At 48.3% G+C, this 71,373-nt stretch overlaps 7 protein-coding genes across 7 annotated transcripts; 5 read left to right on the forward strand and 2 right to left on the reverse strand.

Moving 5' to 3' along the window:
- Nucleotides 1-4,480: 4,480 nt before the first annotated feature.
- On the reverse strand, nucleotides 4,481-5,767 carry N7446_012643 (uncharacterized protein; the record flags this gene model as incomplete). Its single annotated transcript, XM_058521385.1, has 5 exons — nucleotides 4,481-4,495; nucleotides 4,551-4,854; nucleotides 4,941-5,439; nucleotides 5,498-5,534; nucleotides 5,606-5,767. The coding sequence occupies 5 exons, from the start codon at nucleotides 5,765-5,767 to the stop codon at nucleotides 4,481-4,483; spliced, it is 1,017 nt and encodes a 338-aa protein (XP_058366751.1).
- Nucleotides 5,768-27,672: 21,905 nt separating this feature from the next.
- On the forward strand, nucleotides 27,673-29,608 carry N7446_012644 (uncharacterized protein; the record flags this gene model as incomplete). The annotated part of the gene is made up of 5 exons (XM_058521386.1): nucleotides 27,673-27,832; nucleotides 27,893-27,963; nucleotides 28,032-28,159; nucleotides 28,223-28,404; nucleotides 28,458-29,608. 5 exons carry the CDS (start codon nucleotides 27,673-27,675, stop codon nucleotides 29,606-29,608), a joined length of 1,692 nt encoding a protein of 563 aa, XP_058366752.1.
- Nucleotides 29,609-31,343: 1,735 nt separating this feature from the next.
- N7446_012645 (uncharacterized protein) lies at nucleotides 31,344-36,093 on the forward strand (the record flags this gene model as incomplete). Its single annotated transcript, XM_058521387.1, has 10 exons — nucleotides 31,344-32,452; nucleotides 32,496-32,759; nucleotides 32,807-33,342; nucleotides 33,404-33,646; nucleotides 33,681-33,903; nucleotides 33,957-34,169; nucleotides 34,213-34,525; nucleotides 34,599-34,925; nucleotides 34,982-35,488; nucleotides 35,545-36,093. The coding sequence occupies 10 exons, from the start codon at nucleotides 31,344-31,346 to the stop codon at nucleotides 36,091-36,093; spliced, it is 4,284 nt and encodes a 1,427-aa protein (XP_058366753.1).
- Nucleotides 36,094-42,124: 6,031 nt separating this feature from the next.
- N7446_012646 (uncharacterized protein) lies at nucleotides 42,125-42,355 on the forward strand (the record flags this gene model as incomplete). Its single annotated transcript, XM_058521388.1, has 1 exon — nucleotides 42,125-42,355. The coding sequence occupies one exon, from the start codon at nucleotides 42,125-42,127 to the stop codon at nucleotides 42,353-42,355; it is 231 nt and encodes a 76-aa protein (XP_058366754.1).
- A 108-nt stretch (nucleotides 42,356-42,463) lies between these two features.
- Nucleotides 42,464-43,127, reverse strand: N7446_012647 (uncharacterized protein; the record flags this gene model as incomplete). Its single annotated transcript, XM_058521389.1, has 4 exons — nucleotides 42,464-42,624; nucleotides 42,671-42,818; nucleotides 42,900-43,013; nucleotides 43,038-43,127. 4 exons carry the CDS (start codon nucleotides 43,125-43,127, stop codon nucleotides 42,464-42,466), a joined length of 513 nt encoding a protein of 170 aa, XP_058366755.1.
- Nucleotides 43,128-45,174: 2,047 nt separating this feature from the next.
- Nucleotides 45,175-46,152, forward strand: N7446_012648 (glycoside hydrolase family 16 protein; the record flags this gene model as incomplete). Its single annotated transcript, XM_058521390.1, has 1 exon — nucleotides 45,175-46,152. The coding sequence occupies one exon, from the start codon at nucleotides 45,175-45,177 to the stop codon at nucleotides 46,150-46,152; it is 978 nt and encodes a 325-aa protein (XP_058366756.1).
- A 7,446-nt stretch (nucleotides 46,153-53,598) lies between these two features.
- On the forward strand, nucleotides 53,599-54,668 carry N7446_012649 (uncharacterized protein; the record flags this gene model as incomplete). The annotated part of the gene is made up of 2 exons (XM_058521391.1): nucleotides 53,599-53,733; nucleotides 53,793-54,668. The coding sequence occupies 2 exons, from the start codon at nucleotides 53,599-53,601 to the stop codon at nucleotides 54,666-54,668; spliced, it is 1,011 nt and encodes a 336-aa protein (XP_058366757.1).
- Nucleotides 54,669-71,373: the final 16,705 nt, after the last annotated feature.

Below are 71,373 nucleotides of genomic sequence, written 5' to 3' on the forward strand. Positions count from 1 at the left end.
GATCGCAACTCACGACACTGCTCTCTGCATGGCTGCCCGTGGCGGTGACTTGGAGATGGTCCAGGCGCTGCTACGCCATGATCGAATTGATGTAAGCGTCAGAAATCGATATTCTGAGGATCCATTGATGTTGGCAGTCAAGGGTGGACATTTCCCGATTGTTGATGCACTTGTGGTCAATCCCGGACTGAATTACTTCAGCCTGAAGAGATCGCTGGATCTAGCAAGGAACGATTGCATCCCGAGGGCCATTCGAAGCAGAATGGAAGACGTCAATACTCCACAAAGATTGTTGAAGCGGTCTCCAAGGGGAAGGTTGGGTGGTCTGTTAGGGCTGGCGACGTCTACCCCAAGTAGCTCTTTCGATGCAATGCGAGACGGCCGATTCATTCGACGCTTCCTCCGCTAGCTATACTGCCCACATTGTCACTGGATCCGTATTTTTGTCTATAATATATTGAATTAATAGAACCTAGAACAGGCCGGACTATCCGCTGACACACTCCGCAAAGGCTATCATATGCCTTCTTAATGTGAAAACTAAAAAGACATAAGCTGGCATGCGCTAATCCTCTTCATTGTGAAATTGTTGGTTATTTTCCACGTTGTAAAAGACATAAGACAAATATGAACATGCAATGCTTCACTCTTCTCTTGCGTTGTCCAAGAAACCCTGGTAGATTGATTCTGGAAGGGTGATCCCAGTCATCGAGTACGCGAGTCAGTCGAACCCGAGATGATTCCAGTGCCTGCTCAAAGAAGCGCAGCCGAGACAGCTGCTTGTCGTGGCGCAGCTGAAGTCCGTCCCTTTCTTGAGTCAGGTGTGTGCTAGCTTCCTTCAAGATTTGATTGCTTTGGTCTAGGTTCTGGCCATCGATGTGTTTGGTCACGCACGACTCCCATAGGCGTCGATACAGTCCGACAATTCGACCTGCTGGAAAGGCGGACTTGGGATCGTCGCGTTCGAGATCTGCTAGCGCCTTCAAAATAGGTTGAAAGGGCTCAGTCGCCAAGGCATGTCTTGTTTCTGCTTCCTGTTCCGTTGTAGAGGGCTGTAATGGTCAGTAAGAGCATTCGAAGCTGATCCTTTCCACTTACCACTGCTGCATCATCGGAAGTTTCCTGCGAATTATCTTTTTCACAGACGATTGGCAATGCACTAGACTGTTGTTCTCCTTCTGCTTCCTGGTCTGGCGTGCTGTTAGAGGCAACCATCTTGATCGTAGGGAATAGTCGAGCGTCTGGGCAGTAGCATGTCCATCAATCCTTGGAGGATTTTATAGACTAGCAGACGTAGGTGGTTACTCATTCTCACTTTCACCATGAAAGTCAATTGACACAGTCTGACTTTGCCTGGAACCCAAAAATTTTTCGGGGCTCTGTTTGAGACCGTTCAATGATGGGCTGGTGTGAATCTCGTGGTGTTGATGGTTGGTGAATGTGCCTCATATTAGTGGCTTCTGGTGATGAACGGTCCGGGAGATATATATTCAATCACAACGCGTTTTCCACATTCGTTTGAGAGCTCAGAAATTCCAAAAAGTAAGTAGAGTAAAACCCAGAGTATTGAAAAAGAAAATCGAAAAGAAAAGGTATCTATCTCAACCATGATCACAAGTCCAAAAGTTGACCCTTCCCGTCCGTACAAGGACGGCCAAGCTTCAACGGGTGATGGATGGGTTGAGTACCCGTGCCCGCGCGACCACGGCCTGACGCTTTCCGCAGCCTAGACGGGCAGAACCACACACAGCTCAGACAATCAAACACTCAAGCAAGGCCAGAAGATTTCCATGTTCCTTAGATGAAAATGTGAGCGCTCTTGGTAAGATCAAAGAATGAACAGCTTCCGTTGCCTCAATATTAAGACCGTGATTCAACAGTGACCCAACGTTTCTTAACCGACTGACTCACTTTTACTCATTTTCAACATGCCTTTAGCATGTTTTCCCGATGAGCATCTAAGATCGCACCACGAATTTCGCTGCTAATAGTTGCGGTAGAATGAAGGCATGGGTTGCAACAGGCCTCACTTAGGATAGACATCGTGTTCAATGTTTGCTCTCTAGTAGAGCCCGCGTGCTACAGGAGCCGAGAAGCATATAAATACGTCCTCTTCCCCCAGCAATTTGTTCTCCATTACCATCACTTGGCTATGCAGAGTCGAGCAGGTCTTCGATTCCTGATAAGTTCTTCCCTTTGACCTACTGGAATTTCACTGTATTGACATCTATAGTTACATCGTGGACCGACAACCTAGAAAGTGCTTGTGAGACGCGACGACCACCAGGTCCACTATGTCACTCATGCCAGCCGATCAAAGAAGCATATTTGGGTTAGCTAGTCAAAGTACCTATGCGAACATCTGTCCACCATAGCAGCCGACCACTGTCCGCTCCTGAATATATCAATGCAGAAGAGCGGTCGAGGTAAGTCTGTCTCCGCGCGACCCTATCCGAGACTAGACTGACTTCAAAGACGGTGCGAAACAAAGATCCATGCATTCCATCCAATATACACCAGCCACGGAGCCCTTTCCCGTGTCTCCTTTCAGAACATGTGAGTCCTGCATTGTCTCGCCGATCGACAAGCTAATGATGGACAGGAAACCGTTGACAGCGCCCTAATGTGAGTCCGAACCAGCGGCGCCGTCAGTGCTCCGGGCAAGGTCATGGCTTACACACCATTCCTGGCCCTGCCACATCAAACCATGCAGCATGTCCTATGTGAAATACTGCAAATCAAAGGCGCGGGCTAACAACAGGACGCATAAGCTCGAGAACCTTGTTCTCTATGGTAAGGTGAGTGGATATCGCGGCTCTTGATGCGCCGTGTCCGATGATTTGTGCCAAGTCTGTGCCTCAAACACAAACACTGCTGACATCTCTTTGCCGTTGTAGGAGCAGCCCATCGCCAACCGCGAAAGTCTTGTGTCGAGTTACCTATTCCGGCCGAGTCAGACAAGACCAAGGGGCCGACGCGCCAGTTTCCCAATACGACTGTACAATTTCTTGTCACACGCGAGTTCGTCATGCACCTTTGCCGTCCTGTGAACTTGTCGGTTCATCCGTCGCGGCTTCTCCAAGCGACAGCCAGAGAGTGCGACGAACTTGGATTCAACATCATGTCAACATGGCATATTGGTGACTGCATGGCAGAACATAATTGGCACTGATCTAGTTGGTAAGCTGGTATGATGACGATCCTGATTGACCATCTGTCTCAACCGTACACTCGGGGGATTCTTCATGAACAACGTAAAGCACGACACCTCGTCCAACTGGATCAACACTTGCTGACTCGGGTCTCACCACAGGAAGACACCCTCATATTCTCACACTCGAATGCGAAGCGAGCAAATGTCTTGTCTGCTCAAACTCCCCTGCACCAACACCATCGCGTGCTCTGTTTCTTCCACATGACTACCGGTGGTATCGGCGCGTCGCTACCTCGAACTTGGCCCAATCGATTTGGTTCATCAGATCATGTGTTGGTATGTCTACCTAATGCAAGACCCAATGGAGCGCATAGTAGTGTCTGTTTCTCGGCATTTGAACACCCACATGGGGTAGCCTACTTGCGGCTTGAATCCCTGGCGTCCAGTGGGTGACCATCGTTGTCCTCAGATGGCGTCTGGCGTCTTTCGAGCCTGAAAATCTGAAGGCACCGGGAGGAGCCGATGTTTCGTCTTGCTAAAGCCGTATTTTCGTACACGGCGAGGTTGTTCGTCGAGTCTGCTTGCAAAGAGAATGTGAGGTGAAAGTCCCGTCATCTCTAGCCGAATCAACTAACAATAGCCATGCCAGCTTCGAATCGATGGACGAAACCGAGGACGGCCAAACGAAAGAGAGGACCCATGACCCAAGAACCACGTCTGATAGAGCCCCCTGATTCTTTTCCTCTCCGCTTGCTCCGCTTATCGACATATTCGAGCGAGCGGGAACCACTCGGACATACACGGAGCTGCATGCTATCAGGATTGTTTGTCTTTTCCCTGCTAGACAGAAGCTTGGTGATTTGATTCCTAAGCCTGTGTTTTTCTATCCAAGCCCGAGCACTACGTGCAAAGCCCATACACCTTGAATGTCACAGCAGCTGGAGGTCAGTCAAGCTATCCAATATCCTTCGTCCATTGAGACCGTCGTCTAACATATCGCAATTGGCGGCGCAAGCAGGTCTTGCCAGCAAACCACCGACTTCTCTACCTCCCGAGCTCACTGTCCTTTGAGCATCGATGATGTTTCCGCAAACCCATCTCGTCCGGACGGTATCTGGCATATCACTGTTCGAGCAACTTACTGTGAAGGTGGGTTTGATGTCTGCAACAGCACTACTAAAGCTATTGGGTTGTAGGACCTCCTGGACTCTCCCGTACAGCCTATACTTAATTTTCTACCCCCTAATAAAGCCTTATGCCATACATCGCTCTTAAAACCCTAAGCTGATCAACCATTCCCAGAATCATAGCTCGACTCCTGCCACCTCATGTCGCGTTGCACTCTAATCGTATTCAGCGGCACCTCATCCCCCGACGCATCGTCCGGCTGGCTGACCTCCAACTGCACAATCTGTTTGCCCATGACTTCGCCCGGTGGACGCAAGGCCGAATTACTCACGTCATAACTCTTCAGGCCGGAACCACGTACGCCAGTCGTTCGTGTGCTTGTGCTGATCGAGCTCGCGAATTTCGAGGAAAGCATGACGAACAAGGGACGCAGGGTGGGCATGCAGGCCGAGATGATGCCGCTGGAGCACTCAATGAGACACCAGGTGCAAGCCTTGGCGAGGGTCCAGGGGGTGTCGATGGGTTGGAATTCGAAGAGTGTGGAGAAGCGGTAGGCGCTGGTGAAGACGACGCTGTGGAAGTGAGATGCTTGTTAGTACAGTCTGCTACTCAAGCTTTGAAACTTGTCTATTTTCGAGGGAGGGGAGGGGAGACAAACAAACTGCCCAGCAGAAATACCGCAATTACCGATAGCCGATGCGTTACAGTCGCATGAAGCCCCCAGACAACGTGCACTGGCAGAGCCAAGATAGCGATGTCGGTTAGGATATTCGGCACTGCGTTTCCGATGAACGAGCCCTTGAGGTTGATGCAAGTACCCGACAGGGTAGGGTTCCAGGCCTTTGCGAGCGGGGTACACTGAAATACGCTCACGCAGATGATTGCGACAACCCATCCGATGACGATGCTGCCCAGGATGATTGCGGCGATGCGAAAGCCTCTTGTAGGGAAGATACGAGCATACATGAGCAAGATGGAGATCTTAATGATTCCCACTGTCATGCAGTATACGCATTCGAAAGACATCAGAAGCTGGTAAATGTCAATCTGCGGGTCTGAATTGGTGTCTGGTTTTCGCTTTGATCGTACCTTGGCAATTATCACGATGTTTCCTTCTGGCAATACATCGGCGTGTCGGCCCATGCCAAAGTGAATCACTGCGATGTGTCAGTCACTTACAATGCACGGCTATACCTGCGAAAGGGGCTGTCTCACTCGCCAGATTGATTCCACAAGTCGCGAACAGGAAGTACTGAAATCAATCGCGGAAGGCCCTCCAGTCAGGCAAGGCTTTTCCAAAAGAGAGACGAGGATGGCACTTACCAACGAAAGCAGTATCACATAGTCATCAGCACCAATCCGCAGGCCTTTCTTCCAACGAGCCAAAAACCGCAGAATGACAAAAACCACACCCAGAACAGTCATGGAGATGGTGCCTGCTCGATACTCTCCTTGACGACTCTCATAGATATTCGCAGTCGCCATGCTGGTCCGACTCTCGCGACGCTTAGTTAACCACGCTAAGCACCTAATCTAGTGCATGGTTCCCTGTTGAAACCTGCAGGGAAAGAAAATGAAGTGTGCAGAACTACTCGGCCCAACAGTCCACACAATATGTTGCGGTCTTCAGTACCGAAATTAATCCAACGTCGAATCACTTAATGAATCCTTCCAACGGGATTGCCCACTGCAATCTCCGAAGAAACCGCTGACCAAGCAGCTGTTAAAGGCTTAGAGCCACATGGGTGGTCCAGGAACGGGTGAGGCACGTTATCGGTAGATACACCTAAATTTAATTGCCACCCATAAAAATCAAATTTAGTAGAGTCTGTAAATAAGTGTCGCGATCCGTACTGTATCCGGCCAATTGGAGATATCAATGACTCTGTATTTCCATTACCCCTATTTCTCGCTATTTATGGGTGTCGGAACGTGGTCGTTACAGTACGGACTAGTACGGGCATAGCCAATTGAGTACTTGAGAGTGTTATACTATAGAAAGTGCAGAATAAATAGGGGATGAGCTTAGCAAGGTCGTTGAAGCCTTAATGATCATCAGGCAGAGGGGGTGCTGAATATTCTCGGGCGCACTAGTAACATTTCGACCCTCTTTTGTTGACATTACCAAAAAGTTAAATCGGTTTAGCAAGCTGATTGGTCAGTCACTATCGTAGATCTGGTCGGCTTTAATTCCTTCTAGAACGCCTCAAATCTCAATCGGGAATTTGGGCTCATTGAAGCGAGGGAACTTTCGTCTTTGCCATTGGTGGCTGATAAGGTCCTATGCCGCGTAATACTGGTCGACCCCTATCTTTTTGACCTTTTTGCGTGCAGTGTGTGCATTCAACACTCAAGCCTCACATTGCCACCCAAACCAAGAACGCTAGCCCTTCATGCTTATAACAGCGGAGAAGGCGAAGGAAGCTACGATGCGAGAGACGGGTGATTGCATTGAGGAGGGGCCGTGTTTCCACGCCCTCCTCGAGCAGCTGGACATGGACAAGCTCCCCTTTGTTCTCACGGTGCCTGGCGAGAAAAATATGCCGCTTGGGGAAAATTTCGATGCCCTTCTCATAGTCAGCATATGGGTCTAAAACTGGGAATTGTGGCCTGCGAGAGGAAAGAGACCCGGTGTGGGAGAGGGTTGTGTATGGAGTAGACTTTCACTCTGAGATTTCAGGGACTGACGGAAGGCGACAGCCCATGAAGACGCCGTAGGTGCAGAAAAATTTTCTCCGAAGCTAGGCGGGGAAACTGGCGGAAGCGATGGCTACGAATAGGCTGATGATGAAACAAAGCAGCCAGCTGGCGTCGTGAATATTAAGTGCCGCTTGAACTCGAGCGCAATGTTCACTGTCAATCCAGCTGTGCCAGCATTTCTCGACATCGGCGCTGTCGAGTACATCTTGTGATAGGCCAGGAAGAGGACCCAGCCGATTTGCAACAGCTCTCATTGCTGTTGTAAGTTGCCCACGGAGGGAGGCGATTCCGTCTTAATTTTAACCCAGGCAAAATTCCAACGCATTGGTTGTATGCTCAACCCAGGCGACAACCAGATTCGCACGTTGGCATTCTGCAACTCACGAGTAGTCATTGCGTCCCCTCTGCTGTTCCCATGTACAGTAGACCTCATGCTTGGTGACCTTCCAGACCAGCTGGTTTCGGCATGCAAACACCGCAAGCCCTCGCTTGAAAAAGACAGAGCGACGAACTGATGCTTTTCACGAACCTTATTCCTGGGTACAAACGACACGATAGTAGTCGCAGCAACTAGGGAACGTTCGTACCGCTTCAATCTTCACGATGCAGCCGGTGGTATCCGCAGAATATAAGAGTTAGCTTTGCCCTCAACTTAATTCTGCATCTCCTCCTTCGCAAAAAACCGCCCCTATTCAATCTCAACATGGTGGACCAGAAACTCATACTTGGCACCCAAATCCTCACACTCCGGTTATATATGGCTTTGGAAGCACATCCCCTATTTCAACCAACAGAAGACATCAAGCCCAGGCCCAATTCGCTGAGAAAGTTGTTGCGGGCATCCGCTCTGAATGACGGCCCATTTACTGAAGACGGAAGCACGAGGGGTCCTTGCGAGTCATCGCCCGATGTAAGCCTCATATAATGCACATTCTGGGAATTGGAACTGAAAGATCACAGTTTCAAATCGAATCTCCGCTTGATGCACTATCCGACTGCGAAGAGGAGACCTGACTTGCTGTAGCGTTTACGAAGGGCCTCGCTCTTTGACTTGGAATGAGACGACTATAGTTGACTCTAGATACAAGACGTAGCGCAAGGCAGCAGAAGGAAGGTAGCTTCCTCGCGTTCAGGAAAACCCATATACAGTGACTGGCCATAAGTTTGGACATCCTCCTTAGACCCACTTTCATACCGCTTTTCTCTTTAGCCTACACCGCCTAGTATGACACGCTAGCTACGCGTCGCTATTTCTCGCGATTTTAGCCATTCTAGCTATTTTATAATACTATTTCCATGAAGCTTACCTTTCAAAACCTGCTATTTTGAATATGGCTCCACGCTCAGAACTTACACCTGCTTTACGCGAGAGGATCTGTAAGCTTCATACGGCTGCTCATTGGGATTATAAACGTATCCATAAGAGATACCCCTGGATTTCACTTTCGGGGATCCGGTAAACGATTTTTAGAAGAGCATGAAAGACGCGCCGGTGTCTCAAAGCCGCGTGCTGGCCGACCGAAGAAGCTTAATGAAGCCGATAAGGTACGCGTTTAAGATACGATCCACCGGAACCCTCGCGTTACACATGAAGACCTTCTTACTGAGGTCTCTTATAAAGTGAAAATGAAGTCAACTCGACGGCTTTTGAACGCTGAAAACCTCCGGAAATGGCGATGTAGCTGGCAACCTTATTTAACTGAGGAACATGCTTTTAAACGGCTTCAATGGGCTTTTCGCTATCAACACTATACTCCTGAAGATTGGGCTCGCGTCTTTTGGTCTGATGAATGTACGGTGGAGCGTGGAATTGGTGTCAGTCGAGAATGGACATTTACTCAGCCAAAAGACCAGCCAAAACTTGGACAAGTTCAAGGCCTTCCATAACGGGGAAAGCAAGTTAAGCAGATGTTTTGGGCTGCTTTCTCGGGCGCTACCCGTCGAACTGATTTGATTCCGCTATTCGGCGATCCAGAATCAGAGCGTGGAGGTGTGAATAGCATCGTTATCCGGGAACTATACCTCCGAATCCTATCTACCCTAATATCGAACGAAGGGTCGATTTTTCAGCATGATAATGCGCCAACGCATACTGCCTACGTCGTCCGAGAAGCTCTACGGGACTTAGAGAGTGAGGCCACAGACTAGCCACCGCATTCGCCTAATTTAAACCCAATTAAAAACTTCTAGGCGTTCATGAATCCCGAGATCTATAATTTTCGGCCTAATCTTATTGATATGAAGAATAATAAGCAGACTAAGGCTATTTTAGTGGCAACGGCACAGATTGCATGGGACCAGTTAAACCTAGAGCACCTAAAGCATCTCCCTCTGAAACGATGCCGCATCGGGTGCAAGCCATTATTGATAGCCGTGGATGGGGTATACAAAGTATTAGTTAATAGCATTGAGCTTTTAACGTATTCCACACGCGAGTGGATCACCGCAAAACGCATAATAAATGCGATAAATTACCGCTTTATATCTTAACAGCAACGTTTTTATTTTATCTCATTGCTTACCGATAGCTATTGATAAGACTTATAAGCACTATGTTTCAGTTTTAAAGGAATCAAAAAGCCATCCTATCATCATGTCCAAAATTACTGAAAATTACACCGCTATGAGCTAAAAATATATATTTCTCAATCACGACGTCATAAGAATTCTCCAAAACCTCTAAAGAGGCTAGATATCATCTAAAAAGCATTGCGCTGTAAGGAAGACCCCCTGCAGACCATGATTGTGGAGATATAAAGTTGTAATTTATCTCTCTTACTATGTGTTTTGCGGTGATCCACTCGCATATGAAATACGTTAACTTAAAACCGGCAGAAAGTTCCGTAATTAGCTGTGGGTCTAAAGGGGCGTTAAAGTTTATGAGCAGTTGCGACGGTATCGTATTATTTTGGCTTAAGCTTCTCTAAGCCTTGCTGGGCGTCTCTATTACTCCACCATTCATCGCGACTCACTCCTGTTTTTTTCCCTCCCGTCAGACAGGATGCCGCGGAGATTGCAGCAATTAAAAGATTACGCATGAGAATTAATTTCAATCAGCGATAACCTATCATTGATTTGCGATTCGGCAACCCATCCATTGATTGCAGTTCAGTTTATTTCCGCGCTAACGTCGACAGACATCAGTATCTGCTGACCACTAGTACCGACCGGTATGGGCCAGGCTAATTGGAGTTGGATGTCCTTCGAGTTAGAGCTTGTCTCTTGGAAATTCATTTTGTCACTGAGGGGAGCCTACACCAGACCTGTGAACTAGACTATACCAACTTGTGAACAGCATCGGCTGTAGCATGGCATTCACGCCTATACAGGAGCTTGGGAGCCTGGTGGGGGAAGAGATGAAGATGTCTTTTCTGTAGAACCCGCCATGAAGAGCCAATGAAGCCAGACCTGCGCTTGTTAGAACCGAGCAAACAATACGAAACGATGCCAGATGCATGGGCGAGAAATTAAGCCGACTTATCCGTTACCCCTCTTCGCAGTATACACTAAGTGTTAAGAGGGATGGACAGTTCGAACTGGATCCGAATTGGATATACTTTCATAGATGAACTAAGACATCTGCTATCCGTTGAATCCCGCACCAATCAACTTAGATTGAGCTGGTTCTTGATGATTTTTATACTTCAGTCTAATTAAAGCGGCTAGCTTGCGGTTTTTTGCAAGATTAAGCTGAACGAGGTATCAACTAGTATCGCCCAGATTCATCAGAGTTTGGATCATTCCCTGAGGGTTGCGGCTAGTCTTGGTAGAGCTCCTTCCCAATCCGGTGTAGCCCCACTTAGTCAGCTATTTAAATTGTCGGGCGGCATTACCTCAGTTACCTCAGCCGCCCCCCAAAAAGGCGGTGAATTTGGCCATCCACCGCCTGCTGTTTCCAGCGATGCTGACACACCTTTTTTGGGGAACGTCTGAGCTGGGAATTTGGTGGTACCATACAAGTTTCCGGGGTTTTTGCCCGTGTTTATATGGCGAAGTTTCCAGGCGCGTCTTTCAATATTTCCAAGTTTCTCGCGCACCCACGCGAATATTAAGAATCGGGCGACGATGTCTTCTGCATCTTTCTGAGCTGAACCCATTGACACCAAAATTGTATGTATAACTGGAAAGGTGGGTGAGAAATATGTCCTTAAAATACCCGAAGGAACCCTTTCTTAAGCTGTCAAAGCCATTATATGCCCCAAGTATTCCGCCAAAACCTCCATGAAGCATATATTGACATATTTTAATGTATAGTGGCTACATCTGATCCACAATATTAACTCTATCGCGTGAGAATTGACTCCAAACCCGCCTCACGATGCCAGATCGACGCCCATCACGACGGAAGCCTCCTCGGAAATATAACGCGAAACTGAACGACCCCGGAAATGGACAGACACAGTTGGATAACTGGTTGGCCTCTGAGAATAATCGACCTTCTTCAAAGGCTGGAGAGCCTATTGAATTGGGAGTGGAGTACGAGAATGAGGGCGCAACTGTCTTGCTGGAGAAACAACAAGTTGAGAAGAATTCAGTTCTTCAAGCGCAGAAACTGATTCGCGATGCGTCTGAGAAGCGTAAGGATGAACAGGACCAAGCCATCAGACAAGCAATTCGAGAGCTGTATCCCTATTATCCACGTGCGGGTCAGTTGCAAGCATTGAGACAATTGATCTACCTGAGAAAGGACCTTATCCTGATTGCGAAGACGTCATTTGGGAAGAGTATGATATTGCAAGCAGTGTCACTCTTGCTTGATAAGTCTATCACCCTTGTTGTGCTTCCATTGAATCAAATTGGCGTTGAGCAGACCAATTACATCGAGAACATTGGAGGGCGACCTTGTTTCCTAAACAGGGAAACATTCTCATCCGAACTTCTTGACAGGGTACAAGCGGGCAAGTTCACACATGTCCTCGTGAGTCCAGAGCTTGCAATCAGTGACAAGTTCCGTTCAACTGCTATGCATCCAGGTTTCCGAGACCGGCTGGCTCTGGTTGTTGTAGACGAAGCTCATCTTGTGGCTCAATGGGGCAAAGATTTTCGAACGGACTATGCGCGATTGCATCAATTGCGAAGTCTATTCGGCAGTGGCGTCCCCTGGTTTGCATGCTCTGCTACGCTTGATATGAATACATTGCGCGTTGTTATTGAGGGACTTGGGTTTCCAAAGGATGTTGAAATCTTGCGGACATCCGTCAATCGTCCAGAGTTGCTCATTCAAACAGCTTGGATCCCACAAGGCGCGCATAAGAAGGCAACGGCCTTGCGTTTCCTGTTTGACAATGGTCCTTGTCAGCCCATTTTACGACCGTCACGAATCCCAAAGACATTGGTATTCTTTGACTCGAAGAATGATGCATATACTGCCATGGAAAATTGTCGGTATTGGCTGCAGCATAACAAGCAACCAGATGGGGCAAGTGTTCAACATTGCAACTATACCCTCAAAGAGGCAATGGATACGGTGAAGGTCTACCATAGCGACACCGCAAAGGGAGACAAGGAAGCAATGATCAAAGAGCTTCAGAAACCCGGACCGCAATCCAAGCTTCGTGTCCTCATGACCACCGAGGCACTAGCGCTCGGAGTGGACCTCCAGGATATTGATCAAGTTGTCATGTATCGGTTCCCCAAAAACCTACAACCAGCAACGCTCTGGCAACGCGGTGGTCGGGCATCTCGCCTTGGACAGGATGGAAAGATCGTTATTCTCGTTGATCAGTGGATACAGGGGCGTATCAAGAAACGTGCCGTGAAACGCAAGATTCATACAGAAAATGATGATCTAGCGGAAGACAACCCACTGGCCGATTCAGATGATGAAGTCAAAGAAGCAAACCCTGAGAGACCACAGAAAGGTGGACGCTTAAGTCATGAAGAGCGACGTGCTGTGTTGCCTGAATTTTGGTATCTCCTTGCCAATGAGCCTACAGAATGCCTCCGGAAACGGTTCCTGGACTACTTCAATGAACCTGAAGAGTTCAGATGTAATCCTCGGCGTGACCGGTGCTGCAGCAACTGCAATCCTGAGTATCAGCTCAATGATCCAACTCGTTATCTGTATACTGAGCACGGTCCGAGGTCAGGACAGATGGACGAGATAATCATCAACCAGTTAAAATATTGGTCCAAGGAGGTCCTTTCAAGCGCTTTGAACGGAGTGAAGTTCATACCTGATTGCTCAAGCATACTGGCAGAAGAACAATATGTCCATCTTGCGATATATATTGAAAATGCCACCTATTCGGAGCGGGAATATTTCCAGGCAAAGGATCTTCAGACAATATTGGGAATATGGGCTTTGTCGAATCAGCTTGCTGAGGGTCTTGTGGATGTCTTGAAGAATGCATATCAAGCAGCCTTTATGGCCACTATTCAAACCCCTGCAAAGAGGAAGCGTGTGTCGAATGACTCTAGTCAAATGAGTGAATGCAGCAACCTCACATGGTCTTCTGCAGTCACGCCAGAAAGCACCAGTCAACCAACTCCATCTCGGAATATCTCTCCGTGGGTTGATATTAACACGCCATCCCAAGCTTTTATGGACATGCCTCCTCCTTCGGCAACTCCAGTTCCCAAACGCAAGGCCCTCGGTGTGGTATCAGGAAATGGGCGTCGCGTGATGAAGGGTGGAGAAGACCTAGGTTCTAAGGTCTGGTAGAGAATGATGAACAATCCATCTGATGCATTCCATCAATGTGTGTCAGTCACCTTATAATATAGCGTGGGAGTATTATCAATGGAATGAAGAGAAGTATAGCTAAAGCTGTCCCGGCAGCAACCTGCTATTCAGTGTCATGTGTCATTCTCTTCAATCTCATCTAGAACAGCAATAGGAGTCGATGTCATCTTGCTAAAATCAACTTCTTGTGCCCACTGTCCGTTGACGACGAGGCTATTGAAGTTCTGTACGGCTTTGAAGAGCTTTTCGCCAATTGTTTCTGTGAGTATATCACATGGTTGAAAGCCTCTTGTCCGACCATTTGGTTGCTTTTGGATGCACTTCGAGATCTGATAAGCTAGATGACGAACATCCTGGCTAGCATCCTTATTTTGGTGTCGCCCATTGCTATATTCTCCAAAGGTAGCCTCCAGAAGCTCCTTTAGATCAGTACAGTAGCTGGCTGTGAGAGCAGTTCGACGGAACATGGTAGTGATGTCCAGATTTGAGGTCCGTCGAGTCGACATGAGTGTCTTCATATGAAGATTGAAGAACTCATTCAGTCGATCAATTTCGAACCAACCGTCCTCCGCACCCCGTAGATTCACAAGTCCGTTGGCAAGAATGGCAGTCTGCAGCTCGGGATCAGCTGCTTTGGTTTGAGTGAGCCATGTCATATACAAGGAGAGGAAAGAATATCGGGTTTTCTTTGTGCCAGGGAAGAGGAGACAACATTGTGCAAAGATCCGCTGGATAATTCCAATGTCACCAAGTTTGATGGCAAGCTTCAAGGACTTGTAAGTCTCCATCTGCTGAAGGAATTTCGCATGTGCTGAGAACTCATAGTCGACTGGTTCTCCTTCTCGTTCACGAACCTTAGACTGCTGCTCTTTAAAATGGAACAGAGACTGGCGTATCTGATCCACAACGTCCAGGAATTGACCCCTTCCGAGGCTTTGAATCCAATCATCCACATCTTTAGCATCCGCGAAATTGACTGTTAATGGGACAAACTGATAGAACATGGCCGTGACGCGAGCGTCAAATGAGCGAGTAGCCACCTCTTCTTTATGGTGGAATGGACTTTTGTGTCCCTGTACGCAACCGAGACAGACCTTATTATGATGGATCGTCGATTCAACGGTAGGGTGGTCTGTCCCAGCATAGAGCTCAAAGATCATATCCAAGTAGTTCATACGCCAGTGGAACAGTCCGGGGATTGGCAATATCCAGCTGAAACGATCGAAAAGACGAGAAGCCTCCGCACGTTCTTTTTTGACGGCACGAAGGAGTGACACTGTTTTCTGATCTCCATAAACCAGTTGTAAAAGCCCATCAAGGTCTGTATCATCATCATCCCCCAGTTGCTCCAGAAAGACATTCTGAATGACCTTGTATGTCCCCTCTGTCGTGCCTTCGTTGTATAACATTGGCCCAAGGCTGTAGTGAATTGTCTTCTGCGCTTGCAGTCGTTTAACTGCTGGGAATTCAGGCCAGTCAATAAGATGGGCTCGCGGTTTCATCTGGCCTGGTTTGACGCACGCTTCCGCAGTAAATAGTTTCTCTACTGCCTCCCGATGAGTATAGCGAATGGCCTCTGCAATCCAATGGCGCTGACATTGATGGAAGATCTCATCATCCTGATTGCCTGGTGCCATGTAGATATCATGAGGACTCAGTGTAACCTCTGGATGGAACATAGATCGGAGAAGCCCTCCTGCAGGGATGGACTGACCGATACAAAGCTTGCCAGTGGTGGCGGAGATATGCTCTGATGGATCACGAATAGTTTGATGTCGAACAGTCTGGCTGTAGTCAAAGTTATCCCATGCCACAATGAGATTCCTGCGAGAAGCCTGGGCATTCTGTTTCAATTGTTTCTGTACACATCTTGGGGTAAGAAGTCAGCCAGAACATGTTATTCTCCGGTAAATGCGGTTATAGTACCTGTCCTAGTTCTGCAAGTTCCTTCCGTCTGTCCATGATAGTCTGGTATGCTGAGTTTATCCCCAGGCCAGCCAGAAAGCTAATCACACGTCGCTTGACACCCATTGCATGTAAATACAAGCCGATCAACATCGGGAAGTTGTTGCTTTTCCGTGGTGCAAAAGCGCAAGCCAGAATTGAACAGACCATCACAATGCTGCCCTGGTGGATCTTGGGTGTATCGCGATGGTTTCCTGGAGGTGTCATGATGCTAACGAGCAGTCCACAGAGCTCTGGAGCTTTCCTCTGCATCTGCGTAGCCAAGCTAGAGATGTCCATATCTTTAGGGTCCACATTGGACTGGAACTCGCCGAGTATATCTCCGTTAATCAGCCCTCGAATCTCGGTCTGTATCCGAGACACGAGATCGGATGCACCAGTGGCATATATGTCTTTTGAGACACTACCTAGCCGCTCAATAATTTCAGGTTGCCCATATATAGCGTCAGACAATTTCTGTGCTCGATACGATGTCGAATATCCATTTTTTTTGACTGGTTGTGCATGCACCATGTGGTAAAGAAGATCCTTGATTGTCCACCGGTGCTTATCATTAAGCTCAGCCAGTACCATATCGACACGTTCGCGTGGCTGCAATCCTGAGATATAACGAGATCGCTGAGTAGACGCAGGTGGTTCTTGTAATGGTGAACTGGAAGAAGGCCACTCGAGGGAGGATTGTCGAGCACGCTTTCGCGATCTAGAGATCATATTGGGCAAATCCGGTGATGCCATTCTTTCTAACAATGTCAGAAATACTCTCAGAGAGCTTGAGAAAACACACCTTGACCAAATGGTGGGGTTGCTGGCGAGAACCGGAAACTTGTATGTACGGAAGGGGTTCCCGGCTCAGACCACGGGCTGATGAAGCAACCCAATCGGGTTAGCGTGGCAGAATCGGCAGAATTCTGTCTCATCATTGGCTGTGGTCTGAGGGAACTGAGGTAAGGGCGGCATTACCTCAGTTACCTCAGCCGCCCCCAAAAAGGCGGTGAATTTGGCCATCCACCGCCTGCTGTTTCCAGCGATGCTGACACACCTTTTTTGGGGAACGTCTGAGCTGGGAATTTGGTGGTACCATACAAGTTTCCGGGGTTTTTGCCCGTGTTTATATGGCGAAGTTTCCAGGCGCGTCTTTCAATATTTCCAAGTTTCTCGCGCACCCACGCGAATATTAAGAATCGGGCGACGATGTCTTCTGCATCTTTCTGAGCTGAACCCATTGACACCAAAATTGTATGTATAACTGGAAAGGTGGGTGAGAAATATGTCCTTAAAATACCCGAAGGAACCCTTTCTTAAGCTGTCAAAGCCATTATATGCCCCAAGTATTCCGCCAAAACCTCCATGAAGCATATATTGACATATTTTAATGTATAGTGGCTACATCTGATCCACAATATTAACTCTATCGCGTGAGAATTGACTCCAAACCCGCCTCACGATGCCAGATCGACGCCCATCACGACGGAAGCCTCATCGGAAATATAACGCGAAACTGAACGACCCCGGAAATGGACAGACACAGTTGGATAACTGGTTGGCCTCTGAGAATAATCGACCTTCTTCAAAGGCTGGAGAGCCTATTGAATTGGGAGTGGAGTACGAGAATGAGGGCGCAACTGTCTTGCTGGAGAAACAACAAGTTGAGAAGAATTCAGTTCTTCAAGCGCAGAAACTGATTCGCGATGCGTCTGAGAAGCGTAAGGATGAACAGGACCAAGCCATCAGACAAGCAATTCGAGAGCTGTATCCCTATTATCCACGTGCGGGTCAGTTGCAAGCATTGAGACAATTGATCTACCTGAGAAAGGACCTTATCCTGATTGCGAAGACGTCATTTGGGAAGAGTATGATATTGCAAGCAGTGTCACTCTTGCTTGATAAGTCTATCACCCTTGTTGTGCTTCCATTGAATCAAATTGGCGTTGAGCAGACCAATTACATCGAGAACATTGGAGGGCGACCTTGTTTCCTAAACAGGGAAACATTCTCATCCGAACTTCTTGACAGGGTACAAGCGGGCAAGTTCACACATGTCCTCGTGAGTCCAGAGCTTGCAATCAGTGACAAGTTCCGTTCAACTGCTATGCATCCAGGTTTCCGAGACCGGCTGGCTCTGGTTGTTGTAGACGAAGCTCATCTTGTGGCTCAATGGGGCAAAGATTTTCGAACGGACTATGCGCGATTGCATCAATTGCGAAGTCTATTCGGCAGTGGCGTCCCCTGGTTTGCATGCTCTGCTACGCTTGATATGAATACATTGCGCGTTGTTATTGAGGGACTTGGGTTTCCAAAGGATGTTGAAATCTTGCGGACATCCGTCAATCGTCCAGAGTTGCTCATTCAAACAGCTTGGATCCCACAAGGCGCGCATAAGAAGGCAACGGCCTTGCGTTTCCTGTTTGACAATGGTCCTTGTCAGCCCATTTTACGACCGTCACGAATCCCAAAGACATTGGTATTCTTTGACTCGAAGAATGATGCATATACTGCCATGGAAAATTGTCGGTATTGGCTGCAGCATAACAAGCAACCAGATGGGGCAAGTGTTCAACATTGCAACTATACCCTCAAAGAGGCAATGGATACGGTGAAGGTCTACCATAGCGACACCGCAAAGGGAGACAAGGAAGCAATGATCAAAGAGCTTCAGAAACCCGGACCGCAATCCAAGCTTCGTGTCCTCATGACCACCGAGGCACTAGCGCTCGGAGTGGACCTCCAGGATATTGATCAAGTTGTCATGTATCGGTTCCCCAAAAACCTACAACCAGCAACGCTCTGGCAACGCGGTGGTCGGGCATCTCGCCTTGGACAGGATGGAAAGATCGTTATTCTCGTTGATCAGTGGATACAGGGGCGTATCAAGAAACGTGCCGTGAAACGCAAGATTCATACAGAAAATGATGATCTAGCGGAAGACAACCCACTGGCCGATTCAGATGATGAAGTCAAAGAAGCAAACCCTGAGAGACCACAGAAAGGTGGACGCTTAAGTCATGAAGAGCGACGTGCTGTGTTGCCTGAATTTTGGTATCTCCTTGCCAATGAGCCTACAGAATGCCTCCGGAAACGGTTCCTGGACTACTTCAATGAACCTGAAGAGTTCAGATGTAATCCTCGGCGTGACCGGTGCTGCAGCAACTGCAATCCTGAGTATCAGCTCAATGATCCAACTCGTTATCTGTATACTGAGCACGGTCCGAGGTCAGGACAGATGGACGAGATAATCATCAACCAGTTAAAATATTGGTCCAAGGAGGTCCTTTCAAGCGCTTTGAACGGAGTGAAGTTCATACCTGATTGCTCAAGCATACTGGCAGAAGAACAATATGTCCATCTTGCGATATATATTGAAAATGCCACCTATTCGGAGCGGGAATATTTCCAGGCAAAGGATCTTCAGACAATATTGGGAATATGGGCTTTGTCGAATCAGCTTGCTGAGGGTCTTGTGGATGTCTTGAAGAATGCATATCAAGCAGCCTTTATGGCCACTATTCAAACCCCTGCAAAGAGGAAGCGTGTGTCGAATGACTCTAGTCAAATGAGTGAATGCAGCAACCTCACATGGTCTTCTGCAGTCACGCCAGAAAGCACCAGTCAACCAACTCCATCTCGGAATATCTCTCCGTGGGTTGATATTAACACGCCATCCCAAGCTTTTATGGACATGCCTCCTCCTTCGGCAACTCCAGTTCCCAAACGCAAGGCCCTCGGTGTGGTATCAGGAAATGGGCGTCGCGTGATGAAGGGTGGAGAAGACCTAGGTTCTAAGGTCTGGTAGAGAATGATGAACAATCCATCTGATGCATTCCATCAATGTGTGTCAGTCACCTTATAATATAGCGTGGGAGTATTATCAATGGAATGAAGAGAAGTATAGCTAAAGCTGTCCCGGCAGCAACCTGCTATTCAGTGTCATGTGTCATTCTCTTCAATCTCATCTAGAACAGCAATAGGAGTCGATGTCATCTTGCTAAAATCAACTTCTTGTGCCCACTGTCCGTTGACGACGAGGCTATTGAAGTTCTGTACGGCTTTGAAGAGCTTTTCGCCAATTGTTTCTGTGAGTATATCACATGGTTGAAAGCCTCTTGTCCGACCATTTGGTTGCTTTTGGATGCACTTCGAGATCTGATAAGCTAGATGACGAACATCCTGGCTAGCATCCTTATTTTGGTGTCGCCCATTGCTATATTCTCCAAAGGTAGCCTCCAGAAGCTCCTTTAGATCAGTACAGTAGCTGGCTGTGAGAGCAGTTCGACGGAACATGGTAGTGATGTCCAGATTTGAGGTCCGTCGAGTCGACATGAGTGTCTTCATATGAAGATTGAAGAACTCATTCAGTCGATCAATTTCGAACCAACCGTCCTCCGCACCCCGTAGATTCACAAGTCCGTTGGCAAGAATGGCAGTCTGCAGCTCGGGATCAGCTGCTTTGGTTTGAGTGAGCCATGTCATATACAAGGAGAGGAAAGAATATCGGGTTTTCTTTGTGCCAGGGAAGAGGAGACAACATTGTGCAAAGATCCGCTGGATAATTCCAATGTCACCAAGTTTGATGGCAAGCTTCAAGGACTTGTAAGTCTCCATCTGCTGAAGGAATTTCGCATGTGCTGAGAACTCATAGTCGACTGGTTCTCCTTCTCGTTCACGAACCTTAGACTGCTGCTCTTTAAAATGGAACAGAGACTGGCGTATCTGATCCACAACGTCCAGGAATTGACCCCTTCCGAGGCTTTGAATCCAATCATCCACATCTTTAGCATCCGCGAAATTGACTGTTAATGGGACAAACTGATAGAACATGGCCGTGACGCGAGCGTCAAATGAGCGAGTAGCCACCTCTTCTTTATGGTGGAATGGACTTTTGTGTCCCTGTACGCAACCGAGACAGACCTTATTATGATGGATCGTCGATTCAACGGTAGGGTGGTCTGTCCCAGCATAGAGCTCAAAGATCATATCCAAGTAGTTCATACGCCAGTGGAACAGTCCGGGGATTGGCAATATCCAGCTGAAACGATCGAAAAGACGAGAAGCCTCCGCACGTTCTTTTTTGACGGCACGAAGGAGTGACACTGTTTTCTGATCTCCATAAACCAGTTGTAAAAGCCCATCAAGGTCTGTATCATCATCATCCCCCAGTTGCTCCAGAAAGACATTCTGAATGACCTTGTATGTCCCCTCTGTCGTGCCTTCGTTGTATAACATTGGCCCAAGGCTGTAGTGAATTGTCTTCTGCGCTTGCAGTCGTTTAACTGCTGGGAATTCAGGCCAGTCAATAAGATGGGCTCGCGGTTTCATCTGGCCTGGTTTGACGCACGCTTCCGCAGTAAATAGTTTCTCTACTGCCTCCCGATGAGTATAGCGAATGGCCTCTGCAATCCAATGGCGCTGACATTGATGGAAGATCTCATCATCCTGATTGCCTGGTGCCATGTAGATATCATGAGGACTCAGTGCAACCTCTGGATGGAACATAGATCGGAGAAGCCCTCCTGCAGGGATGGACTGACCGATACAAAGCTTGCCAGTGGTGGCGGAGATATGCTCTGATGGATCACGAATAGTTTGATGTCGAACAGTCTGGCTGTAGTCAAAGTTATCCCATGCCACAATGAGATTCCTGCGAGAAGCCTGGGCATTCTGTTTCAATTGTTTCTGTACACATCTTGGGGTAAGAAGTCAGCCAGAACATGTTATTCTCCGGTGAATGCGGTTATAGTACCTGTCCTAGTTCTGCAAGTTCCTTCCGTCTGTCCATGATAGTCTGGTATGCTGAGTTTATCCCCAGGCCAGCCAGAAAGCTAATCACACGTCGCTTGACACCCATTGCATGTAAATACAAGCCGATCAACATCGGGAAGTTGTTGCTTTTCCGTGGTGCAAAAGCGCAAGCCAGAATTGAACAGACCATCACAATGCTGCCCTGGTGGATCTTGGGTGTATCGCGATGGTTTCCTGGAGGTGTCATGATGCTAACGAGCAGTCCACAGAGCTCTGGAGCTTTCCTCTGCATCTGCGTAGCCAAGCTAGAGATGTCCATATCTTTAGGGTCCACATTGGACTGGAACTCGCCGAGTATATCTCCGTTAATCAGCCCTCGAATCTCGGTCTGTATCCGAGACACGAGATCGGATGCACCAGTGGCATATATGTCTTTTGAGACACTACCTAGCCGCTCAATAATTTCAGGTTGCCCATATATAGCGTCAGACAATTTCTGTGCTCGATACGATGTCGAATATCCATTTTTTTTGACTGGTTGTGCATGCACCATGTGGTAAAGAAGATCCTTGATTGTCCACCGGTGCTTATCATTAAGCTCAGCCAGTACCATATCGACACGTTCGCGTGGCTGCAATCCTGAGATATAACGAGATCGCTGAGTAGACGCAGGTGGTTCTTGTAATGGTGAACTGGAAGAAGGCCACTCGAGGGAGGATTGTCGAGCACGCTTTCGCGATCTAGAGATCATATTGGGCAAATCCGGTGATGCCATTCTTTCTAACAATGTCAGAAATACTCTCAGAGAGCTTGAGAAAACACACCTTGACCAAATGGTGGGGTTGCTGGCGAGAACCGGAAACTTGTATGTACGGAAGGGGTTCCCGGCTCAGACCACGGGCTGATGAAGCAACCCAATCGGGTTAGCGTGGCAGAATCGGCAGAATTCTGTCTCATCATTGGCTGTGGTCTGAGGGAACTGAGGTAAGGGCGGCATAGCTACCAAATCAGATAATCGTGGATCCAGATATTGTCAAGTCCGAGATCTACTGTCCTATTGGCAGTCAAGACGCAGTGCTTTACTTTCAGACCTCCTACTGCATTCTCTCATGGATCTCAGGTTCTAGACTTCTGGATGATGACCTACACTAGTATTATCGAGGGAGCATCTATTATCTGACGCTGGATTGACTCTCACTACAGGAAATCTAGCAGTTGTTGGACATAGGTACACAGTACCTGCCTCATATTTGGTATGCCAGTAGGTAGAGGGTCTACATTAGTCTTTGAATAGTATCGTCGCGGCGTGGTATTCGAAGTGAGCCAGCTCCAGCTCGTCCTAGTCTTGGCTCCACTTCCGCGGAGGATATATTATCTCTGTATCACAGAATGGCATTCAAGCCTCCTGGACTGCGGTTCTCTCTTCAAGAGTCCACCTCCCTTTACGTTCACTACTCTCCCACTTCCCCTCCCTCTTCCGGACCCCATCGTTTGTCGTCCAATATGGCTGTTGCCAGAGACATCGTGGCCATCTTCATGGATGAATTAACTGAAGAAAAGACAAAAAGAGCGGATGATGCGAGACACGTTAAGGTATCCTTGCTTACATGAGTAGGGAAAAGGGAGGATGAGAGTCCCCGATTCTCGAAGTCTCGAGATTTATTTTGCTACTGGAATTATATAGAAATACACATATTAAGTACTGTGCAATGGGTCTCATTGGCTTATTCTAGTACTAGTGCATACTGCATCTCCGAGGTTCCAGTTTCCAGATTTTAAGTCAGATCAAAGACCCACTCAGACCCCAGAATTTAAAGGCGGCGAACAGCTCGTTGGGACGTATCTCGCTGCCCCTAGCTATTCCAAAACTTGTCGTTAGGCAACATTAAGAATCGCTGTAAATTCCAACGGCAAACTCTTCGTTTAGTTCCTTTTTCATTTGGACTTTTTTTAGGTGCAGTAAGAGAGGTCGACTTCTTCATTACGCATCGAATGGACCCTGCGCCAAAGCCTACCTACCGAGACAAATTGTTCATATCAACGATTCGAATTCTAAAAATTGTGAAATGTTTAGGCTCTGTTGAGGCGATCAATAGTGCCTCTCTTGAGGATGGGATTCTCGCACTACATGACACGTTGCTGCTTTCTCGGCGCGAAGATGTTTCGCTGCTTACCCCATATTATTTGGTCTGTCTCGAAGTCTGCCAAAGTTTCGTCATTTCAGTCACTCCTGATATGAACGCGTCAGATCTCAAAAATGTTTCCGTCAGTGGATACAACTCGGAACAATTGACTCCCATACTTTTGGATCTGTTCCATGCGCTCAGCACTTTTGTCAATTTTATATGCTGGTAGGTAAAGACAGACGAGTTCGAATGATTATTGACCGCTAAATTAGTGTACCACGCAAACTCAGTGAAGATACCAAGGAGCGATGCTTGAGATGCGTCGCTCGCGCGGTCCGCGATCTTTATAAACACAAAGCCCATCTCGAAACTCTCTGCGACTCTGAATCTGTTTTACTACAACGTTTCGCTACGACCTACTGCCTGATGATGTTCCTTGATTGTCTATGCGCAGTTGGCATTGATACATATGGTGAAAGTTTCTGTGATTGCGTTCGGTATGGAAGCAATCGGACTTCATCAAGACTCGATGATATTGTTGGTATAAGGGTGGGAAAGCATGTTTTGGAACACTTCACCAATCTGTGTGAGCCTTTACTGGAAGAGATTTCTTGGAGGCGCGGTTTGAGTGATGATCCGATATTGCAAGACCTTTCGAATAGATATGAGGATTTGGAAAGAAGTTTCCGGGCCGCTATGAAACAATTGGGACATGACGAAGTACTAGTGTCACGCGAAATTATCACGAGAGGATACCGGCTAGAATTCAGTGTGATGAATAGCGCGGCATTGAAACACTGAGGACATTGACTAAACACAAACAAATGCACGCAATAAACGAGAATTCTCCTGTGAAGTACGAATTTAGAAGAGCTTTCGTTAAATACGGGTCAAGTGACACAGCAGCTCCTGGGTGGATCTTGATCAGGGCCTCACGTATACATAGAGTTGAACAGTATCTCGGAATCAAAAGATCATTATCCAAGACAACTATAGTTGACTCCGAATACAAGACGTAGCGCGGGGAAGCACAAGAAAGGTAACTTCCTTGCGTGCAGATGTCCCCCCAATAGTATTTCCAATTTTACCATGCTTCATGTATATTCCTAAGTCTTTTCTCGCCTGTCTGGTAGCCTGTGGCGCCACTCGAAACAATGGTAAAGTTAGCATAAGGCTGTGTACACATACGTCTTCAGTCAAACATCAGTAGCCATTCAAGATCACCCCATACGTACCATGATTTACAACTGAGATTGTACCAGAACATACGGGATCATTCGTAAATCCATTCCACAAAGGATATTCTATGCTTTTTTACTGTAATCACTTGGAAAGTTTTTAAGCTTCTGTACATGCGGTAATTCCCTTCCAATTTCAACTCGTTGTATTATCCAAGCTGGGAAAGTAAGACATAGCACAGTCATGAATATACAATCTTTCAACCTTCTCTTACCATGTCTGGCAGCCCTGTCACATTGAGTCTGGAAGGGTGGTTCCATTCCCCGAGTACATAGTCAGTCGGCCCCGAGACGATTCCAGTGCCTGCTCAAAGAAGCGTAGCCGAGATAGCTGCTTGCCGTGGCGCAGCTGAAGTCCGTCCCTCTCTTTAGTCAGGTATGCGCTAGCGTCCTTCAAGGTCTGATTGCTCTGCTCTACCTTCTGGCCATTGATATGCTTGGAAACACAGGACTCCCAGAGATGTCAATAGAGTCCAACAAGTCGAGCTGCGGGAAAGGCGAATTTTGGATCGTCGCGTTCGAGGTCTGCTAGCACATTCAAAATAAGTTGAAAGGGCTCAGTCGCTAAGGTATGACTTGTCTCTGCTTTCCGTTGCGAGGGAGAGAGCTGCAGTGGTCAGCAAGAGCATTGGAAGCTGAGCCGCTTTACTTACCAGTGGAGGGATATGATCAGAAGCTTCCTGCGAATTGTCTTTTTCAGAAACGATTGGTAATGCACCGGGCTGTTCTTCTCCTTCTTTTTCCTGGTCTGGCGTGCTGTTAGGGGCATCCATCTGGATTGCAGGAGAAAGTCGAGTATCTGGGCAATAGCATGTCCACCAATTCTTGGAGGGTTTTATAGACTAACAGACATTGGTGGTGAGGTATTCAGTCTCGGTACCACCATGAAAGTCAAACAACGCAGCCGGGCTTTGCCTAGAATCCGAGGCTTTCTCAGCGCTGTGTTAGCCCGTTCAATGATGGTGCTAATTTGAATCTGGTGGTGTTGATGGTCGGTGAAGATCCTCATATTTAGTGGCTCACTGGTGTGAACAGCCCAGGAGATATATCTTCAATCACAACACTATTTTCACATTCGTCGGAGTGCTCACAAATCCCAAAAGTAAATAGAGTAAAATTTAGAGATGAAAGTCAAAGAACACTGTATTTTAGTACCAATCATAAGTTCAAAAGTTGACTCCAGTCAACAAGGACGGCCGAGCTTCAACGGGTTGACGGGTCGAGCACCGGCGCCCGCGCGACCACGGCCTGACGCTTTCCGCAGCCTAGACGGACAGAACCACACACAGCTCAGACAATCAACAATCGAGCGAGGCCAGAAATATTCCATGATACTTGAGATTTTGAGCGATCTTGGTGAAATCAAAGAATGATCAGCCTCTAGTGCCTCAATATCAAGACCGTAGGTTCAACAGTGAGCCAACGTTTCTTCACCGACTCACTTTGACTCATTCGCAACATGACTAGCATTTCTTTCTCGGTGGGCATCTAGAATGACACCAAGAATTTCGCTGCAACTAGTGGCGGTAGAATGAAAGCAGGGGTTGAAACAAGCCTCACGTAAGATAACGTATTTCCCGGGCGAGTGGCCATCCTGGTCGAGTGGCCACCTCAAAACACCATACTAAATCGGATAAATTACAACTCACTACCTTAACAACGGCGATCTATAGAGAATTTGCCTTATAGCACAATACTTTTTAGGAAATTGTTAAGACTCTTCAAGGGGTTTAAAAGAATTTTATAACGTACTGATTAAGATATATATATTTCTGGTTTTTAGCACTGTAATTTTCGGTAATTTTCGAAACCACGATGACATAGTCTTCAACTCTCTTTGAAATTGATATATAGTACAAATGCGTCTTATCTATGTCCATCGATAAATAAGGAGCTAAAGTTTAAACGTGGTTGTTGAGATACTACGTTGTAATTCATCCGATTTAGTATGGTGTTTTGAGGTGGCCACTCGACCGGGATGGCCACTCGCCCGGGAAATACGTTAGCGTCGTTTCCTTGAACGTTTGCTCCATAATATCGCACGTACGCGACAAGAGCCGAGAAGCCTATAAATGCGTCCTCTCCCTCAGCAATTTTTCCTACAATACTGTAACTTGCTGCGCAAAGTCGAGCAGGCCTTCGGTTTGAGGCACCTGATAAGTACTTGCCTTTGACCTACTGGATTCCCACTATAATGACATTTACAGTCACATTGTGGACCGGAAAGCTAGAAAGTACTTGTGAGAACGAGATTCCCACCAGGTCCACTGCCGTTTCGCGATAAGTACTATGCTTATCTGGGTGATCCGGGTGGATTAAAAAGGCTTACTGGCCAATTGGCCTTGGCTCCCGAGAGACAGAAGCTTATCATGAGACCACCCAGGTCCACCATTTCAACACGAAGTGTTCCCCCACCTCAGAACCCCCCTGTGCCTCTCATTCTTTTTGTCAGTTACACCAGCATCAACCGCGCGACGACAGGATACCTTGCAACAGCATTTTTAGATTTAGCAATTTGGGGTTTTAGCGGATAGCGGCTCGGGTAAATCTGCTCCATTTGGAGTTTAGAGATAGGAGCGGGTCATGGGCGGTTCTAACAGACGCTCAAATTGGAGGAACTGAGCGTAATTTGTACGCCACTTGGAGTTCTTCTCGTAAATACAAGAAATTGTTTCAGGTTCCATGGCCACTGTCCACAGTACCATAATGTGGACACAAATTGTCATCTGCTTATATTGTTTTCGAAGGTTATCATCGGATCCGAGCGTTTCATATGAAAACCTTGAGAGAAATAAAGTTCCTTGATAGCCCACTTCCGAACAGCCTCACGCGATTCATTATTAACCCCTGTGTTTGTCCTTCCTTTTTCGTTTCTCCTCTCTTCAACCACTTCGCTTCATTCATTCATTCCGTTGCTTCTGAGTTAAACCGATCATCAACATGGCGGACGGTGACGTTTCAAAGTCCCTACCAGACCGTGAAGCTAAAAATTACATGAGCGAGCCTCCCGAGCCTTATGATCAGGATGTTGGAATTGTCAACAAGGCCGCGCCGCTGACACGTGAGCTGAGAGGCCGCCACATGCAGATGATTGCTATTGGTATGTCGTGGGTCCGTTAAGGAGATGGCTTGCGGACGTCTTAACTAACTGGTTGCCAAGGCGGTGCTATTGGAGCGGGTCTTTTTGTTGGAACAGGGGGTGCTTTGTCTACTGGTGGCCCAGCTAGTTTGGTATGAAGATCGATAAAATCTTCCCGTGATTGATATGAGCCCCCTTTTGCTTACACAGCAGATTTCAGATCATCTGTTATCTGATTATCGGTGCTATGCTGCTGTGCACCGTGCAATCGCTGGCTGAGATGGCTGTCATTTATCCCGTGAATGGTGCTTTTTTTTCCTATATCGTCCGCTTCGTAGATCCCTCTTGGTAGGTCAAAATGCGGTACCGGGCTAGGACTAGAGCTTTGACTGGGACTGACATAACGGACAGGGGGTTCGCGATTGGATGGGATTACGCAATTACGTGGTTGACCGTGCTTCCCTTCGAGATTACCGCAGCTGGTCTGACCATCAAATTTTGGCGAGACGACATCAACATCGGTGTTTGGATTACAGTCTTCTTGATAGTCCTGTGTTTGATCCAAATTTTCGGTGTTCGTGGCTACGGTGAAGGTTTGATTGCCTTGTCTATTCTTACTATGAAAATGAGCTACTAACCTACCCAGTCGAGTTCATCCTGAGCGCGATCAAGATCGCAGCCTGTCTTGGATTCATTATCCTAGGCATAATCATTAACACTGGTGGTGCCGGTCCTCAAGGATACATCGGCGCTAAATATTGGTACGAGCCTGGTGCTTTTGCAAATGGCTTCCCAGGCTTCTGCTCCGTGTTCGTCGTTGCAGCATTCGCCTTTGGTGGAACAGAGTTGGTTGGTCTTGCTGCTGCAGAGTCGAAAACACCCCATAAGACTATCCCAGCTGCTAGCCGTCAAGTGTTCTGGCGAATTGCTATCTTCTACGTTTTGACCTTACTGATGGTTGGTCTTTTGGTGCCTTACACTGATCCCCGTCTGCTGAATGCATCGGATTCCGACACTAAGGACTCACCTTTCGTCATCGCTATTGTTGACGCTGGTATCCCTGTTCTTCCCTCAATATTTAACGCAGTCATCACGCTGTCCGTTATAAGCGTGGCGAATTCCTGCACGTTTGGTTCTAGTCGAACCTTGCAGGCTCTGGCTGAGCGAGGCATGGCTCCCAAACTCTTCTCTTATATTGATAAGAAGGGTCGCCCAATTTATGCCATCATCCTCCAGATTCTTTTTGGTTTGCTTGCTTTCGTCGGCGAGAGCGCAGCGGAGTCCACAGTCTTCACGTGGCTGCTTAGTTTGAGTGGTCTTAGCTACTTCTTCGTCTGGGGCAGTATCTGTCTTTGCCACATCAGATTCCGAAAAGCGTGGGTGTTCCAAGGTCGCTCCCTCAGCGAACTTCCCTATAAAACACCTTTCGGAGTTGTGGGCAGCTATGTCGGATTGTCCCTTAATATTCTTTGTCTAATTGCCACTTTTTACGTCTCCGTCTGGGTATGTCGTCTTTGTCCCTTTGCTAGCCAGTGTTTCCTAACTTTCTCTTGTCAGCCACCTGGATCCTCTCCCGACGCCGGGTACTTCTTTGAGCAGTATCTGGCCGCGCCTCTTGTCCTCGCCTTATACCTTTTCTGGAAGGTTTTCACAAAGCAATGGCGCATGTGGGTGCCATTACAGGAAATTGACCTCCAGGCTGGGCTGCGCACCGAACTGCTTTCAGGTGACGAGGACATTGAAACCCCATGGACGTTGAAGGACTTCCCAATGAAGCTCGTTCGCTTGCTTGTTTAAGTTGCCCATCTAGGTGGAATTGGGCTGGGGGGATACTTGGTGATTTACTCCTGATTGACTCCACAAACTACAGTCAACTTCCGCTTTCTGCACATCCTACCATCCCGCCAGATTTGGTTGCACCACCGGATGTGTGCGCTTTCAGGAATTGATAGGGGCACCCCCAACTTTACTCGGGTTACCCCCTAATTAACGTACTTCACAAGCGAGCTGCTCACACAAGCGGGCCGCTCACTCGACTGCTTTAGAAAATTTTGAATCAGGATATCGCAACCAAAGAATATCGAATAATCTCAAACTAGCGATTTTTACATTGATTAATAGTGAAAGCTTACTTCAGGACACACTGTTCTCATTGAATTGTTTCTGCGCGTTCACATTAACATCGTGCTTGGTGCCATCGTCGGGCCCAATCACCTTTCATCTGTAGCTTAAAGCCGAGGTGAGTCGCCTTTATCCCCGGCGATAATTTGAATCTCAAGGTGCATGGCCACGAGTTTCTCCTGCTTTTCCAGCGTCTGACAGGCTTTCAACCAGTTATTTTGAGGGCAAGGTGCAAGGTAACCGAATATTCGATGACCACTGGAGCTGGCAATGCTAGTGTCATGTGTCCGCCAGCATGCCGGGTAGGCAATAGAAAAAGATTCAATAACGAAAGTTCAACAAAGATATGGTGAGCAAAGATAGGTCAGCAACGCAGCGATGGTGAAACAGTGCACGTTTAACGATGAGAGATTAACAATGTTCACAACAGACAGTAAATGGTGAAGGGTGAACGGTTAACTGCAAATGATCGACTAACAGTCAGCAATAAATGGTAAGCAGCAGACGGTTAAGAACAAGTTAAACTGCAAATAAACGCACTAAAGATTCCTAGGGTCAATAACCGAAAAGCCATGATTCGTTACTACATTAGAGTTGAATTTTTCGATGTGTAAAACAGGTAACAATGGATATCCGTAAACATGTCCTGTTCATAGTAGGCCGTGGTGGTGGACATTGATTTGAGGTCATCATCCAGGCCGGAAGCGGGGCAAATGTGATCCCGCTGCAGCTTCGGCCGAAATTCTGACGCAGGCAGCTGATGCCTTGGCGGAAGACACGGCGTTACTAAGCTCTGGAGATGAGCGCTTAACGTTAGTGCAAAACTCTATCCTTACATAGCTCGTGGCTTTCTCTCACTAGTAGCTGTAATAAGCTTTTGAGCGAGGCCAGAGATCAGTTTCCACCTCCCCTTTAGGGCCCCCTTTCCCAACCGCCCCAGGAACCCTTGGCACCTCCTCAAGGAATGACTCAAAATTACACTTCACGTTTCGAACTAGGCCTTCCCTGTACGAGAATTGCACGCTGAACACCGGCTGGACCGAAACCACCGCTCTAATCCACCTTGGGCCGATTGCGGTTCAACAGCGGACCTTTGTTTTTGAGGGCTTCACACCTGGTGTATTTAGATCTTAAAAGGCACATAGGAACCCTCCTTTCTTCCTTGATACTGGAGTTACCTCCCTTTTGATTGTTAAAGCAAGTGTTTCGACCACTTGCGGATGATTGTGAGTCTCTGGATTCCTGCATGTCATCGTCTCTCTTCTGCCCTCTATTCCAAATTTGACGATTCCTACTTCTTCATCTTCAAGGATTTCCCGAACCCTGTGTGTCTCTCGTGCTCATATTCGCAGGTCGTCAATCAGTCCACGTGTCTCAGTTGAGTCTCTAGAAGAGAAAGAAGTCTTTCATCATGTACAACACATCGACCAGTTCTCAGACCGGCATCAGTACGCCTCGTTTCTCTCAATCCCTCCGACCGCTCATCCTCTCTCATGGGCCCCTCGAATTCGCTTACCTGGTTTCTACTTCGCTTCATTTCCATGCCTCGCAGTTGACAGACTACTTCACTGCTTCAATACCTGCACCTACAGCAGAATTGGCCCAGGATGGTGAGCCTTCCTCTGTTACCGAATTGGTAGCGCTTTATATTGGTCAAGTGGCTCGCGAGGTTGAGGAGGGTGAGGACGATGCTCAAGGAAGCTATCTCGAAGTCCTCAAGCTCGCCTTGAATGAGTTTGAGTGTGCTGTCATGCGCGGCAACGATATCCACGCCGTGGCAGCGGTTCTGTCCGGAATTGTCTCCAAGAAGACGCAGGTAGTAAAGTTCTATTATGCTGGACGAGCCATCACTGGCCGGCCCACCAAGCCTTACGATTCTGCTCTTTTCAGTGCAGCCTCGACCGAGGAAGCTGGCATTTACACGGTCTTCGGCGGCCAGGGCAACATTGAGGAGTATTTCGATGAGCTGCGTGCAATTTATACCACCTATCCATCCTTCATCTCGGAGTTGATCCTGCCTTCTGAAGAGCTCTTGCACTCACTTTCCCGCGAGCCTGAAGCCAAGAAGCTTTACCCAAAGGGCCTCGATATCATGCCATGGCTCAAGGATCGAGATGCCCAGCCCGATACTGACTACTTGGTGTCAGCCCCCGTTAGTTTGCCTTTTATCAACCTCGTTCAATTGGCTCATTACATGGTGATCTGTAATGTCCTAGGCCGCCAGCAAGGCGAATTGCTCGAGCGCATCAAGGGTACTACGGGCCACTCTCAGGGTGTGATAACTGCTGCCGCCATTGCCACGGCGACTAGCTGGGAGACGTTTGCTGAGGCCTCTCGTAATGCCTTGATTATGCTTTTCTGGATCGGTTTACGCAGCCAGCAGGCCTACCCTCACACATCGATTGCCCCTTCCATGCTGCAAGACTCTATTGAGAATGGCGAGGGTACCCCGACTCCTATGCTCTCAATTTGGGATCTTCCTCAGGCCGCTGTCCAGGAGCATATCGATGTCACCAACCAGCATTTGCCCGGGATCGCCATATCGCGATCACCTTATCAACAGTGCGCGCAACTTTGTGGTTACTGGCCCTCCTATCTCCCTGTACGGTTTCAACCTACGCCTGCGTAAGGCCAAATCCCCCGCTGGGTCGGATCAGACCCGGGTCCCCTTCATGCGGCGAAAGATTCGATTCATCAACCGCTTCCTGCCTATCACCGCTTTATTCCACAGCCAGTATATCACTTCGGCGTATGACCGCATCATTAAAGACTTAGAGGACACTAATATTCCGGCAGAGTCCCTAGCCATTCCGGTTTACCATACACAGTCGGGAGAAGACCTGCGCTAATTGGGTGACACCGACATGGTGCCAGCTCTAATCCGTATGATTACTCGCGATGTCGTCAATTGGGAGCAAGCCACCGTTTCCCCGGCGCTACTCACATCATTGATTTGGGACCTGGTGGCATCTCGGGCCTAGGGGTTCTTACCAGCCATAACAAGGACGGCACCAGTGTTCGGGTCATTGTGGCGGGTGAGATGGATGGTACGAACGTGGAGGTTGGGTACAGGCCTGAGCTGTTCGATCGTCGTGATCACTTGGTCAAATACGCGTCTAAGTGGGTTAATGAGTACGGTCCGCGTCTGGTCCGGACCTCTACTGGCAAGACATACGTCGACACCAAGATGAGTCGCCTGTTAGGCATTCCCCCTGTAATGGTGGCTGGTATGACCCCTACCACCGTTGCCTGGAACTTTGTTGCCGCCACGATGAATGCTGGATATCACATAGAGCTGGGCGGCGGCGGTTTTTATGATGCTAAGACCATGCCCGAAGCTATCACCAAGATCGAGAAGGCCATTCCCCCGGGTCGTGGTATCGCAATTAATCTGGTATATGGCAACCCTCGTGCCATGGCCTGGCAGATTCCTCTGATCGGCCAGTCTGCGCGCCGATGGTGTCCCTATAGATGGCTTGACAATCGGTGCTGGTGTGCCCTCTATCGAGGTTGCTAACGAGTACATCGAGACCCTCGGAATCAAACGTATCGCTTTTAAGCCTGGCTCCGTTGACGCTATCCAGCAGATGATCAACATTGCCAAGACCAACCCTAAGTTCCTCATCATCATGCAATGGACTGGCGGCCGCGGCGATGGCCACCACTCGTTCGAGGACTTCCACCGGCAAACGCTTCAGATGTACGGTCGCGTCCGTAAGCAAGATAACATAGTGATTGTTGCTGGCAGTGGTTTTTGGTGGAGCTGAGGACACTTACCCTTACCTTTCTGGTACATGGTCTTCCAAATATGGGTACCCTGCCATGCCATGCGATGGATGTCTGTTCGGTAGTCGTATAATGATTGCCAAGGAAGCCCACAGCTCTAAGAAAGCTAAACAGGCGATCGTAGATGCCCCAGGCGTCGACGATATGGAGTGGGAGAATACCTACAAGGATGCTGCAGAGGTGGAGTCGTTACCGTCTAGTCTGAGATGGGTGAGCCTATTCACAAGCTAGCAACTAGAGGCGTCATGTTATGGAGGGAGATGGATCAGAAGATCTTTAAGCTCGACAAAGCCAAGCATGTCCCCGAGCTTAAGAAGCAGCGGGATTATATCATTAAAAAGCTAAATGATGACTTCCAAAAGGTGTGGTTCGGCCGCAACACCGCTGGAGAAACCGTCAATCTAGAGGGTATGACCTATGCTGAGATCATTCACGGCATGGTGGATCTTATGTATGTGAAGCATGGGTTTCGATGGATCGACTCCTCTTTGAAGCGTCTCACTGGTGACTTCTTTACGCCGTGTTGAGGAGCGTTTCACCACCAACAATGACCAACACTCGAAGTTGCAGAGCTATTCCGAGCTCGATACCCCTTATCCAGCTGTCAACGACGTTCTTACGGCTTACCCTGAGGCTGCCACTCAATTGATCAACGCTCAGGACGTGCAGTACTTCTTGCTGCTTTGCCAACGCCGTGGACAGAAGCCAGCACGTTTAGTCCCATCCCTGGATGAAATCTTTGAGTATTTTTTAAAGAAGGATTCCCTCTCGCAGAGCGAGGACCTTGAGGCTGTTGGGGATCAGGATGTTGGTCGCACTTGTATCTTGCAGGGACCCATGGCTGCTCGTTTCTCGAACATCATCGACTAACCTGTTAAAGACATCCTCGATGATGTGCACCAGGGCCACATCAATGGCCTCCTACGCGATATGTACGGTGGTGGAGACCAAGATACCTGCTATTGGGTACTTCAGTGGTCAGCTAGTAAACACCGACGACCAGCAGGAGCTGGAAGGTCTCACTGTCTCGGAGGACACCAATAAGATCAGTTTCCACCTATCTACATCTTCCTCTGTCGGCCCTCGCGAGACTGACCGCTGGCTTCGTCTGCTTGCTGGTGACTCTTACTCCTGGCGTCACGCCTTGTTCTTGGCAGATGTCTTCGTTCAAGGCCACCGGTTCCAGACCAATCCGTTGAAGCAGATCGTGACCCCTGTTGCTGGACTTTATGTGGAAATCACTAATCGAACGACTTTATAAAGAGTTTCATTAGTGTTAGGGAGCCTTATCAATCCGGTAAGCTAGTGAAGACCGTTGAGGCCAAGATGAAAGAGAACGGCCAGATTAGCCTGACTCTGTTCGAGGGACGTACTGCTGATCGCAGCGTTGTCCCCTTGAGTTTCCTCTTTACCTACCACCCGGAGACTGGCTACGCCCCTGTCCGTGAGGCCATGGAAGGTCGTAATGATCGCATCAAGGAGTTCTACTATCGTATCTGGTTTAGTAGCAAAGACGTGCCTTTCGACACCCCAACTACTGCCACCTTCCAAGGGGGGCAGGAAACTATCACTTCACAGGCCGTTGCCGATTTCGTTCATGCTGTCGGTAACACCGGTGAGGCTTTTGTTAACCGTCCTGGCAAAGAGGTCTTCGCGCCTATAGATTTCGCCATCGTGGTGGGCTGGAAAGCTATCACCAAGTCTATCTTCCCTCGCACCATTGATGGTGACCTCCTAAGACTTGTCCACTTGTCTAATAGATTTAGAATGGTTCCTGGCGCCCGGCCACTTAAAGTTGGCGATGTGTTCTTAACACCAGTACCCAGATTAACGCTGTCATCAACCAGCATTCGGGTAAGATGGTCGAGGTTTGCGGTACCATTAAGCGTAATGGTATGGCCATCATGCACATCACTAGCCAGTTCTTGTACCGTGGTAATTACGAGGATTTCGGGAACACCTTCCAGCGCGGGGACGAGGGCCCTATGCAGGTCAACCTCGCCACCGGTCGGGATGTCGCGGTTCTGCGGTCCAAGGAATGGTTCTGCATAGAAGAACCTGATATCGAATTTTTGGGCCTAACGATCACGTTCCGTGTGCAGAGCTTGATCCGTTGCAAGAACAAGACTGCTTTCAGCAATGTGCAGACCGTTGGTAAAGTTCTGCTTGAGCTCCCAACTAAGGAGGACATTCAGGTCGCTTCCGTCGACTACCAGGCTGGTACTTCACATGGCAACCCTGTAATTAAGCTGGTAGAGACGAGAAGGGGCATCACTGGAGCAATGCAGACACTGGGTTCGCTGCAATCAGAAAGAATGGACATCGCACTTTACGGCGCGAACGATAGCCAATCATCAGCCTTTGGCAGCATGTAGCATTAAGCGAGATCAAAATTGACAGAAAAGCACAAGGCTGAAGCAGCTGGAGTACGCTGAGAGCCCACCGAATATTCTAGTCCTCATGTTGCGGATCGCAGAGGCTGTATACGGCCAGTGATATGCGCCAATAATTGATAGCCAGATTTCCAGATTGAAGCTGGCGCAAAACTTCTAGCAATGCACATGTATGAAAAGGTTCGGAGCGAGAGATACTAGCAAAGTGGGTACAAAGAGCTTGAGCAGGGTGGTTGAGAAACATAGTGTATCAAAATATTACTAAGAATTCCTGCAAATAATATATCTGGAGGGTGAATTTGCTACGTTGCAACTTCAAAGTGACTCTTTCTTCTACACTAGATGGGCTAGGTCCCCCACATGGACACACGCACTAAAAGCGAAGCATAACAGTCCAAAGAAGGCGCGACCCACGTAAACTAGGAATTATGGTTATGATAGCATTTAAAATACACAGGCGTATTAGGAATTGGCCTATACCAGTTGAAAACCTGAGTTATTTCGTCCTGAATCTAAGTCTTGTTCCAAAAAATCACTGGAATGTATCAATCGTAGTGATTACTCCAGGCGTAAAACATCGATTTCGCAGCCTATCATCCGAACCCTCATTAAACCATATAAACTAGTCTAGTGATCACACAATATGGACGACACATTGCTTACTCGTTGTCGGGGTTCCATTGTACTCTTGGTTCTTGTTGAGCCTGTTGTTTGGACTGAATTTATTCACTAAAGAACATCGTAATTAATGCGTGATATTACTTGTAATAATATGAGGCTGCCCTGTTCATGCTGTGAAAAGGTACTGTGTATCCACATGCATCTTTGTGCGGGCTAATTGCTCGCATCTCCGACAGTAAAATCGAAGGGCAGATGTTTAGTGCGTTCGCGCTAACGCTCCGCGGAGTCCGGCATATAAAGTAGTCCTCAATCGTTTGAGTTCGTGGTTCTCGTCCCGACGCACTTGCTTGGCAGGAGCCCTGCTCTGTTTCCGATCTTACGTTTAGGCCTCTCCCTATTCCTATATAATGTTCGATTCTCGGCAGGTCACTGCTGATACTGTTCTCATCCCTTCTGTGCCTGGTTGATTCACTATTGATTGAGAAAAACAAAAGTTCGAACATGGCAAAGAATCCCAAGCATCCTCAAGATGACGCAGACCTCAGGTCTGACGGCGTACGGCGGCGTGCTGCACCGTCTTATTCCCTTCGTTCTACTGGTTCTGAGACCAAGGATAGGCGAAAGTCACGCAAACCAGAGACGAAATTATACAGAACTTCGGTACGCCGATGCTCACCTTTCGAATCGTACTGCACTATGGCCAGGATAGCCACGGTGGCACCCCTTTTATTTCAATGTACTCTTTACTGACCATGCTAGACATCCTCCATTACGAAGAAGCCCAAAAGGAAAAACGACAAAGCGACGCATAGAAAGTGTCTCAGGGTGATGAACAATATTGAGGAGGAGTTTCAAGAGGTGCTTGAGGAGAGAGATGGAGAGAACCACGATCTTTCTCAGTTGCTGGACCAGCTCGAAGCCGACAAAGCGCAAAAGGGTTCGGAATTGCAAATCGCAGTTACGGCAAGGGATGCTGCATTAGCCGAGCAGCAGAAGCTTCAGCGTGAGATTTGCCAATTGCAGCAGCAAGTGGAATCCACGAACACCGCTTTGCAAGATCAGGTCCCGTGGAATGATATACAGCTGGTGTTGGATCAGGCACACGCAGAGCTGGTTTCCGCGACCACTCGATTCTGGAGCACGATCGACACCTTTCAGAACAGACGATTGGCATCCTATTTGCCAGGCTCCGGAATGATCCAGGCAGAATGGCCTGATCAGGGCGGCGCGGGTACGCTTGGCCACGATATGCTCCCCAGCATCTCCCAATCGAACAATGACAATGTCCCGCTTGGTACTCAACATGAACTACCTACCACCAACTGAGATGAGCCCTTCGTCTCACAATTGGGGTGTGTTGATTGGGCAAGGTCCTACTGATGGAGTGAGCTAGCTTCTATGTATGGAAAGGACCGAAACTCTTACGAGTCATGTCTTTCCTGCAGACGACTGGCTTTTTAATGTAGCCGAGACGCAGATAGTTCATGAAGAAGCATTTCGCCACATTCTTACTATACATGTACCGTGCCAAACTGTGTGTATTGTCAATTCTGTTAATTGCCCTGAAGGGGAGGGCTATGTGCTTTTGTCTAATAGATCCGAGCACGGGCGGCTCGAGGCAGTATTCGGTGCAGATTAGCGGCAGAGTCCGCCACAACCTCCATGGTCGATTTACTATGCCATAAATAAATATAAGCGTAGATTGGACTCTTACTTCTGGCGAGACAGCCGTAGAGTATTCGACATCACACCGCTCCAGGCCGAGACGCCCGGATACGCTCTGGATGAGAGAAAGGCCCTGCCACGCGGGCTTGTGGATTTGTTACACACTGGGTTCCCTTGCCGTAAAGTAAACGCATTTCCAACGGTCCGATCCGTATATTGCTAATATCTGTGCTATGGGTTTCGTGGAGAAAGCCGCGCTTCTCTTGCGCATTATAGTCATTATTTCTTCTCAGCGTTCAGCCAAAGCTTGCCGTAGTATTCTGGTCCAACGCAATCACAAATAGCAGTTTCTCGTTGAGTGGGATATCGCAAGTCGATAGATGTGGCACTACTGTGCGAGTATCAACTGCTAAGGATCGCACCTTGCTATATGGCGCATGATTTCAGAGCACTACTGTAGGATTAGCCTTCTTGGGAATTTCGTCACTTATACAGACCAAGTGCAAGCGTAGTGAGCCAGGCAATACAAATTGTCAGGAAAATGGTGATCAGCATCGTATTGACCCAAACGGTACCTCTGGGATTCTAGAGGATTCGATACCAGGTATTCTCGAGGCTATTTTAACCCCCTCGATCCCAGTAGATAGGAGACAGGAATCAACACTCTTTTGATCTCATCATTTTGGGTAGTTCCCCTTTTTGATTCCGTTGCGCCAATCGCCTAGTACATCCATTGTATTTCCCTAGCTATACAGGATATTCCTGTTACTTTGACTCACTCTCTACTTGACTCTAGCATGCTTTCTCGGTGAGCATCTAAAGCCAAACCAAGAAATTTGCTGCAAATAGTTGCGGTATATGTTACAACAGGCCTCACTTAGGATAGGCATTGTGTCTTTCAACGTTTGCCACCTAGCAGAGCACGTACGCGACAGGAGCTGAGAAGCCTATAAATACGTCCTCTCCCCACAAGGTTTGTTTTACAATTCCATCACTTGGCCACGCAAAGTCGAGCAGGCCTTGCGTGTGAGGAAACTGATAAGTTCTTCCCTTCAACCCTACTGAAATTTCCACTGTACTGACATCTATGAATACAGATACTAGTCAAATGTTCCTTCCCACTCCGCCCCACTATATTGGCCCAACAACCAACCCAAGTTTTTTTTTTCACTCCTACACCTCCCCTATTGCTCCGATTGTAATGAAATTAGGACCAAAAAGTAGCAAAACGGCGCAGCTATCTACGTCCCAAAGGTCAGCTATTATCTATGCTCACGAGAATGGCGCTACGCAAGTGCAATTAGCTAATGACTTTGGCTGCTCTCGGCGTACAATCTACAATACGCTAAAACGCTATTCAGAAGGCGAAAAGCTAGAGAATCGCGAAAAAAGCGGCCGTCCCGCTATTATTAGTGAGCGCGCTTGCTCTCATCTCTATTTACAGGCACGTCGGCATCCGTTTTGGACCTATAAACAGCTAAGTGCTGCTACAGCTCAGCATCCGTCACCCTCCACTATACGTCGAATTTTGAAGCGATTCGGACTCGGAAAACGGCGATCGAAACAGAAAATACCAATTAAGCCTCCTCTTGCAAGGAAGAGGCTAAAATTTGCGCGAAAATGGCGACGCGAAAGCTTCCAATCGTGGATCTTCTCGGACGAGTGTTCGGTGCAACGAACCTCGAACTTTGGACCACAATGGTGCTTTCGTACAACCTCGGAGGGCCTTCGTAAGGACCTTGTGAATGCTAAGGCTCACGTTAAAGATATTTCACAAATGGTTTGAGCCGGAATCTGGCTAGGAGGTCGAACAGAATTAATAATTATGGAACGGGACAAAGAATCGCGGTCGGGGAGGGGTTATACTGCGAAGTCGTATATTTCGACGCTCGAAAAAGGTCTGATGCCAATCTACACCCCTAATTTAGTATTTCAGCAAGATAACGCGAGGATTCATCTAGCGAAGGACACGCAAGAGTGGTTTGAAACTCACGGAGTATACGTCGAAGACTGGCCCGCGCACTCACCCGATTTGAACCCAATTGAACCGGTATGGCGCTGGTTAAAAGTGAAGCTTTTTGCATTATTTCCGGAGCTTATTGGCATGGGAAGGTCGGAGGCAGACTGGCATTATTTTAAAAAATGCCTAGTGGAAGCTTGGAAGGCATTAGATCAGGCAAAGATAGATACGCTAATATTGAGCATGGGAAGACGTTTGAAGGCAGTGCGGAAGGCTAAGGGGTATTACACAAAATATTAAGCGAATTTTTGAAAGTGCTATTATTAAGCAACCCTGAAATTTAATTATATTATTATAGACCATAAAATGGTGGTGCTATATACTGTGTAACTGATATATATATTTTGAGAGGGGACCCGAAAAAGTGGAGTGGGAAGGAACATTTGGTAGGGGATGTACATCGTGGGCCGACAAGCTAGAAAGTGCCTGTGCGAATGAGATTCCCACCAGGTCCACTATGCCACCCATGCCAGCCGATCAAGAAGCAGATTGGGGTTAGCTGGTCAAAGCAGCTATGCGAACATCTGTCCACCATAGCAGCCGACCACTGTCCCGCCCCTGAATATATCGATGCAAAAGAGGTTTTTGCACAGGTATGTAGATTTCAACGCGACCCTTCCGAAACTGGACTGACTTCAAAGACGATGCGAAAGAACTATCCATGCGTTCCGTCCATTGGCGCGCAAAGCCACGAACCCTTTCCGGTGTCTTCTTTCAGAACAGGTAAGTCACTCATTGTCTCGCCGACAAAAAGCTAATGATGGACAGGAAACCGTTGACAGCGCACCAAAGTGAGCCCGAACCAGCACTCCGTCAGTGCTCCACGCAGAGTCATGGCTTACACACCATTTCTGGCCCTGTCGCTTCAAACCATGCAACATGTCCTATGTGAAATACTGCAGACCATGCCGCGGGCCAACAGCAGGATGCATAAGCCCCAGACGTTCGTTGTGCACGATGAGGTGAGTGCAATGTCACGCCTCCTGCTGCGCCGGGTCCGATAATCTGTGCCAAGTCTGGTGTCCCAAACACAAAAACCACTGACATCTTCATGCCGTTGTAGGAGCAGCCCATCACCAACCTCGAAAACTGTTGTGGCGAGTAACCTATGCCCGCCGAGTCAGATAAGACCAAGGGGCCGACGTGCTCCATCGCGTCTTACGCCCTCCACCTCAGCGCCTTCATGCACCCAGGCCTCAAATTGGCGGAACTTCTGGAGCGCTTCATGCTTCCATCTCATGGCATATATATGCCCACGAGCCACGAGAATAATCGTCAGTAAAAGTGATCACGTACCTGGAGCCATCTTTGGCAATCGGCATTTCCATAATGTCCGAATGGATCGTTTCAAACATTCTCGATGAGTGCAGACGTGGCCGCCTTGCAGGGAGTTCCTCTTCTGATGCTGCTTACCCGACATGCACGCCGGGCACTGCGGCGTTCCAGCAGCTGCGCCTGGGTCAGCGGGCGGTACGGGGTGCCGGTCTGCCGGAGGACCACCCTCAAGTCTCCCCGGTTCAGATGTCCCATCCGAGCGTGCCACAACGCTTCGGAGGCCTGGTCCACTCCTTTGCACGCATCTTCTTCGAGTATCACAGCTTCACTACCGAGTTCAGAGGTTGACGTTGCGCATTCTGCGTCACTTAACTCCCAAGACTCGTTGACGTCCATGACCACCGCCTGCGGTTCCAGGGAATCTGCATGGTCATGGGTCGTCGGCGCCCTCGCCAGTTGGACTCGCTCTCGAGACCTTTTGCTCACATGGCACCACAGGATCAGGAGATCCTCCTCCGCGTGGTAAGCGGTCCCCACCGTCCGTCCTCGGCGTTGCACAAAGACGTTCTGCGGGTGCGCCACCACCGAGTAGCGGCCTCGCAACAGCTTCGGCACGCTGATCAGGTTCATCCCGACGCGTGGCGCGAAGTACACATTCTTTAACACCAGCGGTTGGTTGCACTTCCCCCGCGGCGTGAGCTTCACCGTACCAATCCCTTCGGCTCCACTGGATCGCCCGCCGTGTCCAGCATCTCGCGGTAGGGCCGCAGACTACTGAAGCAGCCCCGGTCCCAGCAGATGTGGCTGGTGGCGGCCCAGTCCAGGATCCACCGGGGTTGCGGTGCGTGGGTATAAAGGGTCGTCACCCTCGCCCTCACGATATTGATCCTCGGTCTCATGAAGTCGGCGGGCCCTGCCAATCTCCCATCTGGCTTGATGGTATATTTTGTAAATTGTTTCTTGGCGAGCCGGAAACACTCCGTTCAGCCTTCAGGGCATGGTCCCTGGACGGCTGTACTTCTCGCTGTTTCTTCCAGCACTGCGCGGCCACATGGCGGCGCTTCTTGCAATAGTTGCATTTCTTGGCAGTCTGCTGCACCGTATGGACGGACGGGCCAGACGCTGCCTGCAAGGGTGTTAGAGACTCTTTCCTCCGAACCGTCTGTTCGGCATTAGACAGACGGTTTCCGATCGCGGTCGGACTCACCGGATCCTTGTCATTCTGAATGGCATCCACAATCAGGACATATTCCGGTCCGATCTGTGTCAGCAAGATCGCGATGTGTGCTCGATCGCCAATCGATCCGGGCGCGATGGCATTCTATCGATGTACCAGCAACCGTACATGATCAACGAATTCGCGCGCACTGCCGCAGCGCTCGCCAGTGGTTTCGCGAAGCTGGGCGAACAGCTCGCAGAACGTGGCGAGTTCCATCCGCCGGTAACGTTCTTCGAGTTCATTCAAGAGAAAAGGGCATTGAAAATTGGAGATATTTTGATGGGGCCGGGGTGTTGTTAGAACTTACGAGGTGTCACTGTACACTTCCAACCTTTGGTACCCTTTTGTTTTTCCCACGCAGTCTCCGGGTATCCTCGAATGGCAATTGCATCTGGCTGAGTCGCTTTCGGAATAAAATTGATGATGCCAAGCTTTGGCAAGCCTTTCCACGCGGTGAGAAAGAGGGGTTGTGGATCGGTCCGCAGCGAACGCTGGGTTGGCGGTCGCATACTAGACGTACTCGCTGACAACTTGTAGATAGAAGCACGCAGCTATTCGTTGAATATGCCGAGCTTAGCTCTAAGTGGCGGCCTGACCTGATGCATAGATGAGAGCTAGATGGTGGTCTTAGGAGTATCTGTCCAAATTACTTAAGTTTCATTGCCAGATTAAGAGGAACATTATCTGTCATTTTGTCATTGTCCCGGCCTATTCCGAAACGCAGCGGTAGTATAAGCCTGAATATTGTCCACAGTTGTCAAAGAACGGCCAAAGTGGACCGAAAAACTTAAAGGCACCAGCAGAAATGCTTCGAGTGTAGCGAGCGACCTGTGGGAAGGAAAAGGCAAAGGAGAAAAAAGAGACGGAACGAAAACGACGCCGAGAAACTCCATTTATCTCTGAAGGAGTAGCGGCCAATAGCACGGAGGGCAGTGCGGGTATACTTGGGCGGCAGCCAGAGTTGAGAGTGCTGAGAATTTACAGTGTAGAAAGGACGCGACAGGCCAAGGATGCGCCGGCCGCTCGGGCCGCAGCGCTGCCATTCATCAAAAGCTTAATTTTCCAAACGAGCTGTTTCCCTCTTTCTACCGTGTACGTGTTTTCCCCCTAGCACCAAGTACTCGGGCCAGGGGCCGGATTGGCATCTAGAAATTGCGGTCCGGAATTCGTCGTATCACACAAGGAACAGGACAATTTCTATGAATCTGGCTTCCAAACTGCAGAGTTACTCCTCAAGTCACCAATGAGAATAGTTAGAGTTCCAGCTCAACGGTACAGTATAAGAATTACAAATAAATACAGCTACAATGGTAATAATTTTATCGGATGCCATATTCCCTGTCGTGTGGCGGTCTTGGGTATTGACAGCGCCACTTAGCAATTTTCAACCCCGCCAAGCATACCATTATCCAATTCGAGTCAGCCACCGCTCCCAAAATCGTCCGATCTGGCCGCAATTAAATTATAAAATCGTAGGGAGAGGAAAGTATTTTTTCACCATTAACGCGCGGGTTCCTCCATCGGATCGCCTTTACGACCGGAAATGGTTTAACTCAGTCTTAAAGTTTGAAATTTCCAATTGACTTCCGTCACATGCCGGGAGAGAACGTGCCTGAACAACTGCTTTCAGTTATCATTCCCTTTCGATTGGAGTGTAAATTGGGACCTGGATACTCCGTACATCAGTCCAATAAAGAGCCCCAGCTTTCTTAGTGGGGTTGCAAGAATATTTCCCCTTTCTCATACTGACCACTCCCAGTTTCTGAACAGTCAAAAAGCGGAAATTCAGTGGAGAACCTAAATTCGTTTCTCCCCCACCCCAAACTTTCGTATTCCGAGATAGTTGTTCTTGTTGGAGCTGGGTACTGATACGCCTGCACTGTATTGGTTTGACTATGTTCTATATATAGGCTTACATTGTGTCACTTAATCAAAACCACCATCTGACAGTGTCAACCAAAATTTACCTCCCCAGACATGCACCTAAATGATAGAGAAAGTTTAAATCAGGATAATTAGACCAACATGTGGTGCCAGCAAAATTGCAAGGATTCCGGAGTTTCAATATGAAGATCAGATCTTCTTTCGAAATGCTCATTTATTCAATGAGCACGATGGAATTTTTTTAACTACCTCAGATATATATTAGGGCGTGACCCAGCCGCTTTCTAGACTGCTCCATCGCCTCTTCAGCCTGCCTTACAGTTGTCTTTTCTTTTATCAAAACCATTCGTCACTCCTTATCTTGTCACTCTTTTGAAACATGTTGCCGTTCATTAGTGTCTTCTATTTATTTCTCGGTGCCACAGCAGCCCGAAAGGGGTTCTCTCATCGCCATCACCATGCAGTTGAGGAACGCAGCCCTCTGTTGCCTAGCCTTGCAATATCACTTGAACTTGTCAATTATCAGTTGACCTGGCACGATGAATTCGAATATCATCCATACAGCTTGCCCTCGTCTGAGAAGTGGGTCTTTGACCTAGGAACCAGGTACCCAACTGTTGACGCTCCCCAAAATTGGGGAAATAATGAGGCTGAGATATACACAAACTCCCCTGCAAATATACATGTCACTCCTTTCGGTACTCTTGCAATCACACCACGTTTGTCATCCAACGGTACATGGACGTCTGCGCGAATTGAAACTCGACGCTCAGATTTTGCAGCTCCAGCAGGCGGTAAACTCTATATTGAGAGCAGGCTGAGAACGGGCTGTGCTCCCAGTGATAGACAACGAGGGATCTGGCCTGCATTCTGGGCTCTAGGAACTGACTTTAGGCCAAGCTATTCTGGTTGGCCTAATGTGTCGGAGTGGGATATCTTGGAAGTTGTGAACGGCTTGCCAACGGTGTATAGTACACTTCATTGTGGGTATGCACCAGGAGGGCCCTGCAACGAATATAATGGGATTGGAAATGGTGGTGTGGCATGGACGGGCTGTGACTGGCATACTGTTGGCTTTCAGGTTGACCGACGTACGGCTGCTGGAAAACATATGGGGAAAAACACGTGGAAAAAGGAAACATTATCATGGTATCTTGATGGAAAGAAAACCTTTGAGATATCAGGGTCCAGATTCAATGATTCGGCTACGTGGGAGGCAATTGCACACAAGGGCCACTTCTTGCTGCTTAACGTTGCCGTGGGTGGGAATTGGCCTGGTCAACCCAATGCCACTACTCTGGATGGCGAGGCTGTTCAGATGGAGGTTGATTATATTAGGGTGTGGAATTCGTACTGAGGGGCGGGCAGAGGTTGACCCAACTGTCTGTTTCGGCCACTCCCCCAGAGCCTGTTAAGCGGTGAACTGGCGCTTCCTTGGCCAGACACTGCTTAATAGAGTTTTTTGCGTGGCTATACATATTCTTTCTGTTTCTCTCTTCTCTTGTACCCGTTATTAATAATTCTTCTTTTATTCTGAAGAGCATCTTTCTATCGAAGACAATGCATTCTCTGCCTACCACTAGTGATAGGACTATTATCTGTTAACCTCACCCTAAATTGACTTGCAAATCGCAATACTCTGAAATCGTAATCCATGACCTAATCAGGAGATGGACGAATGCCGAACAGAGACCCGTTCGCGGGTTCCGGCTCAACGGGACCCAAGAATTTTCTGACTAAATCTTGGGTCCCGCACGCGCAGGGAGATCATGATCAGTTTAGTCTCCAAGATCAACAATCATTCCTCGCACTTGGACTCAGTCTATATGAGCACAAAAGATCATCATGCCGTCTCTTGAACCCAAAAATTATCAGAGTAATTTACCTTTCTCAAATAAAGGGGGTGCTGAGGAAGAACGGCGAGGTAGGTATACTTACACTTCCGGCAAGCACCACCACATTATCAATCTGCACCGGTCCATTGATCGTGAGGCGCATATATAGTCGAATCAAGCCCACTAGGATTATCCAAGACATAAAAAGAGTCTCGACTAACGATCAGGCTGGTTCGATCCGTCGCAGAGATCGCATACGGGGCGGTGGAGTTCATGATGTGGGCGGATCGAATGGCACGGCTACTAATGCAGCACTAATGTATACTATTCTGCCCCGGCTAACCGCAGTACATTAGAGGTAGGCTCGTTCTTGTGTCTACACTGGAAATTTGCAGCTCACTCTAGAAAAGTATCACTTTAGAGAAAGCGAAACACCCGTCGCTGGGCCACGGGTAATAATTGTCTTTGGCCACAGGCGGTGTGGAACCCTAACCTACTGTTGAAGTTGGAAGCCATAATTCTTCGTTATACCCTGGATCTACTTAGCCTATTGGATTGTGCTTCTCGATAGGCAATATCGCTACTAAGCAAGCGGGAGCTTCGAATAATTGAAGTCGCTTGTTCAGGCATCCAGAGCAACTCTGCCCGGTTAGACGCCGGTTGGAAAGATTGAACAGAATCTGCCATTGCGCCGAGGGTTCCGAGCCATTCCATTGACAGATACTGACTCGGTAGTAACGGCGGTGCGCAGTAGCCGGAAGTCTCGGCTGCGTTTCACTTCCGAATCCCGAATAATTTCCTCAGCGTCCTTAACGGGGCCTTACGAACCAAAGTTTATATTTCACCGAAGGAACACAGTTAGCGTAGCATTTGTGGAACAATAACTTATTTTACTATTGTCTTTATACGCACGTTAGCTTGACCGGCTGGTCAGTTCCACTCATAAATTCCGCGTTTTCTTCAGACAGCAGGGCGCAATACTAGAAACTCTATGTTAGAGCTCCACATGGCTTGATCCCACCGAATGTGGCGGGAAGGTTTGAATACCAGCATTTTAATTTAACTAAAGCAACCTGTCAGCTCCAATTAAAGCTGCAACTCCACAAGTGCATTTATATAGGTTTCACATTGATCTGGGATAGGGGGTAAATAAATACAGAGCAACGCGGTTAACTTGGTCAGGAATTATACCTCCCTCACTCAATGTCATTGTCTCTCAAACTTGGACGAATAATTCAGTTCAAAAAAATTATAAAAACGGACTTTGCGGCTCTGGTTATCTCTTCGGCTTTTTTTCCACCCCGCTCAATTTGTTTTGTACGGCCTAGCAGTACCCAATTCTGATGGATTATGAACCCAACGGGCAACTTATAGCCCGGATACTCGGGACGCTTTCTCCGACTCTTATTGTCGACTCACCGGTGAGTATGGCACCCTCACTTTTTATTTCCTAAAACTGAACGGCGTTATAAGGGTCTACTTGGGTGCTTTCGCGGCTTTGTGTTCCGATGCACAGAAATCGAACGACGGATCCTCTTCAGCTCGCCATCATATCAAGAAGGGGAAGCTACCATGGCCTTGGAAATAGAGAGGTCTATGGAATCTTGTCAACAGAGTCTTTCGCTTGATATCACCCCCCTCATAGCTGAAGCTGCATCAAGCCCTGTTGTAGCTGGTCTGGAAGAAAGGAGTTGTTTCCCGTTCACTCCGGAGGGATTAGGGACAACCAGCTTGTCGCTGGTTGCTTCTGAATTCCCTTCATCCGTTTCCTCCCGGCCAGACAGGGTGATTGAGACTAGCTCTACTGATGCGGCCTATGCTCCTCTGGAGAAACATACAAATGCGGCGGCTTTCTTCAGGGCAAGATTGGGGTCTCGAAACTCAAGGGCAAGCTATCTAGCCAGAGCGCTCCAGGGTCTAATCAATGTCATGGAACCCGACGGAACAAGGTACGCGAACCTTTGGTCCACTCGGGAAAGAATTTTCTCTGGCGTTGGTACAGGTCCAGTCGCTCGCTTTCAGCGACTGTTCCATGGTTTTCTTCGGGTAAAGCGTGGCCGCGAAGATTATGACTGTGCCAGTCGCCTCTGTCACATATTCTTGGAACATGATCTTGAACAGTTGGCCACCTCTGACCTCCTCCGCTTATCCCGTGGCCGTGGCAGAAAGTCTGCAGCTCTGTCTTTGCAGGCAGCGAGCATATCAGCCTCCATAGACGCTGTGAAAGCCGATCGTAAGGCTGGCCAACGATACATGCAAATTCTGATGGATGCTGGACCTGGGCTATTGCTCATGCTTGGTAGCCAGGTAAACACAGTGTAAGTGTGTTACTATGCCTTCCATACGTTGCAACTGACTAGATGGAAACAGGTGGGAAAGGAAACTAAGTAAGGGAGATGTCTCTCTTCTACTGGAGTACCTCAGGTTGCACCAGCCTGAAATTCTGGAGAAAGCTTGCTCACTAGACAAGGTGGCTACAGCATTGATTCTTCAAGGTTTCATAGCATATGGCTGGACATATAAGGAACTTTCGGAGCGCCCGTCCAGAGTAATAAACCGACTGCGCTCGTACATCGATGTTACAGAACTAGCATCACGGCATGATATAGATGCAATCACTCCTCATTACCCCCTCGGTTGCACATCACTCACGCCGACCAGCTGTGATGGGGATGAGCTGACTCCGGATAACGCGCGGCTAAATTGCTTCGACCCTTCATCCTGTGAGACTCACGAAACACACCTGTGCCTGTTTTAGCTAAACGTAACTGACGCTCCATTGCAGATAGACACAATGATATCACGAAGATGATGGCTAATAATTCACGAGAGGTGATGTCTCACTGGTGCGACGCTACTTAGGAGACCATACCTTCCCCTACTACTGACGACACGAACGATCGGAGTTTACGCGCATAGATGCACAACCCTGCCATGGTATGCTGCTCTGCGTGATGTTGAGAACTTCGAAAAAGTACTACAATACCTCACATGACGCCCAAACAGCTGGTATACACCACGTGATCGTGACTCTGGATCCACTCCACGGGAGTATATCTGGGAGTATACAGTGGCTCCAGTATCTGACCCTCAGTGATATACCAAGGAGAAGGAAGTGAAGGATATATAAGGACACCCATTCATGTACTTGGTTTATTTCTTCGTGTTCAAACATTGTTACTTGTGTTTACTTTTCGGACTACTGTGACTCTATTCCACGGGGGCAGCTGCAGTCAGGCAGACTGCCGGCTAGGGATTTTCCTTAACTATTGGACAAAAACGAGTCGTATGCCAGACTGTAGGTGAACTTCATCGGCAGGCTACAAAGGTGTATGGTCATCAGATAGGCCCCAAATTTTGGCAAGTTATATTAAAGAACCCCCATTTGCTTCGGAGTATGCCCAATGTCCTAGTTTTCCAGAAAATGGCGATTAGGAATTGGAGATATCTAGGACAGGGGGCGGGAAATGGGCCAGTTAGGGTTGCGACCAGGTATTAGCCGAACCTCAGGACATACGACGAGTCAAAACACTTTAGTTTTATCAGCCCATAATGAACAGGTGGGGTGGCAAGTAATTCATGGGTTTTGCACGATATCAGCTATTATGAATTGGGAAGCTGACAACGTGCCAAAATGCTGAAGCTATTCGGACCTCCGACTACGCGTAATAATGCGATGAATAGTAGCCTCCAACCGTGATCAATCACTTAACTCCCAGTTCGTTCGCCAGATTACTTCCATTTCGCCGAAATTCTGCCATCTAAAAAAGAACAACGGCTAGAGCTCTGTTGATGGGTATCCCGGCTTAGCAGGCTGCCAAGAATCAGTAAACACTTAGAGTGGAAACGCATGTAGATCAATAAATGATAGGTTCTATTTGGAACTGTTGCGTGAGAGCCCCTTGCGTCGGGCCCACGATATCCCGTGCTGGACATCGCACACAAATATCGCCTGGCCTTCCCCTCCCTCGAAAAGAACATCGCCGTTTCGAGGGAGAGCCGGGCTCTCTCTCGACGGTTTCTTCCCGCCCACCGCGGAACCCCCTCATGTATATACCACGTATGCTCCCGCATAGCTATTTTTCCTCCTAGAATATACGGAGTGCCACGGGCCCGCCTGCAGCCCTCACGGCGCTGTAGCCCTCCGTCAACGAGGCCTACATCGCCAGTGTTCAGACCGCAGGTGCCCCGTGCGGGCCAAATATCTCATCCGTCTCCATTTGTGCCTGTGTAGCAATGGTTAGAATAGATGCTAATTTTCGACGCGTTTTCAGGTAGGGTGGCGGCTCGCTTGTGGTGGCGGCTCACTTGTGAAATACGTTAGTGAGTGCCTCGTACAAGGCTATCAGCTGACTCTGTAATTCTGTAAAGGTGTCTCCCGGCAGCGTCTCGCTTTTGAAATAAACTTGATGCTAAGCTTTTGCAAGCTTTTCAAGGCGGTGAGAAAGAGGGGGTTGTGGATCGGTCCAGGGCGAATGGTTGGCTTGATGGTCCCATCCTAGACCCACTTGATGACAACTTGTGAATAGGAGCACGTAGCCATTGGGTGAATACGCCGAGCTTAGCCTGCAACTAAGTGGTGGCCCAACCTGAAGCCCAGTTCAAAGTCGCATGGTTCTATTCCGGGCTGGGCGCATTCTTAGCGATAATAATCTTCGCGTAGCAGAATACCCACTCGATAGTAGAAGCTACAGCTAATCATCTCGGATCAAGAGAGGTTTAACCCTAGTATGTCTCACGGTTAACATCGTATCAAGTGAGACTAGAAGATAGCATACTAAGTAATATTTTTTCTCTTTTTTCCTCTCTTATTTTTTCATGGACTTAAGTGATATGCTAGTAGAAGTCCTTAGAGGCGCATGTTTCCTTTGTTTAGCACATTTGGCTTTGATTGCTGCGTTTGCATTTCTTCCCTTCTTGTACGCACGCACGTGGCATTTACCCTGCGTCTGCTGCTGGTTAAGCAAGAGAGTAAACCCCTACATAGCACCTGTATGTGGAGGAAGCTAGATCGGGTCAAAGATATTGATTGATTGATTGACCTTCTAGTTAAGCTTTCTAGGAGACTAGTAGACCACCCAGCCCACTAGCCTTAAGATAAGACATAAAATGGTGCGAAATAAGCAGGATGAACGTAAGTAGAAATTGTCTCAGTACGTACGCAATGCCCAGCTCACTCTCGCGACATGGAAAATTTAATATAAACAAACTGAACTTAAATGCCCAAGCTCCTAAAGCAGAGCTTTATTTCGTAGTACGTAACAGATCTAATGGGTTTCTGGAATGCTACAGTTAGGGCTGCAACTAAACCTTGTAACAATAAACTTCAAATTCTCCGATAATCCGCCAGGTTGGATTCTCTATGAACGCTCCACCACCGCTCCACCACCGCGCCACGTGGCAAACAAAATAAGAAGTGGGGTAAGGGGGCGAATTTGAGGTTTGAATTTGTAGTTCGCTTATCGCTAGATTGAGAAGTCTTAACTAACCACAGAAGTTTGGGGGGCGGCTTGAGTCAAGGCCTTGTTTCTCCATCTTCACCGCACACACGGCTCGGAACTTCGAGAACTCTAATTAGCCCAGTCATTTGCTTCAAGCAATGTGTTCAATAACGCCGTGCTCCTGCCACTTCTATCGGCACTAGGGAAAGACACTTTCACTAGCGAATATATTCAGGCTACCCCGCATCTCTTCAAATCCTTATCAAATGATTCACTGTTTTCACTGTAAAATAAAGAAAAATATACATATACACATATAAATAAAATAGCGGTACTTCGCCAGAGATGCAAAAGCTCGAGCGAATAAAGACATACTCATGTCAGACGGCCGTTCAACAAATGAGCATAATCCCCAGAACACATTCCATATCCTTTGGTGAGGCTGGCATCAGTAATATCCGAGTGGTCCGAAGCGGGTACTCTATTAGGCCGCCGTCGAAGTTTATTAAGAGGGGTGATAGCGATAGGAAGGTGGCAGTTTGGCCTACCGAAAGTGTCAGAGTGCAGGTCCAAGTAACAGGTATATTAGAAGTTAGCGTAGCGAGGATCCGGAAAAATTAGTGAGTTTTGTAGGCGGCCGATTATCCGTTCGGCCGTGTTATCCGTTCCGTCGTGGATTTCGTTACCATGGAATTGTACTCTGTTTGTAAGCGGGGCTGAAGCGATAACTAACTATGAGGTTGTAACAGGAATGGCCTGTATAGCTATGGAAATACACTAGATGCCAATCAGGGCAACAGAATCAAAAAGGGGAAAACAATGATGATTATGAAAAAGTTCAATTATCGGCACGACTTTTTCAAAGTACTGTATCACTTTAAATCTCCTCCGATCGAGAGGAGTCTAATTGTTCTGCAGATGAAATCTATTATTGACTCAATTTTGCCCGTCCGGACCACATGGCTCAGGTGATATTACTCCTAGCAGAGACAGATGAGATCTGCTGCGAGTCCCGCCTGTTTCGCCGGAATTTTCGAGCTTCCGTCGCAGTTAAACTTTAGACGTGGGAGAACTTTACTTTTAGATTAATCATGACCATTTGATGATCTGACCCTTCAGCAATACAGCTTGAGCCTTTCGACACCAAAGTTTGGGTGGCAGGCACCTACATTAGTCCGCCCTGTAGGGCCAACTCTCTGACTCCTGTTTCATTATTCTTACTTTATAATTCTGTCATTTTTCCCATTTTCGAATTTACCTTATTTCTTTGGGTCCACGCTTATTTTTCCCTCTTATTGTTACTCCATCCTTCCCCTCCTCGACGGGATCTGCTACTTTCTCTACTTTCCCCTGCTTCTCCCCCTCGGGATTTATTCATCGACCATCCTAAAACCATAACCACGACTTCATTCTTTGGTCGCAACTTCGTCCGTCACATCTCGATCTCATTTGGGATCATCCTAACTTTCACCTCATCTCCATTCTCCACTGCCTAGTCGCCGGGTTTATCGATATCACTCGACCATCATGCGGTTGCATCTGTGGTCGATCCTCTCCTTGGTCGGTGCGATCGCATCGTCGATCCCCCTCTCAACCGCTCACGAACTGCATCTGCCCTATCTCCCGTCACTCAGCCCGGAACATGATTCGGATGCCTATCTGGTAAGCCATCTCCGCAATTTCCCGTTAATGGCAATCTCGAAAACTAATATACATTCAAGTTTCTCAAATGGACCGTGACGAATGGGTCCCTCTATGCCAACAACGATCAGATCTTCCCGCCGACAATCCCCATGCAACTACATGCGCCTCAATTCAAAGGCCAGGCAAACGCTCGTGTGGGCGAGGATGATCTAGAACTCTCTTACTCTCTGCATGCCCGGCCACTTTCTTCCAAAGAAGCTGGCGCGACCTCCAAGATTGTGCGCGTGCGTGTCGATTTAATGGATTTCCAGGGAGAACCCGTCACTCCCAACGCTGTCGTACTGGATTTGCTCGCCCATCCCGATGGCGGTCAGCGGGTTACGCGGATCCAAATGGAACCCGGGAAAGGCCATCGCGAGGGCCACGATCGACCTTGGCACATGAAGTTCTGGCAAACCCAGATGGCGGGGATTATCAACCACACCGACAAACTGAAGGAGAACAAGGAGGTCTCGTCTCCCGTTCAGCCTTCTCGCGCCACGACCGAGCAATCCACGCAAGCACGTCCCAGCAATACCGCCCAGACCGACGACATCGAGGAAGCCACCCAGGTCGGATTCATCTTCTCTCCCTACTGGTCCCCATCGGCCTACTCACACCGTGGCCATGGCCACGGCCACCCCCATCGCCACGACTGTGACCGGACCTTTATGCGCCTGGCGCGCCCAGTCATTCTCCCTGCCATCCTGGGCGCCGCCGCAGGTCTGGTAGTTTGCCTAGTGGGCTTCATCATCGGCTACGTCTGCATGTTACTCTCAGTGCGCCTGGGTCTCCACAAAAACAAGCAACATCGACGGTCCAGCGATCTCCACCTGGAAGATGGGACTTGCGAGGAGAAATCTGCCCTGATGGTCCCTGAGAACTACATGACAGATTCAGATTCGGACGCTTAGAATTTACGGTACAATAATGGCATTACAGGCGCGGCGCTTGGCTTGAAGGGTTCCGCTTGATATTGATACTTATTATGGCGCGTTTTCATGCATCACCACCACCATTTTCCTTCCTCTTGGTTTCCTTATTGTCTCTAACCATTATCTGTATCATTAGACCTTGGAATGTGTATACCATGGCATGAGTATCATGCGTACGATCGATTCAGTTTTATATTTATGCTTATATTTCCTCTCCTATTCTGTATAAGGTTGTCAATTATCGTCTTGGACTTTTCCTCGATGGCTGTGCCAATCAGTTAGCTGTACTTGTACTTGTCGAATCTTTTGTTACTGTCGGGATATAACATCCCTTTCTTGCTGTACGCATTCTTGCGCGGAGCTGCGGCTCCGGTGTTGTGACCGCCGAGTGTCCGTGCATGGGATTAAGGGGTACCTTGGGTCAGGACCTGACCTGACATGAAGAGGAATATCTACATCTATTTGACATGAATCAATCAACTTTCGCTTTAGGAGCATAAACACTGTCCACTTAACTGTGTACACAGTACCTAGCTGGTGATACCAACAGTTACAGCGTTTCAATAAAAAGATTCCATCATAATAAACCAACCCTTGTTCCACACCATGGAGAAAAGAACTTACTGGCCTGGAAAGTGGAGCAGAGCAAGCCAAAGAAGGGCAGCCCCTTCAAATAATGACTGCTTTTGTGGCAATCGTTGCGGGAGCGCCGCCTGTGCGTCAAAGGCACCAGCAATTCTATCTCAACCCATGCAGCCATTGCTTAGTTCAAGGCTAGTTAATTCTCACCCTGTAGCTGCTCCCTCACTCGTACTAAAAGCGGGCCACCATCCCGCACTTCTCTCTCGCTGACCTCTCGCTTAAACATGGACGCTGACGTTCCCCAATCAACCTCTACCGTGCCTACACCTTTCCATCCTTACTGGACCATCCAAGAGGATGCTGGCTCTCTATCTGTGCCTACACGAAATTTTTCATATCTCAGATATACCCTCAGTTATCAGTCAACCTCACTGAACTGCCTCTAAAAGGCCCCAATCTTGACCTTCTGGCTGGTAAGAGCCAACAGCGTACGATGAGCCTTCTGTTCTTTGTACGAATCAAATGCTGATCCTTTGCAAATTGTCCAGCGAAGTGGGAAGCTCCCAGGTTTCTCGAGTCAAAACCCTCAATCCCTTGGACGAACCAAAGGGGCCTCAGCTCTACTGTAGCAGGGATTTTGCAAACCCAGCATGTCCAGTCATACCTCTCATTTGAATCCTACAACAGAATACCATTGCAGCGATCATCTTCAGGCCTAATCCAAGCTCCACGAATGTCACTGAGATCAAAATGAGGCCATGCTGCGGGGATTCATCGGCATGCTGCGAGCGTCCACAGGTCTTGAACTCTAGAGACAGGCAACTCAGAATAGAGAACTAAGTGAAATGTCATCCAATACTCGCTGCTTAGTAGCCCGCTAACATTCGTTTGAAGACCCCAGAATGAATATTCTATCCCTCCAAGTCTTCCTGTGTCCTCGACTCCGGAATCTCCAAGTTGTTAAAGTAAGACATAGGACAGATATAAACATGCAATGCTTCACTCTTCTCTTGCGTTGTCCAAAAGCCCTGGTAGATTGAGTCTGCAAGGGTGATCCCAGTCATTGAGGATCCTAGTCAATCGACCCCGAGATGATTCCAGTGCCTGCTCAAAGAAGCGCAGCCGAGACAGCTGCTTGTCGTGGCGAAGCTGAAGTCCGTCCCTCTCTTTAGTCAGGTGACTGCTAGCCTCCTTCAAGATCCCATTGCTCTGCTCTAGCTTCTGGCCATCGATGTGTTTGGACACGCACGACTCCCATAGGCGTCGATAGAGTCCGACAATTCGACTTGCTGGAAAGGCAAACTTGGGATCGTCGCGTTCGAGGTCTGCTAGCACATTCAAAATAGGTTGAAAGGGCTCGGTCGCCAAGGTATGTCTTGTTTCTGCTTCCTGTTGCGAGGGAGAGAGCTGCGACGGTCAGCAAGAGCATTGGAAGCTGAGCCGCCATACTTACCAGTGGAGGGACATTATCAGAAGCCTCCTGCGAATTCTCTTTTTCAGAAACGATTGGCAATGCACTGGGCTGTTGTTCTCCTTCTTTTTCCTGGTCTGGTGTGCTGTTAAGGGCATCAATCTTGATCGCAGGGGAAAGTCGAATATCTGGGCAATAGCATGTCCACCAATTCTTGGAGGCTTTTATAGACTAGAAGACATCGGCGGCTAGATACTCAGTCTCATTTTCACCATGAAAGTCAATCAGCGTAGTCAGCATTTCAATCTCAGCACTCTGTTAGCAGTCCGTTTAATGATGGTGCTGGTGATCAGTCTCGTGGTGTTGATGGTTGGTGAATGTGCCTCATATTAGTGGCTTCTGGTGATGAACGGACCGGGAGATATATATTCAATCACAACGCATTTTCCACATTTGTTTGAGAGCTCAGAAATTCCAAAAGTAAATAGAGTAAAACCTAGAGGGTTGAAAAAGAAAATCGAAAAAACAAGGTATCCATCTCAACCATGATCACAAGTTCAAAAGTTGACTCTCGTCAACAAGGACGGCCAAGCTTCAACGGGTTGACGGGTCAAGTACGTACCCGCGCCCGCGCACGACCGTGGCCTGACGCTTTCCGCAGCCTAGACGAACAGAACGAACAGAACCACACACAGCTCAGACAATCAACACTCGAGCGAGGCCAGAAAATTTCCATCTTCCTTAGATGAAAATGTGAGCGCTCTTGGTAAAATCAAAGAACGCACAGCTTCCGTTGCCTCAATATTAAGACCGTGATTCAACAGTGACCCAACGTTTCTTAACCGACTCACTTTGACTCATTTTCAACATGACTTTAGCATGTTTTCTCGATGAGCATCTAAGATCGCACCACGAATTTCGCTGCTAATAGTTGCGGTAGAATGAAGGCATGGGTTGCAACAGGCCTCACTTAGGATAGACATCGTGTTCAACGTTTGCTCTCTAGTAGAGCCCGCGTGCTACAGGAGCCGAGAACCTATAAATACGTCCTCTTCCCCCAGCAATTTGTTCTCCATTACCATCACTTGGCTATGCAGAGTCGAGCAGGTCTTCGATTCCTGATAAGTTCTTCCCTTTGACCTACTGGAATTTCACTGTATTGACATCTATAGTTACATCGTGGACCGACAACCTAGAAAGTGCTTGTGAGACGCGACGACCACCAGGTCCACTATGTCACTCATACCAGCCGATCAAGAAGCAGATTTGGGTTAGCTAGTCAAAGTATCTATGCGAACATCTGTCCACCATAGCAGCCGACCACTGTCCGCTCCTGAATATATCGATGCAAAAGAGCGGTCGAGGTAAGTCTGTCTCAGCGCGACCCTATCCGAGACTAGACTGACTTCAAAGACGATGCGAAACAAAGATCCATCCGTCCAATGCACGCCCAAAGCCACGGAACCCTTTCCGGTGTCTTCTTTCAGAACATGTAAGTCACTTATTGTTTCGCCGACCGAAAAGCTAATGATGGACAGGAAACAGTTGACAGCGCGCCAAAGTGAGCCCGAACCAGCACTCCGTCAGTGCTCCACGCAGTCATGGCTTACACACCATTTCTGGCCCTGTCACTTCAAATCATGCAGCATGTCCTGAAATTCCCCAAACCAGGGATGTGGGTCAACGACAGGACGCATAAGCCCCAGGCGTTCGTTGTGCACGATGAGGTGAGTGGAATATCGCGCATCCTGCTGCGCCGGTTTTGATTTTGCGCCAAGTCTGTGCCCCAGACACGAACCCCACTGACATCTTCATGCTGTTGTAGGAGCAGCCCATCACCAACCTCGAAAAGTGCTGTGGCGAGTAACCTATTCCCGCCGAGTCAGATAAGACCAAGGGCCCGACGCGCTCCATCGCGTCTTACCCCCTCCACCTCACCGCCTTCACATCCTCAACAACAGAGTGCCTCTACACGGAGCAGTCTCCCAATAGGGGACTCTGCAATTTCTTGTCACAAGTGGGCTCGTCACGCGCCTTTGCCGTCCTGTGAACTTGCCCGGTGCATCCAGCGCAACTTCTCGAAGCGACAGCCGGAGAGTGCGACGAGCCTGGATACAACATGGCATATTGGCGACTGCATTGCAGAACAGAATTGGCAGTGAACTAGTTGGTAAGCTGGTATGATGACGATCCTAATTGATCATCTGTCTCAACCGTACACTCGGGGAATTCTCCATGAACAACGTAAAGCACAACACCTCGTCCAACTGGATCAACACTTGCTGACTCGGATCTCACCACAGGAAGACACCCTCATATTCTCACACACGGATGCGAAGCGAGCAAATGTCTTGTCTGCTCAAACTCCCCTGCACCAACACCATCGCATGCTCTGTTTCTTCCACATGACTACCGGTGGTATCGACGCGTCGCTACCTCGAACTTGGCCCACTCGATTTGGTTCATCAGATCATGTGTTGGTATGTCTACCTAATGCAAGACCCAATGGAGCGCATAGTAGTGTCTGTTTCTCGGCATTTGAATACCCACATGGGGTAGCCTACTTGCGGCTTGAATCCCTGGCGTCCAGTGGGTGACCATCGTTGTCCTCAGATGGCGTCTGGCGTCTTTCGAGCCTGAAAATCTGAAGACACCGGGAGGAGCCGATGTTTCGTCTTGCTAAAGCGTATTTTCGTACACGGGTCGAGTCTGCTTGCAAGGAGAATGTAAGGCGAGTCCCGTCATCTCTAGCCGAATCAACTAACAATAGCCATGTCAGCTTCGAATCGATGGACAAGACCGAGGACGGCCAAACGAAAGAGAGAACTCATGACCCAAGAACCCCGTCTGATAGAGTCCCCCTGATCCCTCTTACTCTCCGCGTTGCCGAGCTTGTCGACATGTACGAGCGAGCGGGAACCACTCGGACATACACGGAGCTGCATGCTATCAGGATTGTTTGTCTCGTCCCTGTTAGACAGAAGCTTGGTGATTTGATTCCTAAGCCTGTGTTTTTCTATCCAGGCCCGAGCACTATGTGCAAACCCCATTTACGTTGAAGGTCACTGCAGCTGCAGTCAAGCCATCCAGTATCCTTCGTCCACTGAGTACGTGTCTAACATATCGCAATTGGAGGCGCAAGCAGGTCTTGCCAGCAAATCACCGATTCCTCTACGTCTCTGAGCTCACTGTGCTTTGACCATCTATGATGTATTTCTCCGCGCCCAAGACGATATCTGGCATATCACTGTTGAGCAATTCACCGTGAAGGTGGGTTTGATGTCTGTAACAGCACCACAAGAGCCCTCGGGTTGTAGGACCTCTGAATGTCCCGTACAGCCTATACGAATTATCTACCCCAATAAGCGCTCATGTTACATTTGCTTGGGGAGGATTTGAGTGGATGCCTGCTAGGGTCACACGTGGGTGAGAACACCCCTGTACAAATTACCAGGTCCCGAGCGGTGATCGTGGAGAGTGTCTTTACCAGTTCTGATTTCAGATGGCTCGTTGGGCCCCGATCAGAAATCAATCATGCTATATCAGCAGCGGAGCATGATTTATCGCATGTAGTGGGGAATAAGCCTAACAGAAGGTAACGACCGTTTCTTCGTCGCTGTAGTGGACTTCTACGAGAGATTGGTTGGATTTACTAGCGGGATATTATTCACAAAGTTGCGACGGCTCCTACATGTAGAAGGAGCGGGTCAGATATTCCCGAGCCAAAGCTACCAATGACATGTTAACCTCGAGAGAACGAAACTCTCACTCTCGTAGTCGCTCTATGATGTAGGCATTCTAGTGTAGAATAGGTTCGAGTGACTAGCAATAGTCATTTCAAGCAATTTTTTTCGCGACGCAAGAAACTGAGCCTATCGCATAATCATCTTGGATTGAATGGGAATTGATAGGGACACTCCCACTTTTGTTCCGGACACTCCTAATTATGTAACGTGAAGTCCGGTTGCGCGGGCGACCCGGTTGCGCGAGCGACCCCACCAAAAATACACTTCAATAATGATGCATCTTTTTTGACCACAAAAACAATGCCCCCCAACGCTCTGATAAGAAAAAAAGTTAATAGAGCAGGAGGGTCGCCTTTCATTAGCTATACAAGCTATTAAAAATGGCAAGTATCCCTCTGCTGCCGCTGCTGCGCGATCTTTTGAGATACCTGTCTCAACTTTGAAGGCCCGGATCAATGGGCGCGTATCTGCTACTGAAAAGCGACACAATCGCTTCATTTTTACCGAAATTGAGGAGGGATCGATTGAAAAATGGCTACTGGATATGGATTCCAGAGGGGCAGCTCTTACTTTGCCTATGTTGCGAGATATGGCCAATCTTCTACTGTATGCCCGAAAAACTACACCCTCTACTGTGGGTAATCATTGGCCTGCTGAATTTATCAAACGACGCCCAAATCTCTCTACTCGCCTCTCTCGCAAATACGATTATCAGAGAGCTCTTTCAGAAGACCCTCGAATTATTGAACCATGGTTTGATTTGGTTCAAAGGACGATTGAAAAGTGGGGTATCGCTTCAGACGATATCTTCAACTTTGATGAGTCTGGTTTTGCCATGGGTATTGGTGCAACACAAAAGATTATCACTTCAGCAGAATACCATGGAAAAAGAGCTCTTTTACAAGCCGGAAATCGTGAGTGGGTGACTTCGATTGAGTGTATTAGAGCTTCTGGAAGTGTTCTCCCGCCGCTCTTTGTCTTCAAAGGAAAACAGTTCCCAGAGCATTTACGACCCTATCTCCTTTCAAATCAAAAAGGGGCTCGTCTAACCATGAGCTTAAATGGTTGGACTACCAATACAATTGGTTTATGGTGGTTAAAATATCATTTTATCCCAAATATTGGGACAAGAGTGGGAAAATACTGCTTACTGGTCCTTGATGGTCATGGGAGTCATTTAACCCCTGAATTTGACAAAGTCTGTGAAGAAAACCAAATCATCGCAATCTGTATGCCTCCGCATGCTTCTCATCTTTTACAGCCTTTGGACGTGGGTTGTTTCTCGGTTTTGAAGAGGCTTTACGGAGAGGTGGTCTCAACTTTAATGCGAAACGGAGTTAACTCCATTGACAAGGAAGATTTCCTTGAACTGATCGCAGATGCGAGAATGGGTGCTTTTAAGACTTCCACTATAAAGAATAGCTTTTTGGCTACTGGATTAGCACCATTCGATGCTAATAAGGTCATGGAAAAGCTAAATGTGCACCTGGATTCCCTCCCTCCTCTGGAGATCCTTTCTCAGCGACCAGTCTCTTCCGGTAGCGATAGTGATCCAGATACCCTTTGGACCCTTTCAAAGTTTACAAAATCGCAATCTCGGATCAAAAAAAGTCTACAATCTTCTTCTTCAATCCTTTCTTCACCAACAAAAAGGGAGATCAATAAGACTTACGAGATGACTATAAAAGTGGCCCACCACCACATTTTTCTCCAGAATCGCTGTACTCAATTGGAGGCTACCAACAAGAAACAGACCAAGAAGCGAGGGACCAAACACAAGTTTAGTACCCAGAAAGGCATCTTTGGGGGTCTAGAGGGTGGTGAGGATGATGTGGTTGTTGGGGATGAAGATAGAAGCAAAGATATATCTTTACCAGAGGTGCCTGCAAAACCGGTTACGGAACCTACTCTACCTTCTATGCCCTTGGTTCGGCGGCAGGTGACATGTTCTGGCTGTGGAATAAAAGGTCATACATATTCTAAATGCCCTACACGTGTTCAATAGCCAAACTTATGTTTTTTGGTGGTTTTAATAGTGGTTAAAAATTGAAGGGTTTTCAAGGTTTGGTGGGGTCGCTCGCGCAACCGGGTCGCCCGCGCAATCGGACTTCACGTTAGTTAGTTAATTTTACCTCAGTTTCCTCAGACCATATCACATGATCCAATAATTCTGCCGGATTTTTGGCACGCTAAACCTAATCGGATTGCTTGCTGCCATATGGTCTGAGCGCTGAACGCGTCTCCTACATACTATCTCGCGGCAATTTTTGTCAACATCCCTATTTCACCTCGGGTACGCCTTCATATGCTAGGTATTGGCGTATCTCATGGTTGTTATTTGTTTTCTCTCATAGAATCCACGAAAACTCGACCGCTATGTCTCGAAAACGCGCGTGTCAATCACCTCCACCCGGGATGCGCGGCCCCAATGCGCAACCAAATGTGCCTCATCAACTGCAACAAGACGGAGACGTTCACGGAACTGTGGATGGCAGGCCACAGCGCGAAATTTATCCCCAATTGCAAGTTCAGGACTAACCAGAACATGGGTATACTTGGCCTCCTTGACTTCTTCGAGTAGCTCTGCGGAAGTGGTATCAGCATTGAGGAAACAGGGTCTGCCACCAAGATTTCTGATATATTCAGTTTGCTCAATACCAATCTGATTTAGTGGAAGCACAACGAGTGTGATTGCCTTCTCGAGGAGAAGAGAAACTGCTTGTAAGAGCATACTCTTTCCAAATGATGTCTTTGCTATAAGAATCATATCTTTGCGGAGAAAGACAAGGTGATGGAGTGCTTCCCTCTGACCATTCCGAGGGGGAAAGGTATAGAGGCTTTTTATTGCGGCAATGATGGCAGCATGCTGTTCTTTCTCCTCTCTCTCTTGGGCATCGAGGATGATCTCTCGTGCCTTAACCAGTGATGATGACAATTGAGCTGCGCTGTTTGAACTTAACCATTTATCCAAGGTTGTTTGCGCATTGCCTAGTGCTCTAGCACTGGACGGGTTCCGTGGACTAGGACGCCGTTCGGAGGAAGGAGTAATTCGGACTTTTCGACGGGCCATTGGTGGAAAAGCCAATGGTTACGCTTAATGTTTCACTTTCCACTTAACTAAGCCCTAGGCCAGAGGTTAGCATGATTAGGGCCGGAAAAGCGCAAGGGGACCCATTAGGTTGTCCGTTGACAACAAAGAGCCGGTGAAGTTAGGTACCATTATTGTACCTTGATTTTGTGAATTTGGGAATAATTTTAATACCAGAGATAGCGCTCCTCAGTATCTAGAGGACATCGTCGCCCGATATTTGATATGTTCGTTGGTTGCTGAGAAAAGAGCAGAAAAGTAGATTTTTTCGCGTCAAATCGCCGCGAGATTTTCCACGCTCCCTAATAAATGATCTTAGGCGTTAGGTACCGTAATTTTACCTTAATTCTGTGGAATTGGGAACATGTCTTATACCAACGGATAGCGCTTCTCAATTTCTAGAGGACATCGTCGCCCAAATTTTGATAATTGCGTTTGTTGTTGAGAAAACGTGGAATATGTGGATTTTCTTGGATCGAAAATACCGCGACTTAGTATGTGCGCCATAACATTCAGCGCTCAGACGTTCCTGTCGATTCCAAGAGATACGGTACGCGCTAGTTCTACAACAGACCATTGGTCGGCCTTGATATCATAGAATGAGTGTAAATTCTAGGACAAGCTGATGCTGCGCTATTTAACCAATGCTCATGAAGCGGTGTATGGCTTGGCGAAGTAGCCATTTATACTGTAGCAAATGAGTAAGCAAAATGGGTGCTGCTAAAACTCGAGTAAGCTAGTACTGTAAGGACCGCTTTTCTTGACACACCCCCTCAGCAGCCATTCTGCTTCTCTTTCATGCCACTTTGTCCTCCACCAAGTGCTTAATGTCGACCAATCCTAGTGTCTGAATGAATTGCGCATGGGACTGTGATGGAAGCAGCTTAGTGAGTCCATCGGCGGCCATTTCGGCTGTGGGAACCCATTTGATTGAGATAGTGCCGGCTTCAACTTCTTGACGAAGCCAGTTATTGTGGATATCGACGTGGCGAAGCTTGGTGCGAAGCTGAGGTTGCTCCTTAGTGAGAAGATCGACGGTTTGCTGATTGTCGCAGTGGATGTCTAGTCCTGATTGATAGTCGAGATTGACTGCGTGAAGTAGCCTTTTCCACCACATAGCTGACTTGCCAGCCTCAGATATAGCTAGCAGCTCGGCTTCAGTTGTCGACGTTGTGACGGTTCGTTGCTTGCTGGCTTTCCAGTCGACTGCTGCTCCAAACAGCTTACAGAGGAAGCCTTCTGAGCTTTTCCGATCAACGTGATCTCCGAATGATGCATCGCTAAAGAAGTGGAGTGCAGACTCCGTGAGAGTTGGATGATACTCGAGAGCAAGGAACCTTGTTTGGTAGAGATACTGGATAAGGCGGTTTGCTGCTTCTCGGTGTTCGGGTCCGGGGTTCGTGAGGAACTCGGCCAAGTGATTTGCTGCTTTGGCAGCATCTGGACGTGTGATGACTGTTGGATAGATGACTGATCCTACCTTCTGCTGGTATTCGTGAATCTGCTCCTTAGTTGCTTGTCCCGTATACCGAGTCATGCGATTGACTGGTAGAGGTGTTGTAACCTTTCGTCCGTTGGTAAGACCATACTTGGCGGCCATTGATGCGATATAGGAATCCTGGCAAAGCCATAGCTTATGCTGCTTAGTATCCCGGAGGATGCGAATGCCGAGAAACCAGCTTGCTTCTCCTATGTCCCGAAGTTCCCAGTGCTCTTTAAGCTGTTGGCGCAGCGTTAAAGCTTCCTGGTATCTCGCTCGGTGGTAGACGATAATTATATCGTCCACATAAAAGAACACAATGACTCCATTTTTCGTGAATAGGCATATATCCTCTGGTACGTGCTGAAATCCAAGCTTTCTAAGAACGCGTGTGGCTTCTTGCTGCCATAGTTTCGGAGACTTGCGTAAGCCATAAAGTGCTTTAAGGAGCTTCCAGACGCTTGTTGAATCGTGGAAACCTTCAGGCATATACGTATACACCTCTTCGTCGAGATCACTATTGAGAAATGCGTTAACAGCGTCGAGTTGGAAGGTTCCTAGGTCAAATGCAGCAACGAGTGCGAATATTGCACGGGCTGTACGGGCAGCAAGCGTGGCGGCTCGCTTGTCGTCTGAGCTAATGGTTTGTAGGTCGCCTCGAACACAGATTCGTGCTTTAAGCTTGGTGAGGAAACCATTGCTGTCATACTTATAGTTGAAAACCCACTTGAGTGGTAGGACCTGAATGCTGCGGTCCTGAGGGCGTGGTTCAACTTTGAATGTTTGACGGAGCTTGATAGATTCCACTTCGAGGCCTGCTGCGGCCATGAAACCGTCCCGAAACGGATGATTAATCATTTCCTTCCAGCTTTGGGGTTCAGGAGTAAGATCATCGCGATGGTAGCGAGGTTCTGGGCGAGTGGATGAGAGCGCGGAAGCAAATGCAGCTAGTACGCCTTCATGGTCATCTTGGTCATCGTACGTGAAGTAACTCGCAAGGTATGGGTCCTTTCTCACTGTCCTTCTTCGAGTGCCTTGGATAACGTTGTCTGTAGAGACGTCTCCGTTAATATCTCGAATGGCTTGGTGACCTTGTGAAGCTGTGGGGAAGCTTCCCGGAACTTGCTGATCTGGAGAGGAGGCCGGTGCTGGACTTGACGGAGTGTAGACAATTGGTCGTACTGGAACTACGTCCACTTGCTGGAATGCTGTTCGTTCTGGTGCTTGCGGATAAGCTGGACGAAGCGCTTGATCCGGTGTAACAGGCTCATATGGAATGGCCGTGAGTGGTGCCGGTAATGGCGAGTTTGGTACGCTGGTCGGCAGCGGCACCTCGCTTGGTATCGGACTTGGCGGAAGACTCGCTGGCAGCGGAGTCATTCGTGGAGTGAGTGACGGGGTCACTTGTTGCCATTGTGGCGAAGTGGATTGTTGAAGTTTTGACACTTGTTGTGATGCTTCGGCTTGTTCAATTGGCATTTGTTGAGATCGGGTCTCAATTGCTTCTTGCGGATCTTGTGGCTCATTTTGTATGATTGGTGATGTAGCAAGTCGGCGTAGGGCCTGCTCAAGCTCTGCTTCAAGCTCTTCCTGATCGAAAACCTCTGTGTAGGGTATCTGGCTGATGATTGGAGCTTCTTTCGGCTGGTGTGAATAGTTCATATTCTCATCGAACACTGCGTCTCGGACGTACTTGCTGGTATTAGACCTAGGAAACCAGATTTTCCAGATGTTGCCTGTTTTATATCCGACCAAGTAGCCAATTTCAGCTCGGCGATGCATTTTATCGGATTGAGGGATCCCCTGAATTCTGACGTAGGTGCGACAACCGTATACTCGAAGATTTGATAGGTTGATCGGAACCCATGTGCTAGTTCCTTGCTGGTGAAACTCCTGTTGTGGGATGATCCAGCGGCCATCATTGAGCTTGGTGGGCGATCTGTTTAGTATATAGATAGCTGCTTGCGCTGCTTCCGGCCAGAGATTCTTAGGGAGCTTAGAGTCTTCGAGAAGTGATCTCATCCTTGCTATTATCACCCCCCCAGATCGCTCGGCAAACGAATTCATTTCAGGAGTGCCGGGGATGCTGTGTTGGATGACGATACCGCAGTGAGTGAGGAAATCCTCGACAGCTCTGCCTGCTGATCTCTCATTATCATAATGAAAGGCACGGATCGGCAAGTTGAACCAAGTCTTCATTTGTGACACGAAGCTAGTGACTGCTTCCTGACAGCCGTTCTTTTGTGGGTGCGTTGCAGCCCAATGGTAGCGGATGCCATCAATATAGAAATGAGTTATCCACCTGTCGCCGTTATAGGCTTCTTGGATCGGAATTAGATCGAAGTGAATTCGACCAAGCGGTCCGAATGTGGCTCCTTGAGCTCTTCGAGACACTTGGCGATGCGCTTTTGTCAACTGACACACTTCGCAGTGCTCAGGATTGTCTTGTTGTGCTTGACCAGTAGGTTTTGTGACTTCGATGCCATCTACCATATCGGCAAGCTTCTCGATACGTTGATCATGCATATGACCAAGTCGGCGATGCCATGTTTCAGCGGTTGCTTTTGAGACAAGCGGTACGGTAGAACGCTTAGTGGTTGAAGCAAATGCAGTTGTTGCGAATGAGGCAGGAAACAGTATGTCTACCTCTGAGAGTGCGAAGAGGTTACCAATTTCCTCTATCTTTGCAATACACTTGCCGGACTGCTTGCTAACGATCGTTAAGTTGTCAAAGTCCGCTATAAAACCTCGCTTCTTGATGATTCCAAGTGAGATCAGGTTTGTGTGAAATCCTGGTGAGTACTCGACGTCGTCAAGCGTAATTGTCACTGGCTTCCCTGTGGTAGGACTAAGTGCCTTGATGCTGACTTTTCCACTTCCTTGAAGGGTGCAGTAGGTGTCTCCGACCTTGATAGTGCCGTTTGATTCCTTAAAATCAGTGAATAGGCTTCGTTTGTTTGAGATATGCCTTGTAGAAGCCGTATCAATTAGCCATCTGTCTTTGATTGATGCTTGCTGTGTGGTAGGGAATGCTGTTATCGGCTTATCATCCCATGTTAGGAAGCTAAAGGGAGATTCGTCCTCTCGAAATTCAGCGAAGTGCGCTTGTGTATCGCTTGCGGTGCTTTCAGCTAGCTTGGCAGTGAGGTCTTTGACTTTTCTTTGAGCTGCTGAAGATAACTTTTCCGTGTTTTGGCTGATCTTCTTCTTGATGCTAGGATCAGGCTTCCATCCTGATGGTCGGACAGCTTTGACGAGATATGGGCAAGCTTGGTAGAGATGCTTATCCTCGCAGACGCAAGTAGGATTGCTAGGCAGTTTCTTTCGGTCATTTCCGCTACCAGCTTTGCGCTGAGGTTGCGGCTTTCCGGCTTCTTCCTGGCCATTTAGCGTAGCGAATGAAGCGTGAGTTGCCTTGAGACCCTTTTTCGGCCGAAAAACGGTCCTCTCCGTTCGGAACGCATTTAGCATGCTCGTGAAGCTTACGTTGCCTTCCTCCCTGAAAGTCTTCTGATACCAAGTGTAGGAGAACTGAGGATCCACTTGCTTGATAGCAGTAAGGAAGTCGTAGATAGCATCATCAGCATCCTTCGTGAATGAGACCTCTGCAGCCTTGCATTCCTGGTATAGGTTTTCCCATCTCATGATCATTGCGTCAAGTCCAGAGTCTTTGACTGGTGTTGAAGCTAGAGCATTCCACTGGGTGCGTAGCTCTTGCTTCCTTTCTCTTTCAGCAAGTGAGAAACGGTCTCGAAGTGCGATAAGGAGGGTATGTACGTCGAATACGTCAACGGTAAGTTGCTGGAGCTCTGGCGCAAGTGAGTTTCGAATTCGCTCGGTGACTCGGTCTATGGCTCGCTTGATAGTGTTGTACTCGGCTAGGTCGGTATCATACTCCTTTCTGTCTTCTTGGTATTCCCGGCGACCCTCCTTCGTGAGCTTATCGCTTGTTTCTGACTCTCTTTCGTAGTCGAATTTGCTCGGTCTCACTGGCTTCGTCGGTAGGGCCGGTGGGTGTTGGTCCTCGGGATCGAGGTATTCCCAGACGTCATTGCCCTTAGCAACTGTCTGGATTTGGCTGTACCAAGTCCTCCACTGGGCGGAGGAGTGTAGCACAATGCTCGCTCGGACTAGGCCGAAGCGTTGAGCGTCGGCGGGCTCATGTCTGTAGAGCTCGTCGTATGGGAGTGACATCTCGGCGTGTTCTCTTGTTTGAATTCGGAGGGAGTTTGTGATGGCTTCAGCGTGCTTGCTCGGAAGCGACTTTGCTGGAAGCGACTTGCTCAGGGGCTCGAAGGCTTGCTCGGAAGGCTTCGAGGTTTGCGATCTCGAATACTGATTTATTCAATGATACGCTTGCTAACCGGGCTCATAACTGTCGATTCCAAGAGATACGGTACGCGCTAGTTCTACAACAGACCATTGGTCGGCCTTGATATCATAGAATGAGTGTAAATTCTAGGACAAGCTGATGCTGCGCTATTTAACCAATGCTCATGAAGCGGTGTATGGCTTGGCGAAGTAGCCATTTATACTGTAGCAAATGAGTAAGCAAAATGGGTGCTGCTAAAACTCGAGTAAGCTAGTACTGTAAGGACCGCTTTTCTTGACATCCACCAAAAAGATGTGTCAGCATCGCTGAAGACAGCAGGCGGTGGACTGCCAAGTCCACCGCCTTTTTGAGTGGGGCGGCTGAGGGAACTGAGGTAAAGCTAATTAGGAGTGTCCGGAACAAAAGTGGGAGTGTCCCTATCAATTCCCGGATTGAATCCGTGATTCGGATTTACGAAATACATCACATGGCTCTACACTTCCTAGTTCTGATCTTGAGTGTACAGTATATTGCGTGATCAGAGTTGCACAATTATTTCGAGGCCATAGTCAAGGTGTGACCAACAGGGATCAAAATTGCTTTGCAGGATCAAAAAAAAAAAAAAGGCAATTGAAGTTTCTATGATGTGGGGGACATGGCAAGAGACCGCGTTGCCTCTGTGAGACGGTGACCAGCACTCCCTTCACCGCCCGACCATTCACCACATCAACATCAAACACCAACATCAAACATCAACATCACACATCACACATCAACATCACACATCAACATCAAACATCAACATCAAACACAACACATCAAAACACAACACATCAATACTCTCACCAATTCTCACCAACATGTTTGCCCTACGCCTGAATGAAGGGTGTCAATTTCACTACGCGAAAGGACTATCGGACCGCAAACCATCAGTGCAGAACATTTGGGAACCTCCCCTTTGATAAAAATGACACTTTCGTTGTTATATAATGTTGGCCATTGAATTTGGGACGATCTATCTAGGGCTCATTCTATCTGTCCAATGATGATCCTTCGGAAAAAGAAACAGACTATGAGGAGGTTGGGCAGGTCTTTGCTTCTTCGAATACTGTTGAATATCGAATACTGGTCTCTAACACCACGAAGAGGTGCCTGCACATTGCTAGAGGGCTTGTTAACGCAGCAATCCCCTGCAGAGCACGTTTGTTGACGCAGAGCTCGTCCTGCGAAGCACCTTCTTACACTCGCGGGGCTCAGGGCAGCGAGGGAGCACATTTTTACAGTCACAGGGCTCATTGGCTGTGAGGGAGCACATTTTTACAGTCACAGGGCTCATTGGCTGTGAGGGAGCACATTTTTACAGTCACAGGGCTCATTGGCTGTGAGGGAGCACATTTTTACAGTCACAGGGCTCATTGGCTGTGAGGGAGCACATTTTTACATACACAGGGCTCATTGGCTGTGAGGGAGCACATTTTTACAGTCACAGGGCTCATTGGCTGTGAGGGAGCACATTTTTACAGTCACAGGGCTCATTGGCTGTGAGGGAGCACATTTTTACATACACAGGGCTCATTGGCTGTGAGGGAGCGCAAATCTTACATCGCTGGGCTCGTGGCAGCAACAGCCGTGGTCACGGAAGGTCTGGAGTTCTTGGTTTCGCAGAGCCCATCCTGCGAGGCACACTTGTTCACGCAGAGCCCATCCTGCGGAGACTCTTGTTGTCGCAGATGTCCCTGCGGAGACTCTTGGTGTCGCAGATGTCCCTGCGGAGACTCTTGGTGTCGCAGATGTCCCTGCGAGGCGCTTTGTTGACGCAGGACCTAGGCTGCGGAGAACTTGGTAATGCAGCGGTCTCCTGCAGAGAACTTGTTAACGCAGCGGTCTCCTGCGGGTCTCACTTGTCATCACAGCGCCCCCCTGCGAGGTAGTCTTGTTGACACAGCACCTCCCTGCGAGGATTATTGTTGACGCAGACCTATCCTGCGGGGTAGTCTTGTTTTCGCAGCACCCCCCTGCGAGGATTATTGTTCACGCAGACCTATCCTGCGAGGTAGTCTTGTTG

Source organism: Penicillium canescens, assembly GCF_028828765.1.
Source record: "Penicillium canescens strain IBT 15451 chromosome Unknown utg000010l_segment0_segment0, whole genome shotgun sequence".
Lineage (NCBI taxonomy): Eukaryota > Fungi > Ascomycota > Eurotiomycetes > Eurotiales > Aspergillaceae > Penicillium > Penicillium canescens.